Genomic DNA, 60,190 nt, shown 5'->3' on the forward strand with positions numbered 1-60,190 from the left:
GACAGTGCGGCGCTCCCTCAGCACTGCCCCTCCGACAGTGCGGCGCTCCCTCAGTACTGCCCCTCCGTCAGTGCAGCGCTCCCTCAGTACTGCCCTCCGTCAGTGCGGCGCTCCCTCAGTACTGCCCCTCCGACAGTGCAGCACTCCCTCAGTACTGCCCCTCCGTCAGTGCGGCGCTCCCTCAGTACTGCCCCTCCGTCAGTGCGGCGCTCCCTCAGTACTGCCCCTCTGACAGTGCGGCACTCCCTCAGTACTGCCCCTCCGTCAGTGCGGCGCTCCCTCAGTACTGCCCCTCTGACAGTGCGGCACTCCCTCAGTACTGCCCCTCCGTCAGTGCGGCGCTCCCTCAGTACTGCCCCTCTGACAGTGCGGCACTCCCTCAGTACTGCCCCTCCGTCAGTGCGGCACTCCCTCAGTACTGCCCCTCCGTCAGTGCGGCGCTCCCTCAGTACTGCCCCTCCGACAAGTGCAGCGCTCCCTCAGTACTGCCCCTCCGACAGTGCGGCGCTCCCTCCGTACCGCCCCTCCGACAGTGCGGCGCTCCCTCAGTACTGCCCCTCCGACAGTGCGGCGCTCCCTCAGCACCGCCCCTCCGACAATGCGGCGCTCCCTCAGCACCGCCCCTCCGACAGTGCGGCGCTCCCTCAGTACCGCCCCTCCGACAGCGACGCTCCCTCAGCACCGCCCCTCCGACAATGCGGCGCTCCCTCAGTACCGCCCCTCCGACAGTGCGACGCTCCCTCAGCACCGCCCCTCCGACAGTGCGACGCTCCCTCAGCACCGCCCCTCCGACAGTGCGGCGCTCCCTCCGTACCGCCCCTCCGACAGTGCGGCGCTCCCTCAGTACTGCCCCTCCGACAGTGCGGCGCTCCCTCAGCACCGCCCCTCCGACAATGCGGCGCTCCCTCAGTACCGCCCCCCGACAGTGCGGCACTCCCTCAGTACTGCCCCTCCGACAGTGCGGCGCTCCCTCAGCACCGCCCCTCCGACAGTGCGGCGCTCCCTCAGCACCGCCCCTCCGACAATGCGGCGCTCCCTCAGCACCGCCCCTCCGACAGTGCGGCGCTCCCTCAGTACCGCCCCTCCGACAGCGACGCTCCCTCAGCACCGCCCCTCCGACAATGCGGCGCTCCCTCAGCACCGCCCCTCCGACAGTGCGGCGCTCCCTCAGCTCCGCCCCTCCGACAGTGCGGCGCTCCCTCAGTACTGGCACTGGGAGTGTTGGCCTGGGATTATGTGCTCAAGTCTCTGGAGTGAGATTCGAACCCATGTCCTTCTGACTCAGAGGCGAGAGAGATAGAGTGCTACCCACTGAGCGACGGCTGTAGCTTATTTCTAAATTCCACCACGAGGGGAAACATTGTCTCTGCATCCGCCCTGTCCAGCCCCCTCAGAATGCTATGGGCTCGATATTCGGTGCATTGCCGGATCTGTTTGTGTCCCGGAGGGGCGGTAATGGCGGCCAGGGAGCATTTCCGGGCGCGGGCGTCCAGCGTTCCAGCACCCCACCGGGACATTTGGTGCCGGTTTTGCGCGGGGATGGGGAGGTGGGGGGGGCGCGGAGCATTGCCGCCTGGCAGGAGGCGAGATGGTGCACAACGCCCCCTGGTGGCGACACCGGTTCGAAATCTGTTTCTCGTTCGCTCCGCAGTGGCCCCTAGTGGTAACGCCTGGGAAAGCTGTCGGTGAGACCTGTCGCGGTCGCAGTCCGCGACGGAATGTCGACCTCGGGAATGTTTCTGGTGGGTTTTTTCCAGTTTTTTTTTTGCTCCCAGAGCGGCCTCTCCTCGGCCGGCTGTTTAGCTGTGGTTTTCCAGTTGCTCGGCTGGGCCTAGCGCCCTGAGGTGTGGAACTTCCGCCCTAAGCGCCCCTCCCTACTCTCAGGGCCGAGCTGGTGAATTTTACGGCCGGAGGAACAAACCATTTCCCGGCGCAAAATTTACCGCCCCGCTCGGCTTACCGCAACAACAGAGGCACGACCAAATTTCCCACCGCAGAGTATTTCAATAAGATCACCACGTTTCATTTGGGACTGGAGTCACATATTGGCCCAGACCGGGTTAGGACAGCAGATTTCCTTCCCTAAAAGGGTATTGAGTGACCCAGTTAGGATTGTACGACAATCCGACAGCTTAATGGTCGCTTTTACCGAGATCAGTATCTCTATTTGCAGATCATTTCTGTAACGGAGTTAAAATTCTCAGATGGCCGTGATGGATTTTGAACGCTCGTTCTCCGGGAATACTGGTCCAGTCACATAACCACTACATGCCTCTCGCTCTCGCAGAATCATAGAAAGTTACGGGCAGGAAGGAGGCCATTTCAGCCCATCGCGTCTGCGCCGGTCGACAAAGAGCCACCCAGCCGAATCCCATTGGAGGCAGTTCAGAGAAGGTTCACTCGGTTGATTCCGGAGATGAAGGGGTTTTGTCTTGTGAGGAAAGATTGAGCAGGTTGGGCCTGTACTCATTGAAGTTTAGAAGAATGAGAGGTGATTTTACTGAAACGTGTAAGATTCTGAGGGGGCTGGACAGGGTAGATGCAGAGAGGATGTTTCCCCTCGTGGAGGAGACTAGAACTAGGGGGCACATAGTCTCAGAATAAGGGGCCGCCCATTTAAAACGGAGATGAGGAGGAATTTCTTCTCAGAGGGTTGTAAATCTGTGGAATTCTCTGCCCCAGAGAGCTGTGGAGGCCGGGACATTGAATATATTTAAGGCGGAGATGGACAGATTTTTGAGCGATAAGGGAGTGAAGGGTTATGGGGAGCGGGTGGGGAAGTGGAGCTGAGTCCATGATCGGATCAGCCACGATCGTATTAAATGGCGGAGCAGGCTCGAGGGGCCGAATGGCCGACTCCTGCTCCTATTTCTTATGTTCATATGTTCTTTCCAACTCTTGGTTTGTAGCCCTGCACTTCAAGTGCCCATCCAGGTACTGTTTAAATGTGGTGAGGGTTTCTGCCTCTACCACCCTTTCAGGCAGCGAGTTCCACCCCAGACCCCCACCACACTCCTCTCTAATCGTCGCAATAACAATCTGCATTTATATAGCGCCTTTAACATAGTAAAACATCCCAAGGCGCTTCACAGGAGTGTTTCAGACAAAACAATTTGACCCCGAGCCGCACAAGGAGATATTAGGGGCAGGTGACCAAAAGCTGGGTCAAAGAGGTCGGTTTTAGGGAGCGTCTTAAACGGAGAGAGAGGCGGAGAGGTTTAGGGAGGGAGTTCCAGAGCTTGGGGCCCCAGGCAGCTGAAGGCACAGCCACCGATGGCGGAGCGATGGAAATCGGGGGATGCTCAAGAGGGCAGAATTCGGGGAGTGCAGAGATCTTGGGGGGTAGGGAGGAGATAGGGAGGGGGCGAGGGCCTTGGAGTGGTTCGAAAATAAGGACGAGAATTTTGAAATCGAGGCGTTGCTTAACCAACAGACAAATTTTCCATTAAATATTGCCCATAATATTTATTGTTAAGTTCAATACACAATGCCAACTGAAAGCAGAAAAATTAATTATACAGAGTACATATTATACAAGCACAAAAATCGAGGCATCTGGGCCACCTGCATAGAACGCTCTCCGCAGGACTATCAGCCAGCAGAAAACCTACTATTATTGTAATGTGTGCAGCTAGTGAGTATGCTGACAGCTTTGTCGAGCTGTGGACGCCTGTAATTTCTGCGGTCTGGAGGAGTCCGTGTTCCACATGTATGTTCAGTGTGTGAGGTTGCAGCCCCTCTTCCAATATCTGAAGGGGCTGCTCCTCAAATTCTGGCTGCACTTCAGTCCCACACTCCTGATCTTTGGGCACCCTGTGCGGAGGGGAGCGGGCAGGTCCGAGGGCCTCCTCGTGGGGCCTGCTCCTGGGCCTGGCCAAGGGTGCCATCAGCCGGTCCAGGCAGCGGGCGGTCGAGGGGGTCGTTCAGCCCGACTGCCGGCCTCTCTTCCGCGGTTACATCCGAGCCAGGGTGTCCCTGGAGATGGAGCACGCGGTGTCCACCGGTACGCTCGCGGCCTTCCGCGAGAGGTGGGCGCCGGAGGGACTGGGGTGCATCATCACCTCCGGCAACCAAACTCTAATTTGATCCATTTACTGTTAAAAGTTTGTTTAATTTGTCGCTTTTAGTGCCCCTTTAGTCAAGGGGGCACTTGCTTATTGTTTCATCAAAATAGTTGTAGAGCTGTTGAGTTGGGAGTGGCTTAGCCAGTCACGTGATGTTCACAAGACTCAATAAAACCCTAGCCAGTTGGGTTCGGGGGATCCACGATGGGGCAGGTGGTTGTGAGCCTGGTGGATGAACTGGTAATGTGTCGTGTGATTGTTAAAGCTTTTGCTAATAAACCAACTAGTTCTTAATAGCAATGTGTGGCTATGAATTCATAAGCAATGAACCCACAAAGCAAATACATTCCAGTTATTGGGATTAGACTGGATGGCTTTTTGTTGGACGGAGCAGATATAATGGTAAGTACTGCAGGGAATCGAATACGGCCAGGGTGATCTCCTGGACTAGTGTCGATCGCCTGGATGGGTCGGAGAGGAATTTTCCCAGATTTTTTTCTCCCTAAATTGGCCTGGGTTTTTATCGGGTTTTTGCCTCTCCCAGGAGATCCCATGGCTCCGGTTGGGGTGGAGTGTAGAATGTTTCAGTATAAGGAGTGTCGCAGTTGTGTGGGGCGGACAGGTTGGGCTGGGTGCTCTTTGCCTTTCCGTCATTGTTCGTGGGTTTATATGTAACCTTCAGGGCTGCTGACCGAGGGCCGTGTGGCTCTTTGTCGGCCGGCGTGGACACGATGGGCCCGAATGGCCTCCTTCTGCGCTGTAAATTTCTATCACAGGACCAGCAACATCCAGGAAAGGTGGGATTGACCTGACATCTCGTCAGGGAGGTGTTGATATACATCAATCTGTTCCAGGTTGCCCCCCCCCGCAATCTCACTTCCCAACCCCTCTCTATCCCAAGTTCATCCCGGAGATCTTGGGAGGTTGGAGAAGCTGGGGTGGTTCTCCTCAGAGCAAAAGAGGTTGAAGGGAGGTTTGATAGAGAAATACAAGATTAAGCAGGCCTGGGCCATTGGAGGGAGCAGCGTGCGAGTGGGGTATACCACTGCAGGGAGCAGCGCGTGCTGCTGCAGGAGGGCGACGGCTGATTGGAGCGTGGGCAGGTACAGCAGGAGCGGCGAGGTCGGGGCGAAGGAGCGGCGAGAGACTGTAGAGGGACGTGATCGGGGCCCAGGAGAGGCGAGAGTTCGAGGCCCAGGAGAGGCGAGAGTTCGGGGCCCAGGAGGGCCGAGGGCCCAGGGGCAGCACGGGCCCAGCCCACACTGCGATATGTGTGCGCACTAGGTCCGTGCAGCAGAGCTGGTCTCCAGTCGTCCTGGTTAACCCTTGCCACTGGACCAAGACCTCGCTCTGTCAAGCCCGTGTGGTGGCTGGTGTGCAACGGTCACCCCACGTTAAACAAATCCACCCACAGGCATCTTCCACCCTTCAGGATGTAGTTCGGGATCCGGAATATTAGGTCCTTCATTGAAACACCTGTGAACTCATCCCTTTTTGGCGTCCTCGATACGAGGGACCGCCTATGTTGATGATGGCAAGGTTATGGCGGGTTTGGATAAGGTAGACAGAAATAGGTTGTTCCCATTGAATATTGTGTCCAGTTTTGGTCTCCTAATCTGAGGAAGGACGTTCTTGCTATTGAGGGAGTGCAGCGAAGGTTCACCAGACTGATTCCCAGTATGACAGGACTGACATATGAAGAAAGACTGGATCGACTAGGCTTATATTCACTGGAGTTTAGAAGAATGAGAGGGGGTCTCATAGAAACATATAAAATTCTGACGGGATTGGACAGGTTAGATGCAGGAAGAATGTTCCCGATGTTGGGGGAAATCCAGAACCAGTCTAAGGATAAGGGGTAAGCCATTTGGGACAGAGATGAGAAACTTTTTCACTCAGAGAATTGTGAACCTGTGGAATTCTCTACCACAGAAAGTTGTTGAGGCCAGTTCGTTAGATATATTCAAAAGGGAGTTAGATGCGGCCCTTACGGCTAAAGGGATCAAGGGGTATGGAGAGAAAGCAGGAGTGGGGTACTGAAGTTGCATGATCAGCCATGATCATATTGAATGGTGGTGCAGGCTCGAAGGGCCCAATGGCCTACTCCTGCTCCTATTTTCTATGTTTCTATTCGCTGATGGTACAAAGACTAGGGGACACAGATTTATGGTTTTGGGCAAGAGATACAGAGGGGCTTGTTCGGAAGAACTTTGTTTTACGCAGCGAGTGGGAATGTCCTGGAACTCGATGTCGACGAGGGTGGTGGAGGCGTTGACAATCAATGTTTGCGAAAGGAAATTGGATCAGCACTCGAGGGAAATAAACTTGGCTACGGGGAGAGAGCGGGGAAAGACCGACTCGATCGCTCGACAGAGAGCCGGCATGGGCTCGAGAGGCCAAATGGCCTCCTTCTGTGCTGTAATAACTGCATGACCCTAAGTAAACTCCATGTGCAAATAGACTATCTTTAAAAAGGATTCAAAAACAGAAAAATCGTGAGGTTGTTTTTTTTTTTGCGAAATATACCTTTTGAAGTAGGAAACCTGAGGTCTATAAAAGAATCAGGAGCAGGAGTCGGCCATTCGGCCCCTCGAGCCTGCTCCGCCATTCAATGAGATCACGGCTGATCTTCGACCTCAACTCCACTTTCCCGCCCGATCCCTGGATTTCCCCGAGAGTCCAAAAACCTACCGATCTCAGCCTTGAATATACTCAACGACTGAGCCTCCACAGCCCTCTGGGGCAGAGAATCCCAAAGATTCACCACCCTCCGAGTGAAGAAATTCCTCCTCATCTCAGTCCTAAATGGCCGACCCCTTATCCTGAGACTGTGTGACCCCTGGTTCGAGACTCCCCAGCCCGGGGGCAACAGCTACTCATTCTGCAGTCTGGGTAAGAAAGCAAAGTGCTTGCATTTCTATAGCACCTGTCACCACCTCAGGATGTCCCAACGCGCGACACAGCCAATTAAACACTTTTTTGGAGTGTGGCCCCTGTTGTATTGTGGGAAACGCAGCAGCCAATTTGCGCACAGCAAGCTCCCACACACAGCGATGTGATAATGACCCGGATCATCTGTTTTAGTGATGTTGGTTGAGGGATAAATATTGGCCCCAGGACACCGGGGAGAACTCCCCCTGCTCTTCTTCCAATAGTGGCCCCGGGATCTTTTACATCCACCCGAGAGGGCAGACGGGGCCTCGGTTTAATGTCTCATCCGAAAGACGGCACCTCCGACAGTGCGGTACTTCCTCAGTACTGCACCTTCGACAGTGCGGCACTCCCTCAGTACTGCCCCTCCAACAATGTGGCGCTCCCTCAGTACTGCACCTTCGACAGTGCGGCACTCCCTCAGTACCGCCCCTCCAACAATGTGGCGCTCCCTCAGTACCGCCCCTCCGACAGTGCGGTGCTCCCTCAGTACTGCCCCTCCGACAGTGCGGCGCTCCCTCAGTACCGCCCCTCCGACAGTGCGGCACTCCCTCAGTACCGCCCCTCCGACAATGCAGCGCTCCCTCAGTACTGCCCCTCCGACAGTGCGGCGCTCCCTCAGTACTGCCCCTCCGACAGTGCAGCACTCCCTCAGTACTGCCCCTCCGACAGTGCGGCGCTCCCTCAGTACTGTCCCTCCGACAGTGCGGTGCTCCCTCAGTACTGCTCCTCCGACAGTGCGGCGCTCCCTCAGTACTGGCACTGGGAGTGTCAGTCTGGATTTTTGTGCTTGAGTCTCTGGAGTGAGACTCGACCCCATGACCTTCTGACTCAGAGGCCAGAGAGACTGCCCCCTGAGCCAGGACTGACACTGGTATGCTGAGGAAATAGGATGAGAAAAAAGATGGGAGAGCGGAGAATTAATCTTAATAGTGGAAAGGATTACATCAGCGATGCATAAAATGTCAACAACTTGTATTTATAAGGCACCCTTAATGTAGTAACATGTCCCAAGCTGATACCAAACTTGGAGGTATGGCAAACAGTGAGGATGATACCAATCGACTGCAACAGGACATAGATAGGCTGGCAGGGTGGGCAGGCAAGTGGCAGATGGAGTTTAATGGAGAAGTGTGAGGTGATGCATTTTGGCAGAAGGGTTAGGGAGAGGCAGAAGCCTACTCAGACAAGTGTAAATTGACACCGAGCCACATAGAGAGATATCGGGATAGGTGACCACAAGCTGGACCAAAGTGGTCGGTTTTCAGGAGTGTCTTAAAGGAGGAGAGAGAGGCGGAGAGGTTCAGGGAGGGAGTTCCAGAGCTTGGGGCCCAGGCAGCTGAAGGCACGGCCACCAATGGTGGAGTGATTATAATCAGGGATGCTCAGGAGGGCAGAATTAGAGGAGCGCAAAGATCTCGGGGGGATGTGGGGCTGGAGGAGATTACAGGGCTAGGGAGGAGTGTAGGGGCTGGAGGGGGTTACAGAGATAGGGAGGGGTTTAGGAGCTGGAGGAGGTTACAAAGATAGGGAAGGGTGTTGGGGCTGGAGGAGGTTAGAGATAGGGAGGGGTGTAGGGGCTGGAGGAGGTTACAGAGATCGGGAGAGGTGTAGGGGCTGGAGGGGGGTTACAGAGATAGGGAGGGGTGTAGGGGCTGGGGGAGGTTACAGAGATAGGGAGCGGTGTAGGGGCAGGAGGGGGTTACAGAGATAGGGAGGGGTGTAGGAGCAGGAGGAGATTACAGCGATAGGGAGGGGTGTAGGGGCTGGAGGAGGTTACAGAGATAGGGAGAGGTGTAGGGGCAGGAGGAGATTACAGCGATAGGGAGGGGTGTAGGGGCTGGAGGAGGTTACAGAGATAGGGAGGGGTGTAGGGGCTGGAGGAGGTTACAGAGATAGGGAGGGGTGTAGGGGCTGGAGGAGGTTACAGAGATAGGGAGGTGTAGGGGCTGGAGGAGGTTACAGAGACAGGGAGGGGTGTAGGGACTGGAGGAGGTTACAGAGACAGGGAGGGGTGTAGGGGCTGGAGGAGGTTACAGAGATAGGGACGGGTGTAGAGGCTGGAGGAGGTTACAGAGACAGGGAGGAGTGTAGGGGCTGGAGGAGGTTACAGAGATAGGGAGGGGTGGAGGGGTTGGAGGAGATTACAGAGATAGGGAGGGGTGTAGGGACTGGAGGAGATTACAGAGATAGGGAGAGGTGTAGGGGCTTGAGGAGGTTACAGAGTTAGGGAGGTGTGTAGGGGCTGGAGGAGATTACAGAGCTAGGGAGGGGTGTAGGGGCTGGAGTAGGTTACAGAGATAGGGAGGGGTGTAGGGCTGGAGGAGGTTACAGAGATAGGGAGGGGTGTATGGCTGGAGGAGGTTACAGAGATAGGAGGGGTGTAGAGGCTGGAGGAGGTTACGGAGATAGGGAGGGGTGTAGGGCTGGAGGAGATAGGGAGGGGGCGAGGGATGGGATGGATTTGAACACAAGGATGAGAATTTTGAAATTGAGGCATTGCTTAACCGGAAGCCAATGTCGGTCAGCGAGCACAGGGGGTGATGGGTGAGTGGGACTCGGTGCGAGTTAGGACACGGGGGCAGCGAGCACAGGGGGTGATGGGTGAGTGGGACTCGGTGCGAGTTAGGACACGGGGCAGCGAGCACAGGGGGTGATGGGTGAGCGGGACTCGGTGCGAGTTAGGGCACGGGGGCAGCGAGCACAGGGGGTGATGCGTGAGCGGGACTGGGTGCGAGTTAGGACACGGGGCAGCGAGCACAGGGGGTGATGGGTGAGCGGGACTCGGTGCGAGTTCGGACACGGGGGCAGCGAGCACAGGGGGTGATGGGTGAGCGGGACTCGGTGCGAGTTAGGACACGGGGGCAGCGAGCACAGGGGGTGATGGGTGAGCGGGACTCGGTGCGAGTTAGGACACGGGGGCAGCGAGCACAGGGGGTGATGGGTGAGCGGGACTCAGTGCGAGTTAGGTCACGGGGCAGCGAGCACAGGTGATGATGGGTGAGCGGGACTCGGTGAGAGTTAGGACACGGGGCAGCGAGCACAGGGGGTGATGGGTGAGCTGGACTCGGTGCGAGTTAGGACACGGGGGCAGCGAGCACAGGGGGTGATGGGTGAGCGGGACTCGGTGCGAGTTAGGACACGGGGGCAGCGAGCACAGGGGGTGATGGGTGAGCGGGACCCGGTGCGAGTTAGGACACGGGGGCAGCGAGCACAGGGGGTGATGGGTGAGCGGGACTCGGTGCGAGTTAGGACAAGGGGGCAGTGAGCACAGGGGGTGATGGGTGAGCGGGACTCGGTGCGAGTTAGGACACGGGGGCAGCGAGCACAGGGGGTGATGGGTGAGCGGGACTGGGTGCGAGTTAGGACACGGGGGCAGCGAGCACAGGGGGTGATGGGTGAGCGGGACTCGGTGCGAGTTAGGACACGGGGCAGTGAGCACAGGGGGTGATGGGAGAGCGGGACTCGGTGCGAGTTAGGACACGGGGCAGCGAGCACAGGGGGTGATGGGTGAGCGGGACTCGGTGGGAGTTCGGACACGGGGAGGCGGGGCAGTGGATTTGGCCGCGTTTGGAAGGCAGGGAGAGCGTTGGAACGGTCGGAGTCCAGCGGCGAGGAACGCACGGTAAATATGAGGGCCCCAGCAGCGGACGGGTTGCGGCGGGGGGAGGCGAGGTCACAGGGGGGGGGGGGGGGGGGGGGCGGAAGGAGAGTCGAGCGCCCGGCTTAAGCGACCCGGAACGGGTTTCGACGCGGAGTTGCGTGCGCGGGGAACCCCGCCCCCCAGCTCGTTTGCGCGTTGCACGGGTGAAAAAGGATTTGATACAAATCTCGAAGAGCGGAAGTCAGGGTGCGCGCCCCAGACCCTAGCTGGGGGGGCGGGAGAGGCGGCGTTTCCTTCACATCGCCAAGGCGTACTGGTCGTCACCAGCCGCCATCTCGTGCGTGCGCGCCTCGCCCTCCTTGCGCCCGGCGGGCCTCTTGTCCTTCTTCTTCGGCTTCTGCTCCTTGAGCTCCTTCTCGTCCGCGTCGCACTCGGCCGCCTTGTGGTGCAGCTCAACCAGCAGCTCGTAGACGAACGCGCCCAGCACCGCGCCCACCATGGGCGCCACGATAGGGATCCACCACCAACCTCCTCCGGCCCTGCGCCCGCGGGCAAAGAGAAAATGGCAGAAACCGTCACCCGACACATCGCGGTCCATTCACCCTCCCCCAACCACCACACCTCGTCCGTTGGCCAAGGGTCAAAGACTTGCCTTCATATAGCGCCTTGCACAGCCCGCCGCAGGTCCCAAAGCGCTTCACAGCCAATGAAGACCCTGATTTTCGGAGTGCGGTCACTGTTGTATTGTGGGAAACGCGGCAGCTCAATTTGCGCACAGCAAGCTCCCACACACAGCAATGTGATAATGACCCGGATCATCTGTTTTAGTGATGTTGGTTGAGGGATAAATATTGGCCCCAGGACACCGGGGAGAACTCCCCCTGCTCTTCTTCCAATAGTGGCCCCGGGATCTTTTACATCCACCCGAGAGGGCAGACGGGGCCTCGGTTTAATGTCTCATCCAAATGACAGATCCTCCGACAGTGCGGCGCTCCCTCAGTACTGCCCCTCCGACAGTGCGGCGCTCCCTCAGTACCGCCCCTCCGACAGTGCGGCGCTCCCTCAGTAACGCCCCTCCGACAGTGCGGCGCTCCCTCAGTACTGCCCCTCCGACAGTGCGGCGCTCCCTCAGCACTGCCCCTCCGACAGTGCGGCGCTCCCTCAGTACCGCCCCTCCGACAGTGCGGCGCTCCCTCAGTACTGCCCCTCCGACAGTGCGCCGCTCCCTCAGTACCGCCCCTCCGACAGTGCGGCGCTCCCTCAGCACCGCCCCTCCGACAGTGCGCCGCTCCCTCAGTACCGCCCCTCCGACAGTGCGCCGCTCCCTCAGCACCGCCCCTCCGACAGTGCGCCGCTCCCTCAGCACCGCCCCTCCGACAGTGCGCCGCTCCCTCAGTACCGCCCCTCCGACAGTGCGGCGCTCCCTCAGTACTGCCCCTCCGACAGTGCGGCGCTCCCTCAGTACTGCCCCCCGACAGTGCGGCACTCCCTCAGTATCGCCCCTCCGACAGTGCGGCGCTCCCTCAGTACTGCCCCTCCGACAGTGAGGCGCTCCCTCAGTACTGCCCCTACAGTTGTAAGGTATAGAGTCCCAACTCTTTGAGCCTATCTTGATTACTAAGATGCTTTAGACTTGGAATTAGTCTCGTGGCCCTCCTGCACCCTGTCCAGAGCCTCAATATCACCCACCCTGTGAGGAGACCAAAACTGGACACAAACATGAAACACAAAAGGATAGTATGCAGGTACAGCAAGTGATCAGGAAGGCCAATGGAATCTTGGCCTTTATTGCAAAGGGGATGGAGTATAAAAGCAGGGAAGTCTTGCTACAGTTATACAGGGTATTGGTGAGGCCACACCTGGAGTACTGCGTGCAGTTTTGGTTTCCATATTTACGAAAGGATATACTTGCTTTGGAGGCTGTTCAGAGAAGGTTCACTCGGTTGATTCCGGAGATGAGGGGGTTGACTTATGAGGAAAGGTTGAGGAGGTTGGGCCTCTACTCATTGGAATTCAGAAGAATGAGAGGTGACCTTATCGAAACGTATAAGATTATGAGGGGGCTCGACAAGGTGGATGCAGAGAGGATGTTTCCACTGATGGGGGAGACTAGAACTAGGGGGCACGATCTTAGAATATGGGGTCGCCCATTTAAAATTGAGTTGAGGAGAAATTTCTTCTCTCAGAGGGTTGTAAATCTGTGGAATTCTCTGCCCCAGAGAGCTGTGGAGGTTGGATATATTTAAGGTGGAGACAGATAGATCTTTGAGCAATAAGGGAGTGAAGGGTTATGGGGAGAGGGCAGGGAAGTGGAGCTGAGTCCATGATCGGATCAGCCATGATCGTATTAAATGGCGGAGCAGGCTCGATGGGCCGAATGGCCGACTCCTGCTCCTATTTCTTATGTTCTTATATTCTTCGTATTCCAAGTGCAGCCTGACTAAGGTCTTGTACAGGGACGAAACAGTACGCCTCATCTTATACTCAATTGTCCTATGGATACGCCCCAACCCAACACCCTATTTGCTCTCGCTATCGCTGCATGACATTGCTCGTGTACCTTTCAGGATGTAGAAGGCCCAAGTCTCTCTCTGTCTCCGCCATCTTTAAACGCCTTTCCCCGGAGGGTGTGTACACTCACCTGAAGACTTCGGTGCCCCAGCCAGCGGCCAGGGTTAACAGGCGGGGGCCAAAGTCTCGGGCGGGGTTGATGGCATAACCGGAGTTGGAGCCCATTGACATCCCAATGCCGACGACCGACAGGCCGATGAAGATGGGTTGCAAGATCTTCGGGGCTCCGTAGTTCTGGCTGTCTACCACAGCCATGATGCAGAGAAGCAGTGTACCTGTGCCGATTAGCTGCGGAACAGAATGAGGCGCGGGTAAATGGATCGGTGTTCGCTCCCCTCCCGCATCAAGAGATTCCGACAATCGCGAAGGGTTGGGTACCCTCTTTCCCAAACTCTCCCTCCCCCACCCCCCCTCGCTCCCCACCCCCACCAAACAACCTTCTCCGCGCCTCTCCTGAAGCTACAGGCTCCGATCGCGGTATGTCCCACTCGGGCCCAGTGCCCGCCGCAGCTCAGCTCTCGCTCTCGCTCGCGTCTCTGGGTCGCAAGGTCATGGGTGCGAACCCCACTTCACAGACTCGAGTGCAGTGCTGAGGGAGTGCCACACTGTCGGAGGGGCAGTGCTGAGGGAGTGCCGTACTGCGCTGTCAGAGGGGCAGTGCTGAGGGAGTGCCGTACTGCGCTGTCGGAGGGGCAGTGCTGAGGGAGCGCCGTACTGCGCTGTCGGAGGGGCGGTACTGAGGGAGCGCCGTACTGTCAGAGGGGCGGTACTGAGGGAGTGCCACACTGTCAGAGGGGCAGTACTGAGGGAGCGCCACACTGTCAGAGGGGCGGTACTGAGGGAGCGCCGTACTGCGCTGTCGGAGGGGCGGTACTGAGGGAGCGCCACACTGTCAGAGGGGCGGTACTGAGAGAGTGCCACACTGTCAGAGGGGCGGTACTGAGGGAGCGCCGCACTGTCGGAGGGGCGGTACTGAAGGAGCGCCGTACTGCGCTGTCAGAGGGGCAGTACTGAGGGAGTGCTACACTGTCAGAGGGGCGGTACTGAGGGAGCGCCGTACTGCGCTGTCGGAGGGGCGGTACTGAGAGAGTGCCACACTGTCAGAGGGGCGGTACTGAGAGAGTGCCACACTGTCAGAGGGGCGGTACTGAGGGAGCGCCGCACTGTCGGAGGGGCGGTACTGAGGGAGCGCCGTACTGCGCTGTCAGAGGGGCAGTACTGAGGGAGTGCCACACTGTCAGAGGGGCGGTACTGAGGGAGCGCCGTACTGCGCTGTCGGAGGGGCGGTACTGAGAGAGTGCCACACTGTCAGAGGGGCGGTACTGAGGGAGTGCCGTACTGCGCTGTCGGAGGGGCGGTGCTGAGGGAGTGCCACACTGTCAGAGGGGCAGTACTGAGGGAGTGCCGTACTGCGCTGCCGGAGGGGCGGTACTGAGGGAACACCGTACTGCGCTGTCGGAGGGGCAGTACTGAGGGAGTGCCGTACTGCGCTGTCGGAGGGGCAGTACTGAGGGAGTGCCACACTGTCGGAGGGGCGGTACGGAGGGAGCGCCGTACTGCGCTGTCGGAGGGGCAGTACTGAGGGAGTGCCGTACTGCGCTGTCGGAGGGGCAGTACTGAGGGAGTGCCACACTGTCGGAGGGGCGGTATGGAGGGAGCGCCGTACTGCGTTGTCGGAGGGGCAGTACTGAGGGAGTGCCGTACTGCACTGTCGGAGGGGCGGTACTGAGGGAGCGCCACACTGTCAGAGGTGCCGTCTTTCGGATGAGACATTAAACCGAGGCCCCGTCTGCCCTCTCGGGTGGATGTAAAAGATCCCGGGGCCACTATTGGAAGAAGAGCAGGGGGAGTTCTCCCCGGTGTCCTGGGGCCAAGATTTATCCCTCAACCAACATCACGAAAAACAGATGATCTGGGTCATTATCACATTGGCTGTTTGTGGGAGCTTGCTGTGCGCAAATTAGCTGCCGCATTTCCCACATTACAATACTTCGAAACATACTTCATTGGCTGTAAAGCACTCTGGGATGTCCTGAGGCAGTGAAAGGCGCTATATAGATGCAAGTCTTTCTTGCACTGTTCCAAGAGGCCATTTTTCACGAGTGAGATGCTGCAGCGTCAGTTGGCTATTTGGCCAGGTGAGACTTCATGGCCAGGCCCTCAGCCTCCCGCACAGAGTCACTGGATTGAAATTAGGACGGGACACCCGTGCCGATTCATCACCTCCCCATCCCAAGGAGACAGAGCTCAGTTGCAGCTCTGCTATCCGAGCACAGATTAGGTCACTCCAAACAGGCTTGAGACTGTATCTATCCTGAACCCTAAGAATATAAGAACATAAGAAATAGGAGCAGGAGTCGGCCATTCGGCCCCTCGATACCTGCTCCGCCATTTAATACAATCATGGCTGGTCCGATCATAGACTCAGCTCCACTTCCCCGCCCGCCCCCTTATCCCCTTATTGGTTAAGAAACTGTCTATCTCTGTGTTAAATTTATTCAATGACCCAGCTTCCACAGCTCTCTGAGGCAGAGAATTCCACAGATTTACAACCCTCCGAGAGAAAAAAATTCCTCCTCATCTCAGTTTTAAATGGGCGGCCCCTTATTCTAAGATCATGCCCCCTAGTTCTAGTCTCCCCCATCAGTGGAAACATCCTCTCTGCATCCACCTTGTCGAGCCCCCCTCATAATCTTATACGTTTCGATAAGATCACCTCTCATTCTTCTGAATTCCAATGAGTAGAGGCCCAACCTACTCAACCTTTCCTCATAAGTTAACCCCCTCATCTCCGGAATCAACCGAGTGAACCTTCTCTGAACTGCCTCCAAAGCAAGTATATCCTTTCGTAAATATGGAAACCAAAACTGCACGCAGTACTCCAGGTGTGGCCTCACCAATACCCTGTACAACTATATACCAGACAGTGCAATTACATAAGAACATAAGAATTAAGAACAGGAGTAGGCCATCTAGCCCCTCGAGCCTGCTCCACCATTCAACAAGACCATGGCTGATCTGGCCGTGGACTCAGCTCCACTTACCCGCCCTCTCCCCGTAACCCTTAATTCCCTTCTTGGTTAAAAATCTATCTATCTGTGACTTGAATACATTCAATGAGCTAGCCTCAACTGCTTCCTTGGGCAGAGAATTCCACAGATTCACAACCCTCTGGGAGAAGAAATTCCTTTTCAACTCAGTTTTAAATTGGCTCCCCCGTATTTTGAGGCTGTGCCCCCTAGTTCTAGTCTCCCCGACCAGTGGAAACAACCTCTCTGCCTCTATCTTGTCTATCCCTTTCATTATTTTAAATGTTTCTATAAGTTCACCCCTCATCCTTCTGAACTCCAACGAGTAAAGACCCAGTCTACTCAATCTATCATCATAAGGTAACCCCCTCATCTCCGGAATCAGCCTAGTGAATCGTCTCTGTACCCCCTCCAAAGCCAGTATATCCTTCCTTAAGTAAGGTGACCAAAACTGCACGCAGTACTCCAGGTGCGGCCTTACCAATACCCTATACAGTTGCAGCAACACCTCCCTACTTTTGTACTCCATCCCTCTCGCAATGAAGGCCAACATTCCATTCGCCTTCCTGATTACCTGCTGCACCTGCAAACTAACTTTTTGGGATTCATGCACAAGGACCCCCAGGTCCCTCTGCACCGCAGCATGTTGTAATTTCTCTCCATTCAAATAATATTCCCTTTTACTGTGCTTTTTCCCAAGGTGGATGACCTCACACTTTCCGACATTGTATTCCATCTGCCAAACCTTAGCCCATTCGCTTAACCTATCTAAATCTCTTTGCAGCCTCTCTGTGTCCTCTACACAACCCGCTTTCCCACTAATCTTAGTGTCATCTGCAAATTTTGTTACACTACACTCTGTCCCCTCTTCCAGGTTATCTATGTATATTGTAAACAGTTGTGGTCCCAGCACCAATCCCTGTGGCACACCACTAACCACCGATTTCCAACCCGAAAAGGACCCATTTATCCCGACTCTCTGCTTTCTGTTCGCCAGCCAATTCTTTATCCATGCTAATACATTTCTTCTGACTCCGCGTACCTCTATCTTCTGCAGTAACCTTTTGTGTGGCACCTTATCGAATGCCTTTTGGAAATCTAAATACACCACATCCATCGGTACACCTCTATCCACCATGCTCGTTATATCCTCAAAGAATTCCAGTAAATTAGTTAAACATGATTTCCCCTTCATGAATCCATGTTGCATCTGCTTGATTGCACTATTCCTATCCAGATGTCCCGCTATTTCTTCCTTAATGATAGTTTCAAGCATTTTCCCCACTACAGATGTTAAACTAACTGGCCTATAGTTACCTGCCTTTTGTCTGCCCCCTTTTTTAAACAGAGGCGTTACATTAGCTGCTTTCCAATCCGCTGGTACCTCTCCAGAGTCCAGAGAATTTTGGTAGATTATAACGAATGCATCTGCTATAACTTCCGCCATCTCTTTTAATACTCTGGGATGCATTTCATCAGGACCAGGGGACTTGTCTACCTTGAGTCCCATTAGCCTGTCCAGCACTACCTCCCTCGTGATAGTGATTGTCTCAAGGTCCTCCCTTCCCACATTCCCGTGACCAGCAATTTTTGGCATGGTTTTTGTGTCTTCCACTGTGAAGACCGAAGCAAAATAATTGTTTAAAGTCTCAGCCATTTCCACATTTCCCATTATTAAATCCCCCTTTTCATCTTCTAAAGGACCAACATTTACTTTAGTCACTCTTTTCCGTTTTATATATGTGTAAAAGCTTTTACTATCTGTTTTTATGTTTTGAGCAAGTTTACCTTCGTAATCTATCTTTCCCAACTGTGGGGAGGAGTTGGCCCATTCAGCGTTCCAATTACATTTGGAGGGACCCTCCATCCCACTTATCGACTACCCTTGGGAACATCATGAAGGGTCGGATCAGGTTACCTGGTCAATGAAGCCATTTGCGAGCGTGAGGTACGGTGCGGGGTAAGTGCCAAAAATAAAGGCTGTTGCTCGCGGACCAGTGACAGACAGGGTCCCGTTATCGACCGCGTATATACCATCTGTTGGGACAGAGAAAGCAGCACATCAAGGAGATGGACCTGTGGTCACAGAACATGGTATAGCCAGTCTTTGGGAACGGGAGTGTACCAATCCTTGGGAACGGGAGTGTGGGATGTTTGGGAACGGGAGTGTGGGGATCTTTGGGAACGGGAGTGTATCGATCCTTGGGAACGGGAATGTGGGGATCTTTGGGAACGGGAGTGTGGGGATCTTTGGGAACGGGAGTGTGGGGATCTTTGGGAACGGGAGTGTACCAATCCTTGGGAATGGGAGTGTGGGGATCTTTGGGAACGGGAGTGTACCAATCCTTGGGAACGGGAGTGTTGGGATCTTTGGGAACGGGAGTGTGGGGATCTTTGGGAACGGGAGTGTACCAATCCTTGGGAATGGGAGTGTTGGGATCTTTGGGAAGGGGAGTGCGGGGATCTTTTTGGAACGGGAGTGTGGGGATCTTTTTGGAACGGGAGTGTGGGGATCTCTGGGAACGGGAGTGTACCAATCCTTGGGAATGGGAGTGTGGGGATCTTTGGGAACGGGAGTGTACCAATCCTTGGGAAGGGGAATTGGGGATCTTTGGGAATGGGAGTGTGGGGATCTTTGGAAATGGGAATGTGGGGATCTTTGGGAAGGGGAGTGCACGAATCTTTGGGAACGGGAGCATACCAATCCTTGGGAATGGGAGAGTGGGGATCTTTGGGAACGGGAGTGTGGGGATCTTTGGGAACGGGAGTGTGGGGATCTTTGGGAACGGGAGTGTACCAATCCTTGGGAATGGGAGTGTTGGGATCTTTGGGAAGGGGAGTGCGGGGATCTTTTTGGAACGGGAGTGTGGGGATCTTTTTGGAACGGGAGTGTGGGGATCTCTGGGAACGGGAGTGTACCAATCCTTGGGAATGGGAGTGTGGAGATCTTTGGGAACGGGAGTGTACCAATCCTTGGGAAGGGGAATTGGGGATCTTTGGGAATGGGAGTGTGGGGATCTTTGGAAATGGGAATGTGGGGATCTTTGGGAAGGGGAGTGTGGGGATCTTTGGGAAGGGGAGTATGGGGATCTTTGGGAACGGAGTGCACGAATCCTTGGGAACGGGAGCATACCAATCCTTGGGAATGGGAGAGTGGGGATATTTGGGAAGGGGAGTGAGGGGATATTTGGGAAGGGGAGTGAGGGGATATTTGGGAAAGGAGAGTGGGGATATTTGGAAAGGGGAGTGAGGGGATATTTGGGAAGGGGAGTGAGGAGATATTTGGGAAGGGGAGTGAGGAGATATTTGGGAAAGGAGAGTGGGGATATTTGGGAAGGGGAGTGAGGGGATATTTGGGAAGGGGAGTGAGGGGATATTTGGGAAGGGGAGTGAGCGGATATTTGGGAATGGGTCTGTGAGAATCCTTGGAGACAGTAGAAGGTCATTTTTCACCAACTGGCCGGTCCCATTGGGGAGAATTTGAAAAAGAGCTTAACAATACAGTCAGTACCAGTATCGTTCTATTATGAGAACGTACTCTGGCTGTGAAACGCACGGGTCACATTAAGCAGTTAGGATTCCACAGGTCAAGGCTGAGTAACCAGATGGTGTCATGTTCGTCCAATTTAAGACGGATCAAAGGGTTTGTGCGTAATAATTACCGCCAGGCTGGAGGCAACTTGTTTGTGTGTTAAATTATCAATGCAAAATTATCCGACCCGCTACCTGAACTAAACCGATATCACGGAGAATGTGCGGTGCATGAGGTGCGACACTGCCATCTGTTGGTGTGGTACCTGTAGTGTATGACGTGTAAAGATCACACGAGTTAGGGTTAGGCCACATTGTCCGCATGCCCCGACACGAGATTCCCAAAGCAAGCGCTCTACTCGGAACTCCTTCACGGCAAACGAGCCAAAGGTGGGCAGAGGAAACGTTACAAGGGACCACCCTCAAAGCCTCCCTGATAAAGTGCAACATCCCCACCGACACCTGGGAGTCCCTGGGCCAAAGACCAGTTCGCCCTAAGTGGAGGAAGTGCATCCGGGAGGGCGCTGAGCACCTCGAGTCTCGTCGCCGAGAGCGTGCAGAAACCAAGCGCAGGCAGCGGAAGGAGCGTGCGGCAAACCAGTCCCACCCTCCCCTTCCCTCAACCACTGTCTGTCCCACCTGTGACAGGGACTGTGGCTCTCGTATTGGGACTGTTCAGTCACCTGAGAACTCATGCTAAGAGTGGAAGCAAGTCTTCCTCGATTCCGAGGGACTGCCTATGATGATGACATGGCAATATTCTCAGAATTGACATGTTTGGAGCAGGTTATCTGACACTGACCAGCGAGGTTGTACAAATCGGCTCCCTGCCAGTAATTTTTTGGTGTTCTGTGCTGAGAACTGGCTAGGATTGGATAGAGCTAATCCTAGACGTCCCGATAGATATCCTGCTGGTAAGTATATAGACTCGCTTGCACTTTCTGTCACTGTTAGTAAAACCAACAAACTGATTTTTGCTGGTGTCCGAACCTATACATCATTTGGGTTAATCTACGCTATTGATCAAACAACTCGTGCCCCACATTTCACCACCCCCCCGCCAACCCCACCATCAGGCCACCACTCTTCCCTCCAGAAGGATTTGACGCTTGCCGGCCAACATTCCTTCCCCCAACCAATCCTCAGGCACTGGGACCCCGCCCGACTGGCCATTTTACACGCGCGAGTCCAGGCGCCGAGTATCGGCAGGCTATTCGGACACAGCAGGCCTCATGGATCTCAGACCAAACTGCAGTCAGGAGCGGGAGCCCTGGCTGATTATTTTTCCCCACCTCCTCCCTGAGGAATGGCCTTCTCGGACTAATTGGAGCGGTAGAAATTAATTCTCTGCGGTTGTATCAGCCGATAATCAGAGGCCAGCCCTTACAGAGTATTGCAAAGAATGTGGGGCATAGAAAGAGGCCATTCGGGCCCCACCGCTCCGTGCCGGTGTTTATACTCCACACCAGCTCCCTCCCACCCCTCTCCATCCCCCCCCCCGCCCCATCCCCATATCCTTCTATTCCCTTCTCCCCTATGTGTTTATCCAGCTTCCCCTTAAATGCATCGATACTATTCGCCTCGACCCCTCCCTGTGGCAGCGAGTTCCACATTCTCACCGCTCTCTGGGTAAAGAAGTTTCTCCTGAATTCCCCCATTGGAATTATTAGTGACTATAAGTTGAAGCTCCCTAATCCGGAAACCTCGGGGACCTGGCCTGTTCCGGATAAGGGATTTTTCCGGACGAGGGGTGGTCACGCTAAATTGGACGGTACAGGTACTGAGCAAAGGGGATATCGGGGCTGAATGGCTTGGGGCTGGGAGTGCGGCAGAGATATTGTGGGGGGGGTTGGGATGGATTGCGGGGGTCAGGCCAGCGATTGCGGGAGTCAGTAGCGAAGAAGGACTTCAATTTGTTCGCGTCGGAGATCTGCGCATGCGCCACCCGGGGGCCAGGAATGATACCGGACGAGGGGTGGTTCTGGATAAGGGAATTCCGGATAAGGGAGTGTTCAACCTGCATCCTATATCTGTTATGTATGCAACCCTATGTAACCAGCATTCTACCGCCACCAAGGGGGCGTATCTATTGGAGTCCCAAGGGATCCCAGCAACCCTTGGGAGCACTGTATATCAGCAGACCTCCCATGGAGTCAGAATAAAGAGACTAAGGTCACACTTACTCACGTCTACGGTACCCAATCACATTAGTTTATCGTGGACATAACAATATTGATGGCCCCCCCTCCCGCCTCCCGAGTTCTGGTCTCCCCCATAAGTGGAAACATCTTCTCTACCTCTGTAATGTATGCCCACGTGTTTGTGGAACATGTTGAGTGGGAGTGGCTCAGCCAGTCACGTGATGTTCGCAAGACTCAATAAAACCCCGGCCAGTTGGGTTCGGGGGATCCACGATGGGGCAGGTGGTTGTGAGCCCAGTGGACGAACTGGTATTGTGGGGTGTGAGTGTCAAACCTTTTGCTAATAAACCAACTAGTTCTTAATAACAATGTGTGGCTATGAATTCTTAAGCAAAGAACCCGCGAGGTATATACACGGCCGCGGCGAAGGAAGCAAGGGGAGTTCCATACCATGATGAACACCGTAGACTATAGCAGCACCAACAAAGCCCCCAAGCGTCTGGAAGAACATATAGAATGGCAGCTTCTTCCACTCGAACCGTCCCAGCAAACACAAGCTGAAGGACACAGCAGGGTTCAGGTGCGCACCTGCAGGTAAACCACAAGAAGACTTGTCAACAATCACTTGCATTTATATAGCACCTATACCCAAGTAAAACGTCCCGAGGTGCTTCACAGGGAGCGATGATCAGACACGATTTGACACTGAGTCACATAAGGAGATACCAGGACGGGTATTGGTCAGAGAGGTCAGTTTTAAGGAGCGTCTTAAAGGAGGAGAGAGGTGTGGAGAGGTTTAGGGAGTTCTAGAGCTTGGGGTCCAGGCAGCTGAAGGCACGGCCACCGATGATGGAGGGATTATAATCAGGGATGCTCAACAGGGCAGAATTAGAGGAGCGCAGAGATCTCGGGAGGTTGTGGGGCTGGAGGAGGTTACAGAGATAGGGAGGGTTGTAGGGGCTGGGGGAGGTTACAGAGATAGGGAGGCATGTAGGGCTGGAGGAGGTTACAGAGATAGGGAGGGGTGTAGGGGTTGGAGGAGGTAACAGAGATAGGGAGGGGTTTAGGGACTGGAGGAGGTTAGAGATAGGGAGGGGTGTAGGGGCTGGAGGGGGTTACAGAGATAGGGAGAGGTGTAGGGGCTGGAAGAGGTTACAGAGATAGGGAGGGATGTAGGGGCTGGAGGAGATTGCAGAGATAGGGAGAGTGTAGGGGCTGGAGGAGGTTACAGAGATAGGGAAGGGTGTAGGGGCTGAAGGGGGTTACAGAGATAGGGAGGGGTGTAGGGGCTGGAGGAGATTGCAGAGATAGGGAGAGTGTAGGGGCTGGAGGAGATTGCAGAGATAGGGAGGGGTGTAGGGGCTGGAGGAGGTTACAGAAATAGGGAGGGGTGTAGGGGCTGGAGGAGGTTACAGAGATAGGGAGAGTGTAGGGGCTGGAGGAGATTGCAGAGATAGGGAGGGGTGTAGGGGCTGGAGGAGATTGCAGAGATAGGGAGAGTGTAGGGGCTAGAGGAGGTTACAGAGACAGGTTGGGGGCGAGGACCATCGAGGGATTTGAAAACAAGGATGAGAATTTTAAATTGGAGATGTTGCCGGACCAGGTGCCAATGATGGTCAGCGAGCACAGGGGGTGATGGAATTCAGAGAAGGCTGTCTTTTGGATGAGACATTAATTAGAGGCCTGTTCAGGTGGTTGCTAAAGGTCTAATGGTACAATTGGGAGAAAGGCAGGACAGTTTTATATAAACCCCCCGAACCCCTCGATTAGATTCCAGCCTGTAACTCACTCCCGGGTATCTGTTATTCTATATATAAACCCCCCCAAACCCCTCGATTAGATTCCAGCCTGTAACTCACTCCCGGGTATCTGTTATTCGATATATAAACCCCCCGAACCCCTCGATTAGATTCCAGCCTGTAACTCACTCCCGGGTATCTGTTATTCTATATATAAACCCCCCGTACCCCTCGATTAGATTCCAGCCTGTAACTCACTCCCGGGTATCTGTTATTCTACATATCAACCCCCCCGAACCCCTCGATTAGATTCCAGCCTGTAACTCACTCCCGGGTATCTGTTATTCTATATATAAACCCCCCGAACCCCTCGATTAGATTCCAGCCTGTAACTCACTCCCGGGTATCTGTTATTCTATATATAAACCCCCCAAACCCCCTCGATTAGATTCCAGTCTGTAACTCACTCCCGGGTATCCGTTATTCTATATATAAATCCCCCGAACCCCTCCATTAGATTCTAGCCTGTAACTCACTCCGGGGTATCCGTTATTCTAGATATAAACCCCCCCAAACCACTCGATTAGATTCCAGCCTGCCATCATCATCATAGGTACTCCCTCGAAGCGAGGCTGACTTGCTCCCACGCTAAAAAAAAAGGATGAGTTCACAGGTGTTTCAATGAAAGACCTAATAGTCCCGAACTACATCCTGAAGGGTGGAAGATGCCTGTGGGTGGATTTTTTTAACGTGGGGTGACCGTTGTACACCAGCCACCACACGGGCTTGACAGAGCGAGGTCTTGGTCCAGTGGCAAGGGTTAACCAGGACGCCTGGAGACCAGCTCTGCTGCACGGACCCAGTGTGCGCCCACATATCGCACAGTGTGGGCTGGGCCCGTGCTGCCCCTGGGCCCTCGAACGGTGCACACTGCAGCCCATGAAAACCGCAAACTTCCTGACCTTGGTTGTGGGTAGAAATAAAATTAACCTGGGGGGTGCGTAGGGGAGGCAGGGGGTGGGGGGGTGGGGGTGCGGGGGGTGACGGGTTGACAGAAAACAACTGCTTCAATGTCCCGGCTTCCACAGCTCTCTGAGGCAGCGAATTCCACAGATTTACAACCCTCTGAGAGAAGAAATTTCTCCTCATCTCAGTTTTAAATGGGCGGCCCCTTATTCTAAGACCATGCCCTCTAGTTCTAGTCTCCCCCATCAGTGGAAACATCCTCTCTGCATCCACCTTGTCGAGTCCCCTCATAATCTGATACGTTTCGATAAGATCACCTCTCATTCTTCTGAACTCCAATGAGTAGAGGCCCAACCTGCTCAACCTTTCCTCATAAGTCAACCCCCTCATCTCCGGAATCGACCGAGTGAACCTTCTCTGAACTGCCTCCAAAGCAAGTATATCCTTTCGTAAATATGGAAACCAAAACTGCACGCAGTACTCCAGGTGTGGCCTCACCGATACCCTGTACAGTTGTAGAAAGATTTCCCTGCTTTTATACTCCATCCCTCTTGCAATAAAGGCCAATCATGTTCCTGTTGCTCGGAGTAATCGTAGACGTCCATCTTTGGCAATGAGAACAGCGCTCACAAAATCCCCTTTGTCATCAGAAGGGTTGAATGGTGCAGCCCTTCATCAGACACCACTTGCCGAAACACAAAGCAAAGATGGAATCTGGTATGCAAGATCTGGAGCATTTTTTGTCTTTCATTGTTACAATTTGCGATTCAGCATTGTCAACGGGAGACTCCCTCCGAACGTTGCAACTGAGCCTGTTGTTCTGGGTCAACCTTTCTATTGACTTTGGTGTCAATGTGTGCAGGCTGTTCCACACCACACGTTGCTCTTTCCAGCCTGTACCTCACTCCCGGGTATCCGTTATTCTATATATAAACCCCCCGAACCCCTCGATTAGATTCCAGCCTGTAACTCACTCCCGGGTATCTGTTATTGAAAATATAAACCCCCCGAACCCCTCGATTAGATTCCAGCCTGTAACTCACTCCCGGGTATCTGTTATTCTATATATAAACCCCTCGAACCCCTCGATTAGATTCCAGCCTGTAACTCACTCCCGGGTATCTGTTATTCTATATATAAACCCCCCGAACCCCTCGATTAGATTCCAGCCTGTAACTCACTCCCGGGTATCTGTTATTCTATATATGAACCCCTCGATTAGATTCCAGCCTGTACCTCCCTCCGGTGTATCTGTTATTCTATATATAAACCCCTCGAACCCCTCGATTAGATTCCAGCCTGTAACTCACTCCCGGGTATCTGTTATTCTATATATAAACCCCTCGAACCCCTCGATTAGATTCCAGCCTGTAACTCACTCCCGGGTATCTGTTATTCTATATATAAACCCCCCTGAACCCCTCGATTAAATTCCAGCCTGTAACTCACTCCCGGGTATCTGTTATTCTATATATGAACCCCTCGATTAGATTCCAGCCTGTACCTCCCTCCGGTGTATCTGTTATTCTATATATAAACCCCTCGAACCCCTCGATTAGATTCCAGCCTGTAACTCACTCCCGGGTATCTGTTATTCTATATATAAACCCCTCGAACCCCTCGATTAGATTCCAGCCTGTAACTCACTCCCGGGTATCTGTTATTCTATATATAAACCCCCCTGAACCCCTCGATTAGATTCCAGCCTGTAACTCACTCCCGGGTATCTTTATTCTATATATAAACCCCCCGAACCCCTCGATTAGATTCCAGCCTGTAACTCACTCCCAGGTATCCGTTATTCTATATATAAACCCCCCGAACCCCTCGATTAGATTCTAGCCTGTAACTCACTCCCGGGTATCTGTTATTCTATATATAAACCCCCGAACACCTCGATTAGATTCCAGCCTGTAACTCACTCCCGGGTATCTGTTATTCTATATATAAACCCCCCGAACACCTCGATTAGATTCCAGTCTGTAACTCACTCCCGGGTATCCGTTATTCTATATATAAATCCCCCGAACCCCTCCATTAGATTCTAGCCTGTAACTCACTCCGGGGTATCCGTTATTCTAGATATAAACCCCCCGAACCCCTCGATTAGATTCCAGCCTGTAACTCACTCCCGGGTATCGTTATTCTATATATAAACCCACCGAACCCCTCGATTAGATTCCAGCCTGTAACTCACTCCCGGGTATCTGTTATTCTATATATAAACCCCCCCATACCCCTCGATTAGATTCCAGCCTGTACCTCCCTCGGGGGTATCTGTTATTGTATATATAAACCCCCCGAACCCCTTGATTAGATTCCAGCCTGTACCTCCCTCCGGGGTATCTGTTATTCTATATATAAACCCCCCGAACCCCTCGATTAGATTCCAGCCTGTAACTCACTCCCAGGTATCCGTTATTCTATGTATAAACCCCCCGAACCCCTCGATTAGATTCCAGCCTGTAACTCACTCCCGGTGTATCTGTGATTCTATATATAAACCCCCCGAACCCCTCGATTAGATTCCAGCCTGTAACTCACTCCTGGGTATCCGTTATTCTATATATAAATCTCCCCGAACCCCTCGATTAGATTCCAGCCCGTAACTCACTCCCGGGTATCTATGATTCTATATATAAACCCCCGAACCCCTCGATTAGATTCCAGCCTGTAACTCACTCCCAGGTATCTGTTATTCTATATATAAACCCCCCGAACCCCTCGATTAGATTCCAGCCTGTAACTCACTCCCGGGTATCCGTTATTCTATATATAAACCCCCCGAACCCCTCGATTAGATTCCAGCCTGTCACTCACTCCCCGGGTATCTGTTATTCTATATATAAACCCCTCGAACCCCTCGATTAGATTCCAGCCTGTAACTCACTCCCGGGTATCTGTTATTCTATATATAAACCCCCCTGAACCCCTCGATTAGATTCCAGCCTGTAACTCACTCCCGGGTATCTGTTATTCTATATATAAACCCCCCGAACCCCTCGATTAGATTCCAGCCTGTAACTCACTCCCAGGTATCCGTTATTCTATATATAAACCCCCCGAACCCCTCGATTAGATTCTAGCCTGTAACTCACTCCCGGGTATCTGTTATTCTATATATAAACCCCCGAACACCTCGATTAGATTCCAGCCTGTAACTCACTCCCGGGTATCTGTTATTCTATATATAAATCCCCTGAACACCTCGATTAGATTCCAGTCTGTAACTCACTCCCGGGTATCCGTTATTCTATATATAAATCCCCCGAACCCCTCCATTAGATTCTAGCCTGTAACTCACTCCGGGGTATCCGTTATTCTAGATATAAACCCCCCGAACCCCTCGATTAGATTCCAGCCTGTAACTCACTCCCGGGTATCGTTATTCTATATATAAACCCACCGAACCCCTCGATTAGATTCCAGCCTGTAACTCACTCCCGGGTATCTGTTATTCTATATATAAACCCCCCCATACCCCTCGATTAGATTCCAGCCTGTACCTCCCTCGGGGGTATCTGTTATTGTATATATAAACCCCCCGAACCCCTTGATTAGATTCCAGCCTGTACCTCCCTCCGGGGTATCTGTGATTCTATATATAAACCCCCCGAACCCCTCGATTAGATTCCAGCCTGTAACTCACTCCTGGGTATCCGTTATTCTATATATAAACCTCCCCGAACCCCTCGATTAGATTCCAGCCTGTAACTCACTCCCGGGTATCGTTATTCTATATATAAACCCACCGAACCCCTCGATTAGATTCCAGCCTGTAACTCACTCCCGGGTATCTGTTATTCTATATATAAACCCCCCCATACCCCTCGATTAGATTCCAGCCTGTACCTCCCTCGGGGGTATCTGTTATTGTATATATAAACCCCCCGAACCCCTTGATTAGATTCCAGCCTGTACCTCCCTCCGGGGTATCTGTTATTCTATATATAAACCCCCCGAACCCCTCGATTAGATTCCAGCCTGTAACTCACTCCCAGGTATCCGTTATTCTATGTATAAACCCCCCGAACCCCTCGATTAGATTCCAGCCTGTAACTCACTCCCGGTGTATCTGTGATTCTATATATAAACCCCCCGAACCCCTCGATTAGATTCCAGCCTGTAACTCACTCCTGGGTATCCGTTATTCTATATATAAACCTCCCCGAACCCCTCGATTAGATTCCAGCCTGTAACTCACTCCCGGGTATCTATGATTCTATATATAAACCCCCGAACCCCTCGATTAGATTCCAGCCTGTAACTCACTCCCAGGTATCTGTTATTCTATATATAAACCCCCCGAACCCCTCGATTAGATTCCAGCCTGTAACTCACTCCCGGGTATCCGTTATTCTATATATATACCCCCGAACCCCTCGATTAGATTCCAGCCTGTAACTCACTCCCGGTGTATCTGTGATTCTATATATAAACCCCCCGAACCCCTCGATTAGATTCCAGCCCGTGACTCAGCACCGGGTACGGGTTCCGCCTCTTACCCGAGATGCCGCCGGCGATGTAGGTGCCAAAGGTCGCTCCGAGGCCGAACCCCAGGTTGACGGACAGAAATTCCCCGCGGGTCGTGTGGCTGGTCACCATCTGTGCCACTGCTCCACAGCCAAACAACTAGGACAGGAGGAGGGAGAGCGAACAACGGGTCAGGGAGCTGAAACCTCTTCTAATTAAGCAAAGAAAGCATTTCTATAGCGCCTTTCACGACCTCAGGACGAGCAAATCGCTGCGCAGTGAATGAAGTCCTTCTTTGAAGTGCCGTCACTGTCGTAATGTAGGTAAAGCCCGGAAATCGGTGCGATCCCGGCCTGCAAGACCATCAGCAGGCTGGGTCCATCGGAGGGAGCAACGTGGGGCGTCATACCACTGCAGGGAGCAGCAGGGGCGAGAGTCCGTAGAGTGACCGGGGCCCAGGAGAGGCGAGAGTTCGGGGCCCAGAAGAGCCGAGGGCCCAGGGGCAGCACGGGCCCAGCCCACACTGTGCGATATGTGGGCGCACTAGGCCCGTGCAGCAGAGCTGGTCTCCAGGTGTCCTGGTTAACCCTTGCCACTGAACCGAGACCTCGCTCTGTCAAGCCCGTGTGGTGGCTGGTGTGCAACGGCCACCCCACGTTAAAAAAATCCACCCACAGGCATCTTCCACCCTTCAGGATGTAGTTCGGGACCCGGAATATTAGGTCCTTCATTGAAACACCTGTGAACTCATCCTCTTTTGGCCTGGAAGTAAGTCATCCTCGCTTCGAGGGACTGCCTATGATGATGATGATGGTAGGCAAGGTGGCAGCTCAATTTGCGCACAGCAAGCTCTCACAAACGGCAATGTAATAAATGATCATCTGTTATTCGAGGGATTAATATTGGCCCCAGGACACCGGGGAGAACTCCCCCTGCTCTTCTTCCAATAGTGGCCCCGGGATCTTTTACATCCACCTGAGAGGGCAGACGGGGCCTTGTTTAATGTCTTGTCCGACAGTGCAGTGGTCCCTCCGTACTGCCCCTCCGACAGTGCGGCATCCCCTCAGTACTGCCCCTCCGACAGTGCAGCGCTCCCTCAGTATTGCCCCTCCAATAGTGTGGTGCTCCCTCAGTACTGCCCCTCCGACAGTGCGGCGCTCCCTCAGTATTGCCCCTCCGACAGTGCGGCGCTCCCTCAGTACCGCCCCTCCGACAGTACGGTGCTCCCTCAGTACTGCCCCTCTGACAGTGCGGCGCTCCTCAGTACCGCCCCTCCGACAGTACGGTGCTCCCTCAGTACTGCCCCTCTGACAGTGCGGCGCTCCCTCAGTACCGCCCCTCCGACAGTACGGTGCTCCCTCAGTACTGCCCCTCCGACAGTGCGGCGCTCCCTCAGTACTGCCCCTCCGACAGTGCGGCGCTCCCTCAGCACTGCACTGGGAGTGTCAGCTTAGATTTTTTGTGCTCAAATCTCTGGAGTGGGGCTCGAACGCACAACCTTCTGACTCAGGGCGTAAAGAGCTAGCAAGTGGGGGAGCAGAGAGAGAGAGGTATCGTTGGGGTCAGAGTTGCGGGGTGAAGGTTGGAAAGGGTTTGCAAAAAAAGAGAGCGAGGAAATAATAATGTTCATAACTTACAATCAGCATGCAAACTCCTAGAAACTCGGCAAAACATTCTCGGAGGAGACGATTCTTCAGTTGCAAAATGCTTTTCACCTTATTCGCAAAGGTCTCCGCTCTCCTCATGGTAGGTACGATTCTGACCAACTTTATCGCCTCAATTAAACTTCCTGGGGGATTGGGTGGAAAGAAGCAAAATTAATATTTTAAAAGCCAAATATTAATTTGTTTGTTTTTTAAGTTGCAGAATAAATGCGGTGCTGTTTGAAGAATGGGAACTCTCGCTATCACTGCCCTAACCTGTTAACGCTCGGAGCTGAAATGCACCCGGTCTCGTCCGTTGCACTATTCGGAAATTGACATTTCTGTCTGTTTCAGTCAGTTTCAGCGCTTGGATTTATAAGCCCTCCGACCTCCACCAAGAGGCAGCGTCAGGGATGAGGGCAGACTTCAGCCCCAGCCTATGAAACCTTGAACTGGGTCTGTCACTCCCGCCCCTTGTCAGCCCAGGACATTCTGTTCCTGCCGCTTTTGTGAACTGTTCCCCCTTTGTGTAGTTTCGTCCTGTCAAACAGTGGCCCTGATCTCCGGCCGAATAGCGGCAGCGACCTGTCTCCAAAAGACGGGCTGCTATTTTAAACACTCTATTTAGGAAACTGTGTCTCGAGGAGAGATCGTGCACCAGTCTTCTTCACACACACTCTCACATCACCATAACATCATCACACTCACACACACACACTCACAACATAACACTCACACACGGTCATATCATCACACACACACACACACACACACAGAGTCTCATACATACACACACTCACACAGACTCACACACTCACTCTCTCACAGACAGACTCTCACACACTCACACACACACACTCTCACATCGCCATATCATCACACTCACACTCTCACATGGCCATAACATCATCACACTCACACACACTCACACACCGTCATAACATCATCACACGCACACACACAGACTCGCACACACTTTTACATCGTCATAACATCACACTCACACACACACACAGACTCACACGCAGACAAACACATGGTCATAACATCACACTCACGCACACACACACACACACACACACTCATACACACACTCTCACATAGTCATAAGAACAGAAGAACATAAGAATTAGGAACAGGAGTAGGCCATCTAGCCCCTCGAGCCTGCCCCGCCATTCAATAATATCATGGCTGATCTGGTCGTGGACTCAGCTCCACTTACCCGCACTCTCCCCGTAACCCTTAATTCCCTTATTGGTTAAAAATCTATCTATCTTTGACTTGAAAACATTCAATGAGCTAGCCTCAACTGCTTCCTTGGGCAGAGAATTCCACAGATTCACAACCTTCTGGGAGAAGAACATTTTTCTCAACTCGGTTTTAAATTGGCTCCTCCGTATTTTGAGGCTGTGCCCCCTAGTTCTAGTCTCCCCCACCAGTGGAAACAACCTCTCTGCCTCTATCTTGTCTATCCCTTTCATTATTTTAAATGTTTCTATAAGATCACCCCTCATCCTTCTGAACTCCAAGGAGTAAAGACCCAGTCTACTCAATCTATCATCATAAGGTAACCCCCTCATTTCTGGAATCAGCCTAGTGAAACGTCTCTGTACCCCCTCCAAAGCTAGTATATCCTTCCTTAAGTAAGGTGACCAAAACTGCACGCAGTACTCCAGGTGCGGCCTCACCAATACCCTGTACAGTTGCAGCAGGACCTCCCTGCTTTTGTACTCCATCCCTCTCGCAATGAAGGCCAACATTCCATTCGCCTTCCTGATTACCTGCTGCACCTGCAAACTAACTTTTTGGGATTGTGACACGTCAGTTCCTCATTAGTATAGTGGTGAGTATCCCCGTCTGTCACGCGGGTGACCGGGGTTCAATTCCCCGACGGGGAGGCAATTGTTTCAAAATGTAGAATTTATCCAAAAAGAGTTTCATGTACAAGGACCCCCAGGTCCCTCTGCACCACAGCATGTTGTAATTTCTCCCCATTCAAATAATATTCCCTTTTACTGTTTTTTTTCCCAAGGTGGATGACCTCACACTTTCCGACATTGTATTCCATCTGCCAAACCTTAGTCCATTCGCTTAACCTATCTAAATCTCTTTACAGCCTCTCTGTGTCCTCTACACAACCCGCTTTCCCACTAATCTTAGTGTCATCTGCAAATTTTGTTGCACTACACTCTGTCCCCTCTTCTAGGTTATCTATGTATATTGTAAACAGTTGTGGTCCCAGCACTGATCCCTGTGGCACACCACTAACCACTGATTTCCAACTGGAAAAGGACCCATTTATCCCGACTCTCTGCTTTCTGTTCGCCAGCCAATTCTCTATCCATACTAATACATTTCCTCTGACTCCGCGTACCTTTATCTTCTGCAGTAACCTTTTGTGTGGCACCTTATCGAATGCCTTTTGGAAATCTAAATACACCACATCCATCGGTACACCTCTATCCACCATGCTCGTTATATCCTCAAAGAATTCCAGTAAGTTAGTTAAACATGATTTCCCTTTCATGAATCCATGCTGCGTCTGCTTGATTGCACTATTCCTATCCAGATGTCCCGCTATTTCTTCCTTAATGATAGTTTCAAGCATTTTCCCCACTACAGATGTTAAACTAACCGGCCTATAGTTACCTGCCTTTTGCCTGCCCCCTTTTTTAAACAGAGGCGTTACATTAGCTGCTCTCCAATCCGCTGGTACCTCCCCAGAGTCCAGAGAATTTTGGCAGATTATAACGAATGCATCTGCTATAACTTCAGCCATCTCTTTTAATACCCTGGGATGCATTTCATCAGGACCAGGGGACTTGTCTACCTTCAGTCCCATTAGCCTGTCCAGCACTACCCCCCTAGTGATAGTGATTGTCTCAAGGTCCTCCCTTCCCACATTCCTGTGGCCTGCAAATTTTGGCATTGTTTTTGTGTCTTCCAATGTGAAGACGGAAGCAAAATAATTGTTTAAGGTCTCAGCCATTTCCACATTTCCCATTATTAAATCTCCCTTCTCATCTTCTAAGGGACCAACACTTACTTTAGTCACTCTCTTCCGTTTTATATATTGGTAAAAGCTTTTACTATCTGTTTTTATGTTTTGCGCCAGTTTACTTTCGTAATCTATCTTTCCTTTCTTTATTGCTTTCTTAGTCATTCTTTGCTGTCGTTTAAAATTTTCCCAATCTTCTAGTTTCCCACTAACCTTGGCCACCTTATACATATTGGTTTTTAATTTGATACTCTCCTTTATTTCCTTGGTTATCCACGGCTGGTTATCACTTCTCTTGCCACCCTTCTTTTTCACTGGAATATATTTTTTTTGCGCACTATGAAAGAGCTCCTTAAAAGTCCTCCACTGTTCCTCAATTGTGCCACCGTTTAGTCCTTGTTTCCAGTCTACTTTAGCCAACTCTGCCCTCATCCCACTGTAGTCCCCTTTGTTTAAGCATAGTACGCTCGTTTCTGACACAACTTCCTCATCCTCAATCTGTATTACAAATTCAACCATATTGTGATCACTCATTCCGAGAGGATCTTTTACGAGGAGATCGTTTATTTTTCCTGTCTCATTACACAGGACCAGATCCAAGATGGTTTGCTCCCTTGTAGGCTCTGTTACATACTGTTCTGAGAAACAGTCCCGTATGCATTCTATGAATTCCTCCTCCAGGCTACCCCCTACGATTTGATTTGACCAATCGATATGTAGGTTAAAATCCCCCATGACTACTGTCGTTCCTTTTTCACATGCCTCCATTATTCCCTTGATTATTGCCCGCCCCACCGTGAAGTTATTATTTGGGCGTCTATAAACTACGCCGACCTATGACTTTTTCCCCTTACTATCTCTAATCTCCACCCACAATGATTCAACATTTTGTTCATTGGAGCCAATATCATCCCTCACAACTGCCCTGATATCATCCTTTATTAACAGAGCTACCCCACCTCCTTTCCCTTCTTGCCTATCTTTCTGAATCGTCAGATACCCCTGTATGTTTAATTCCCAGTCTTGGCCACCTTGCAACCATGTTTCTGTAATGGCCACCAAATCATACCCATTTGTAATGATTTGTGCCGTCAACTCATTTACTTTATTTCGAATGCTGCGTGCATTTAGGTAGAATGTTTTCATCCTCGTTTTTAAACCATGATTTTTAGTTTTTACCCCTCCTGCAGCCCTTTTATATTCAGTGGCCCTTTTTGTTTCTTGCCTTTGGTTTCTCTGCCCTCCACTTTTACTCATCTCTTTTCTGTTTTTTGTTTTTGTCTCCTTTTTGTTTCCCTCTGTCTCCCTGTATTGGTTCCCATCCCCCTGCCATATTAGTTTAACTCCTCACCAACAGCACAAGCAAACACTCCCTCTAGGACATTGGTTCCGTTCCTGCCCAAGTGCAGACCGTCCAGTTTGTACTGGTCCCACCTCCCCCAGAACCTGTTCCAATGCCCCACGAATTTGAGTCATAACATCATCACACTCACACACACACACACTCTCACATCATCATAACATCATCACACACACTCTCACATGGTCATAACATCACACTCACACACACACTCTCACATCGTCATAACATCACACTCACATAGACAGACTCACACACACACTCTTACATGGTCATAACATCATCACACTCACACACACACACTCTCACATCGTCATAACATCATCACACTCACACACACACTCACACTCTCACATCGTCATAACATCATACTCACACACAGACTCTCACACACACTCACACATCGTCATAACATCATCACACTGACACTCACACACACAGACTCACACACACAGACTCACACATCGTCATAACATCATCACACTCACACTCACACACACACACACACAAACTCATACACACACTCTCACATCATCATAACATCATCAACCTGTGGAATTCTCTACCACAGAAAGTTGTTGAGGCCAATTCACAAAATATATTCAAAAAGGAGTTAGATGTAGTCCTTACTACTAGGGGGATCAAGGGGTATGGCGAGAAAGCAGGAATGGGGTACTGAAGTTGCATGTTCAGCCATGAACTCATTGAATGGCGGTGCAGGCTTGAAGGGCCGAATGGCCTACTCCTGCACCTATTTTCTATACTCACACTCACATCGTCATAACATCATCACACTCACACACTCTCTCACACAGACTCACACACACACTCTCACATCGTCATAACATCATCACACTCACACAGACTCACACACATAGACTCACACACACACAGACTCATACACACACACAGTCACACTCACACACACACTCACACACTCAAGCTCTCACACATCATCACACACAAACACACTCTCGCACACAAACACCTAATCATCAGAGGCGGGCCCTTGAAACGAGGATGATTTGCTTCCACACCAAAAAAACGACGAGTTCACAGGTGTTTCAATGCAGGACCCAATATTCCGGATCCCGAACTCCATCCTGAAGGGTGGAAGATGCCTGTGGGTGGATTTTTTTAACATGGGGTGACCGTTGCACACCAGCCACCACACGGGCTTGACAGAGCGAGGTCTTGGTCCAGGGGCAAGGGTTAACCAGGACGACTGGAGACCAGCTCTGCTGCACGGACCTAGTGCGCCCACATATCACACAGTGTGGGCTGGGCCCGTGCTGCCCCTGGGGTCCTCGCCTCTCCTGGGCCTCGAACTCACGTCCCTCTTCAATCTCTTGCCGCTCCTTCGCCCCGACCTCTCCACTGACCATCATCCGATCCCCAGGAAGAGCTGAGGGATTCTATCACTGAGCTGCACGCTCCTGGTCCCATTCCTCCCTCCCCCACTGTGGGATCTGCTGCTTCTGCCTCCACCCCTCCCTCCAAGTTACTCCCCATCCCAATGCTGTGTCTGCCGATCACCCCCCTTCTCTGCACACACACCCCACTGCCCCCCGCCCCCCACCGAGCAATGTGCAAACTTACAGTACTCCCTTCTCTACTGCTCCCCCCACTCCATGCCACCACAATTATGGGGAGAATTCAACAGCCTTAGCCCTCATCCGTGCCTTTGCTACCTCCAGACGTGACTATTCCAAATGACTCCTAGCTGGTCTCCCACATTCTACCCCACGTAAACTAGAGTTGATCCAAAACTCGGCTGCCCCATGTCTTAACTCGCACCGAGTCCCGCTCACCCAACACCCCCTGTGCTCGCTGCCCCCGTGTCCTAACTCGCACCGAGTCCCGCTCACCCATCACCCCCTGTGCTCGCTGCCCCGTGTCCTAACTCACACCCAGTCCCGCTCACCCATCACCCCCTGTGCTCGCTGCCCCGTGTCCTAACTCACACCGAGTCCCGTTCACCCATCACCCCCTGTGCTCGCTGCCCCCGTGTCCTAACTCACACCGAGTCCCGCTCACCCATCACCCCCTGTGCTCGCTGCCCCCGTGTCCTAACTCGCACCGAGTCCCGCTCACCCATCACCCCCTGTGCTCGCTGCCCCCGTGTCCTAACTCGCACCGAGTCCCGCTCACCCATCACCCCCTGTGCTCACTGCCCCCGTGTCCCAACTCGCACCGAGTCCCGCTCACCCATCACCCCCTGTGCTTGCTGACCCGGTCCGGCAACACCTCAATTTCAAAATTCTCATCCTTGTTTTCAAATCTCTCCATGGCCCTCGCCCCCTCCCTATCTCTGTAACCTCCTCTAGCCCCACAACCACCACCGCCACCACACCCCCGAGATCTCTGCGATCCTCCAATTCTGCCCTCCTGAGCATCCCCCAATTTCTATCGCTCCCCCATCGGTGGCCGTGCCTTCAGCTGCCTGGACCCCAAGCTCTGGAACTCCCTCCCTAAACCTCTCCGTCTCTCTCTCCTCCTTCAAGACGCTCCTTAAAACCGACCTCTTTGACCAACATCATCATAGGCAGTCCTCCAGAGTCGAGGAAGACTTGCTTCCACACTAAATGTGAGTTCTCAGGTGACTGAACAGTCCGATACGGGAATTACAGTCTCTGTCACAGGTGGGACAGACAGTGGTTGAGGCTTTTGACAAGGTCCCACACAAGAGATTGGTGTGCAAAATCAAGGTACGTGGTATTGCGGATAATGTGCTGACGTGGATAGAGAACTGGTTGGCAGACAGGAAGCAGAGAATCGGGATAAATGGGTCCTTTTCAGAATGGCAGGCAGTGACTAGTGGAGTGCCGCAGGGTTCAGTGCTGGGACCTCAGCTATTTACAATATATATTAATGATTTAGATGAAGGAATTGAATGTGATATCTCCAAGTTTGCAGATGACACTAAGCTGGGTGGCAGTGTGAGCTGCGAGGAGGATGCTAAGAGGCTGCAGGGTGACTTGGACAGGTTAGGTGAGTGGGCAAATGCATGACAGATGCAGTATAATGTGGATAAATGTGAGGTTATCCACTTTGGTGGCAAAAACAGGAAGGCAGATTATTATCTGAATGGTGACAGATTAGTAAAAGGGGAGGTGCAACAAGACCTGGGTGTCATGGTACATCAGTCATTGAAGGTAGGTATGCAGGTACAGCAGGCAGTAAAGAAAGCAAATAGCATGTTGGCCTTCATAGCTAGGGGATTTGAGTATAGGAGCAGGGAGGTCTTACTGCAGTTGTACAGGGCCTTGGTGAGACCACACCTTGAGTATTATGTGCAGTTTTGGTCTCCTAATCTGAGGAAGGACATTCTTGCTATTGAGGGAGTGCAGCGAAGGTTCACCAGACGGATTCCCGGGATGACAGGACTGACATACGAAGAAAGACTGGATCGACTAGGCTTATATTCACTGGAATTTAGAAGAATGAGAGTGGATCTCATAGAAACTTATAACATTCTGGCAATACTGGACAGGTTAGATGCAGGAAGAATGTTCCCGATGTTGGGGAAGTCCAGAACCAGGGGACACAGTCAAAGGATAAGGGGTAAGCCATTTAGGACCGAGATGAGGAGAAACTTCTTCACTCAGAGAATTGTGAACCTGTGGAATTCTCTACCGCAGAAAGTTGTTGAGGCCATTTCGTTAGATATATTCAAAAGGGAGTTAGATGTGGCCCTTCCGGCTAAAGGGATCAAGGGGTATGGAGAGAAAGCAGGAATGGGGTACTGAAGTTGCTTAATCAGCCATGATCATATTGAATGGTGGTCAGGACTCGAAGGGCCAAATGGCCTACTCCTGCACCTATTTTCTATGTAAGGGTGAGTGGGACTGGTTTGCCGCACGCTCCTTCCGCTGCCTGCACTTGGTTTCTGCACGCTCTCGATGACGAGACTCGAGGTGCTCAGCGCCCTCCCGGATACACTTCCTCCACTTAGGGCGGACTGGTCTTTGGCCAGGGACTCCCAGGTGTCAGAGGGGATGTTGCACTTTATCAGGGGAGGCTTTGAGGGTGGTCCCTTGTAACGTTTCCTTTGCCCACCTTTGGCTCGTTTACCGTGAAGGAGTTCCGAGTAGAGCGCTTGCTTTGGGAGTCTCGTGTCGGGCATGCGGACAATGTGGCCCTGCCCAGCGGAGCTGGTCGAGTGTGGTCAGTGCTTCGATGCTGGGGATGTTGGCCTGGTCGAGGACGCTAATGTTGGTGCGCCTGTTCTCCCAGGGGATTTGCAGGATCTTGCGGAGACATCGTTGGTGGTATTTCTCCAGCGACTCGAGGTGTCTACTGTACATGGTCCATGTCTCTGAGCCATACAGGAGGGCGGGTATCACGACTGCTTTGTAGCCAAGCTTTTGGTCACCTGTGCTAATTTCTAATTATGTTGCTCGGTGTAAAATATTTTGTCTCAAAATACTCCTGTGAAGCGCCTTGGGACAGTTCACAAGGTTAAAGGCTGTAGCATTGTCAACGGTACCCACATCAAGATCTGCAACAACAACTGTTGGGATCTGCTGGTTCTGTCCCCACCCCTCCAAGTTACTCCCCATCCCAATACTGTGCCTGCCAATCACCCCCCCTCCTTCACTGCAGCCCCCCCATGCGGTGTCAAAACTTCCAGTCCCCTTCCCCCACCACCCCATGCCACCACATTTATGGGGGTACTGTCGGAGGGGCAGTACTGAGGGAGTGCCGCACTGTCGGAGGGGCAGTGCTGAGAGAGCGCCGCACTGTCGGAGGGGCAGTGCTGAGGGAGCGCCGCATTGTCGGAGGGGCAGTACTGAGGGAGCGCCGCATTGCCGGAGGGGCAGTACTGAGGGAGCACCGCACTGTCGGAGGGGCAGTACTGAGGGAGCGCCGCACTGTCGGAGGGGCAGTACTGAGGGAGTGCCGCACTATCGGAGGGGCAGTACTGAGGGAGTGCCGCACTGTCGGAGGGGCAGTACTGAGGGAGCACCGCACTGTCGGAGGAGCAGTACTGAGGGAGCGCCCCACTGTCGGAGGATCGGTACTGAGGGAGTGTCGGAGGGGCAGTTCTGAGGGGCGTGGGTCCCTTTGGCGCAGAAGGTCGTGGGATCGACCCCCACTAGAGGCTAGAGAGAGATACCCCTCCGTACTGCCCCACTGGCAGTGCTGCGCTCCTTCAGTACTGCCCCTCCAACAGTGCGGCGCTCCCTCAGCACTGCCCCTCCAACAGCGCAGTACGACGCCCCCTCAGTACTGCCCCTCCGACAACGCAGTATGGCGCTCCCTCAATACTGCCCCTCCGACAGCGCAGTACGGCGCTCCCTCAGTACAGCCCCTCCGACAGTGTGATGCTCCCTCAATACTGCCCCTCCAACAGCACAGTATGGCGCTCCCTGAGTACTGCCCCTCTGACAGCGCAGTGTGGCGCTCCCTCAGTACTGCCCCTCCAACAGCGCAGTACAATGCTCCCTCAGTACTGGCACTGGAATATCAGCCTGGATTATGTGCTCAAGTCCCTGGAGTGGGACTTGAGCCCACAACCTTCTGACTCGGAGGCGAGGGTGCTACTGAGGCACAGCTGACACTTAAAAACCCTAAACCTCCGCCTCTCTCTCCTCCTTTAAGACCCTCCTTAAAACCGACTTCTTTGTCCCAGTTTTTGGTTGCCTGAACCCAATATCGCCTTTGGTGTCAAATTTTGACAATCGTTCCTGTGAAGCTCCGTGGGTCGTTTTACTATGATAAAGGCTCCTTGTAAAAAAATAACTGTTGTTTGACAGCAGGAATTTGACTCCACATCCAAGGGTACATTCTTGGCATACGGGTGATGGAGCATTGCAAGATTTACATTCTCGACAAGTGGCACCTGCACGGGAATCGAGTTCTGATACCTTGCCTGTTTACAGATTGGGTTACCGTTTATTTCGGCGTCACTTTGGGGGTCAGGTCACCGACGTCAGAAATTGGACAGCGAGAAAAGGGGGAGGGGGATCAATTAAAAGGCCATTGCGTTCCCTTTCGTTTCGGCGGACTGTCGCTTTAAAAACAAAATGGCCGACGCGGTTCTTGGCGGAGTCGTTGGCTCGCCCAGGGGCTGATTAACCAGGGGGGCGGGTGGGGCCCCAGGCCCACCAAAGACCATCACCCCACCAAATAAATGCAGGAAAAAAAAATTAAGGCCTCCCAAATTAATTGAACAGAATAGCCAATGAGAGATGAGAAACCACCCCGGTCACATGTGTATTAAACATGACTTATTGGCTACTATTGAAACGGGAGACATCATTGAGAAATTCGCATACAGCAAGTCTCGCAATGTAAAGTCCCTACAGGATATATGTATACACACGTAAACAACAGCAAAACACTGCGGATGCTGGAACCTGTATTAAGAACGGGAAATCTCAGCGAGTCGGGACGCGTCCGTGGAGAGGGAAACAGAGTTAATCTTTCAGGGTCGAAGAGCAGTACTGAGGGAGCACCGTACTGCATTGTCGGAGGGACGGTACTGAGGGAGCGCCGTACTGCGCTGTCGGAGGGGCGGTACTGAGGGAGCGCCGTACTGCACTGTCGGAGGGGCGGTACTGAGGGAGCGCCGTACTGCGCTGTCGGAGGGGTGGTGCTGAGGGAGCGCCGTACTGGGCTGTCGGAGGGGCAGTACTGAGGGAGCGCCGTACTGCATTGTCGGAGGGGCGGTACTGAGGGAGCGCCGTACTGCGCTGTCGGAGGGGCAGTACTGAGGTAGTGCTGCACTGTCGGAGGGGCAGTACTGAGGTAGTGCTGCATTGTCGGAGGGGCAGTATCGAGGGAGCGCCGTACTGTCGCAGATGCCTTTCGGATGAGACATTAAACCGAGGCCCCATCTGCCCTCTCGGGTGGATGTAAAAGATCCCGGGGCCACTATTGGAAGAAGAGCAGGGGGATTTCTCCCCGGTGTCCTGGGGCCAATATTTATCCCTCAACCAACATCACTAAAACAGATGATCCGGGTCATTATCACATTGCTGTGTGTGGGAGCTTGCTGTGCGCAAATTGAGCTGCCGCGTTTCCCACAATACAACAGTGACTGCACTCCAAAAGTACTTCATTGGCTGTAAAGCGTTTGGGACGTGGTGAGATTGTGAAAGGCGCTATATAAATGCAAGTCTTTCTTTCTTAGTATCCAGTGGTTTGCAGTTATCTGCGGGGTACATTGAAGAACAAGACTCACTTTGTAGCCTGCAGGGTTTGTGCAAGCAGATGCTGTCCTTTACAGTTACACACGGATGTCTCCAATCTGAGATATTGACTCCATCCGCTATTGGGACTGAATTGAGTTACAGTCTGCAGTACTCAGCCGGCAATTGTGCTCCTCACCAGCCTCCTCGCACCCCTCTATTCCCGCTAGTTACTCATTCATCATCATCATCATAGGCAGTCCCTCGGAATCGAGGAAGACTTGCTTCCACTCTTAACACGAGTCCTTCGGGGACTGAACAGCCCAATCAGAGAGCCACAGTCCCTGTCACAGGTGGGACAGACAGCGGTTGAGGGAAGGGGAGGGTGGGACGGGTTTGCCGCACGCTCCTTCCGCTGCCTGCGCTTGGTTTCTGCACGCTCTCGGCGACGAGACTCGAGGTGCTCAGCGCCCTCCCGGATACACTTCCTCCACTTAGGGCGGACTGGTCTTTGGCCCAGGGACTCCCAGGTGTCGGTGGGGATGTTGCACTTTATCAGGGAGGCTTTGAGGGTGGTCCCTTGTAACGTTTCCTCTGCCCACCTTTGGCTCGTTTGCCGTGAAGGAGTTCCGAGTAGAGCGCTTGCTTTGGGAGTCTCGTGTCGGGGGCATGCGGACAATGTGGCCCTGCCCAGCGGAGCTGGTCGAGTGTGGTCAGTGCTTCGATACTGGGGATGTTGGCCTGGTCGAGGACGCTAACGTTGGTGCGTCTGTCCTCCCAGGGGATTTGCAGGATCTTGCGGAGACATCGTTGGTGGTTATTTCTCCAGCGACTTGAGGTGCCTACTGTACATGGTCCATGTCTCTGAGCCACACAGGAGGGCGGCTATTACTGCAGCCCTGTAGACCATGAGCTTGTTAATTAACAACAACAACTTATATTTATATAGCGCCTTTAACACACTGAAATGTCCCAGGGCGCTTCACAGGAGTGTTATACGTTAAAAGTTTGACACTAGGTAAGTTTGACACTTAAGTCAAAATTAGGGCAGGTGACCAAAAGCTTGGTCAAAGAGGGAGGTTTTAAGGAGTGTTTTGAAAGAGGAGACAGAGGTAGAGAGGCAGAGAGGTTTAGGGAGGGAGTTCCAGAGCTTGGGGCCCAGGCAGCTGAAGGCACGGCCACCAATGGTGGAGCAATTATAATCAGGGATGCTCAAGAGGGCAGAATTTCAGGAGCATAGACATCTCAGGGGGTTGTTGGGCTGAAGATTACAGAGATAGGGAGGGGACGAGGGTCATGGAGGGTTTTATAAACAAGGATGGAGAATTTTGAAATCGAGGCGTTGCTTAACTGGGATAATACAGGTCAGCGGGCGCAGAGGGTGATGGCTGAGCGGGACTTGGTGCGAGTTAGGACACGGGGCAGATGGGTGAGCGGGACTCGGTGCGAGTTAGGACACGGGGCAGCGAGCACAGGGGGTGATGGGTGAGCGGGACTCGGTGCGAGTTAGGACACGGGGCAGCGAGCACAGGGGGTGATGTATGAGCGGGACTGGGTGCGAGTTAGGACACGTGACAGCGAGCACTGGGGGTGATGGGTGAGCGGGACTCGGTGCGAGTTAGGACACGTGACAGCAAGCACAGGGGGTGATGGGTGAGCGGGACTGGGTGCGAGTTAGGACACGGGGCAGCGAGCACAGGGGGTGATGGGTGAGCGGGACTCGGTGCGAGTTAGGACACGGGGCAGCGAGCACAGGGGGTGATGGGTGAGCGGGACTCGGTGCGAGTTAGGACACGGGGCAGCGAGCACAGGGGGTGATGGGTGAGTGGGACTCGGTGCGAGTTAGGACACGGGGCAGCGAGCACAGGGGGTGATGGGTGAGCGGGACTCGGTGCGAGTTAGGACACGGGGCAGCGAGCACAGGGGGTGATGGGTGAGCGGGACTCGGTGCGAATTAGGACACGGGGGCAGCAAGCACAGGGGGTGATGGGTGAGTGGGACTCGGTGCGAGTTAGGACACGGGGCAGCGAGCACAGGGGGTGATGGGTGAGCGGGACTCGGTGCGAGTTAGGACACGGGGGCAGCAAGCACAGGGGGTGATGGGTGAGTGGGACTCGGTGCGAGTTAGGACACGGGGCAGCGAGCACTGGGGGTGATGGGTGAGCGGGACTCGGTGCGAGTTAGGACACGGGGCAGCGAGCACAGGGGGTGATGGGTGAGCGGGACTCGGTGCGAATTAGGACACGGGGGCAGCGAGCACAGGGGGTGATGGGTGAGCGGGACTCGGTGCGAGTTAGGACACGGGGCAACGAGCACAGGGGGTGATGGGTGAGCGGGACTCGGTGCGAATTAGGACACGGGGCAGCGAGCACTGGGGGTGATGGGTGAGCGGGACTCGGTGCGAGTTAGGACACGTGACAGCAAGCACAGGGGGTGATGGGTGAGCGGGACTGGGTGCGAGTTAGGACACGGGGCAGCGAGCACAGGGGGTGATGGGTGAGCGGGACTCGGTGCGAGTTAGGACACGGGGCAGCGAGCACAGGGGGTGATGGGTGAGTGGGACTCGGTGCGGGTTAGGACACGGGGCAGTGGGAGTTTTGGATCACCTGCAGTTTACGTGGGGAAGAATATGGGAGGCCAGCCCGGAGTGCATTGGATAGTCAAGTCTGGAGGTAACAAGGGCACGGATGAGGGTTTCAGCTGAGCTGAGGTGGGGGGCAGAGACGGGCGGTGTTAGAGAGGTGGAAATAGGCGGTCTTAGTATTGCTGCCGATACATGGTCGGAAGCTCATTACAGGGTCAAGTATGACACCAAGGTTGCGAATAGTCTGGTTCAGCCTCAGACAGTTGGGTTAACAATCGCACTACACATTACCAGTTCGCCCACCAGACTCACAACAGCATTCCTCATCGTGGATGATGTAGGGCCAATGGGCTGGGGTTTTATTGAGTCTTGTGAACATCATGTGACTGGCTTATTGGATTTCTTGGTGACTAGCTTATATTGATGGCCTCTAGTTATGTTCTTCCCCACAAGTGGAAACATTCTCTCTGTGTACTCGCTCTATCGAAACTATTGTGTTCCTAACACAGAGGCTGCACACAGGGAGGTTAAAGTAACAGTGACCTCAGTCTTTATTAAGACACTCCAGAGTGAGGAACAGGCCTTAGGGTCCGGCTTATATACAGTGCTCCCAAGGGATGCTGGGATCCCTTAGGACTTCAGGGGATGCGCTCCCTGGTGGCGGAACATAGGAGTGCATGCTTTACACATACACAACATCACTCCCCCGCTCCCCCCCCCCCCCCCCCGCGCAAAGTCAAAGTGAAAACTATTTACAAGGTGAGGGGGTCGGGTGCCTTTCTTTCCCTGGTGGACCGCCTCGGTACAAATGTCTGTTCTGGTGTGTTGGCTGTGCCCTCGCTGGGCTGGCGTGTTGTTGGCCCTGCAGGGCTGCTGGGTGAGCCTGGCCTTGCTGGGCTGTTGGGCGTGATGGGTTCGATTTCCTGTCCGGGATGGTGTCGTTGATCCTTTGGGTGTGTGTTGTGGGCTTGAGAAAGGTGGTGTGTGCTGTGGGTTGTTCAGGGCAGTCTGTGAACCGCAGCCTCGTTTGGTCCAGGTGCTTTCTGCAAATTTGTCCATTGTCTAGTTTGACTACAAACACCCTACTCCCTTCTTTAGCCATCACCGTGCCCGCGATCCACTTGGGACCATGTCCATAGTTTAGCACATACACAGGGTCATTCAGATCAATTTCCCGTGACACAGTGGCGCGACCATCGTTTACATTTTGTTGCTGCCGCCTGCTCTCTACCTGATCATGCAGGTTGGGGTGAACCAGCGAGAGTCTGGTTTTAAGTGTCCTTTTCATGAGTAGCTCAGCCGGGGGCACCCCTGTGAGCGAGTGGGGTCTCGTGCGGTAGCTGAGCAGTACCCGGGACAGGCGGGTTTGGAGTGAGCATTCTGTGACTTGTTTAAGGCTCTGTTTGATGGTTTGTACTGCCCGCTCTGCCTGCCCATTGGAGGCTGGTTTAAACGGGGCCGAGGTGACATGTTTGATCCCATTGCGGGTCATGAATTCTTTAAATTCGGCACTGGTGAAACATGGCCTTTTGTCACTGACCAGTATGTCAGGCAGGCCGTGAGTGGCAAACATGGCCCTCAGGCTTTCAATGGTGGCGGTGGCGGTGCTTCCCGACATTATTTCACATTCAATCCATTTTGAAAAAGCATCCACCACCACCAGGACCATTTTACCGAGAAACAGGCCCGCATAGTCGACATGGATCCTCGACCATGGTCTGGAGGGCCAGGGCCACAAACTTAGTGGTGCCTCTCTGGGCGCGTTGCTCAACTGAGCACATACGCTGCATTGCCGTACACAGGACTCTAAGTCAGAGTCGATACCGGGCCACCACACTATCGCTTTCATCATTACTATACCCGGGTGTGTGCTGTGGAGATCCGAGATGAACGTCTCCCTGCCCTTCTTTGGTAGCACTACGCGGTTACCCCACAACAGGCAGTCTGCCTGAATGGACAGCTCGTCCTTTCACCGCTGGGACGGCTTGATTAGCTCTTGCATTTCAACGGGGATGCTGGCCCAGCTCCCATGCAGTACACAGTTTTTTTACTCGGGACAGCAGAGGATCTTGGCTGGTCCAAGTCCTAATCTGGCGGGCCGTGACATGTGATTTATCATTTTCAAACACTTCCATGACCATCAGTAAGTCTGCGGGCTGCACCACCATCAACAAGTTTGTAGGCTGCACCATTTCCACCCCAGTGATGGGCAATGGTAGCCGACTGAGAGCATCCGCACAGTTCTCGGTGCCTGGCCTGTGGCGAATGGTATGGTTATATGCTGATAGCACGAGTGCCCACCTTTGTATGCGGGCTGAGGCATTAGTATTTATCCCCTTGTTTTCAGCAAACAGGGATATGAGGGGCTTGTGATCAGTTTCCAGCTCAAAGTTGAGGCCAAACAGGTACTGATGCATTTTCTTTACCCCAAACACACACGCTAATGCCTCTTTCTCAATCATGCTGTAGGCCCTCTCGACCTTCGACAAGCTCCTGGAAGCATAGGCGACAGGTTGCAACTTCCCCACAACGTTAGCTTGTTGTAATACACACCCAACTCCGTAAGACGACACGTCACATGCTAGCACAAGTCTTTTACACGGGTTATACAATACAAGCAGCTTGTTGGAGCACAAAAGCAATTACTTGGTTTTTTCCCCATACCCAGTTCTCACCTTTGCGCAATAACACATGTAGGGGCTCTAAAAGGGTGCTTAACCCCGGTAAGAAGTTACCAAACTAGTTGAGGAGTCCCAGGAACGACCGCAGCTCCGTGACGTTCTGTGGCCTGGGCGCGTTCCTGATAGCCTCTGTCTTGGCGTCTGTGGGCCGAATGCCATCCGCCACGATCTTTCTCCCCAAAACCTCCACTTCTGTTGCCATGAAGACGCATTTCGACCTCTTCAACCACAGCCCTACGCGATCCAGTCGCTGGAGGACCTCCTCCAGGTTTTGTAGGTGCTCGGCGGTGTCCCGACCCGTGACCAATATGTCGTCCTGAAAGACCACAGTGTGTGGTACCAACTTGAGTAGGCTCTCCATGTTTCTCTGGAAGATCGCTGCAGCCGACCGAATTCCAAACGGGCATCTGTTGTAGATGAACAGTCCCTTGTGCGTGTTAATGCAGGTGAGGCCCTTCGAAGACTCCTCCAGCTCCTGCATCATGTAGGCCGAAGTCAGATCAAGCTTGGTGAATGCCTTGCCTCTTGCCAGCGTCGCAAATAGGTCGTCTGCCTTAGGTAGCGGGTATTGGTCCTGTAGCGAGAAACGATTAATAGTTACTTTATAATCGCCGCAAATCCTGACCGTGCCATCACTTTTGAGTACTGGAACAATTGGGCTGGCCCACTCGCTGAATTCCACTGGGGAGATGATGCCCTCGCGTTGCAGCCTGTCCAGCTCGATTTCCACTCTCTCCCTCATCATGTGAGGTACCGCTCATGCCTTGTGGTGAATGGGACGTGCCTCTGGGACCAAGTGGATCCGCACCTTCGCCCCGGAAAAGTTTTCAATGCCTGGCACAAAAAGGGAAGGAAATTTGTTAAGAACCTGGGTACATGAGGCCTCATCGACATGTGATAGCGCTTGGATGTCATCCCAGTTCCAGCGGATTTTGCCCAGCCAGCTCCTTCCAAGCAGTGTGGGGCCATCGCCCGGGACAATCCAGAGTGGCAGTTCGTGCACCGTGCCCTCGTAGGTAACCTTGACCATGGCGCTGCCCAGGACAGTGATGAGCTCTTTGGTGTGCGTTCTCAGTTTCGTGTGGATGGGGCTCAGGGCTGGTCTGAGTGCCTTGTTGCACCAGTCTCTCAAACATCTTTTTACTCATGATGGATTGGCTAACGCCAGTGTCCAGTTCCATGGCTACGGATAAGCCATTCAATTTTACGTTTAGCATTATAGGTGGATATTTCATCGAAAATGTGTGCACCCAGTGTACTTCAGCATCTGCCTCCTCTCTCTGAGGCTCGAAATTGCTTTGATCCACCATGGACCGATCTTCCTCTGCCACGTGGCGGTTAGCAGGTTTTGCAGAACTTGCAGCTCGTTTGGAAGCTCGTTGGAGGTACCCCATTGTTCCACAACTCTTGCAAACATACTCTTTGAAGCGGCATGAATAGGCTGAATGGAAGCCTCCACAACGTCAACAAGGTGTGAATTGCCTTGCATTCATCCTTTGTTGGGGACTCAGTCATCCGGGTCACCTGAGGCCTGCTGGCAGTTGCAGACTCGTGGGTTCTGCCCTGTACATTTCTGCTCGCAAACACCGTTCCAGTTAATTTGTGAACATTGCTAGCACTTGTGTGCTGAGAGATTTGTTTGGTGTCATCACTGGTGGACATAAACGCCTGTGCTATGGCAATGGCCTTACTGAGGGTCGGTGTCTCTACAGTCAAACGTTTCCGTAGGATGGTCTCGTGGCCAATGCCCAGTACAAAAAAGTCTCTGAGCATTTGCTCCAGGTAACCATCAAACTCACATTGTCCTGCAAGTCGCCCTAGCTCGGCGACATAGCTCGCCACTTCCTGACCTTCAGATCGCTGGCACGTGTAGAACCGATACCTCGCCATCAGCACGCTCTCCCTCGGTTTAAGATGCTCCCGAACCAGTGCACACAGCTCCTCATATGAGTTATCTGTGGGTTTCACCGGAGCCAGAAGATTCTTCATGAGGCTGTAGGTCGGTGCCTCGCAGACCGTGAAGAGGACCACTCTCAATTTTGCAGCGCTTCCTTCTCCGTCCAGCTCGTTGGCCACAAAGTACTGATCTAGCCATTCGACATAGGCTTCCCAGTCCTCACCCTCCGAGAACTTCTCCAGGATGCCCAGTTTGCTGCATCTTTGCATTGGATTCGTATGCTGGTCGCCAATTATTGTGTTCCTAACGCAGATGAGACTGCACACAGGGAGGTTAAAGTAACAGTGACCTCAGTCTTCAATAAGACACTCCAGAGTTAGTAACAGGCCTTAGGGGCCGGCTTGTATACAGTGCTCCCAAGGGATGCTGGGATCCCTTCAGACTTCAGGGGATGCGCTCCCTGCTGGCGGAACATGGGAGTGCATGCTTTACAGATACAAAATAGGAACCTTTCATCATTTTAAAGACCTCTATTAGGTCACCCCTCAACCATCTCTTTTCAAGAGTAAAGAGACCCAGCGTGTTCATCCTTCCCTGATGTGTACCCTCGCATTTCTGGTATCATCCTTGTAAATCTTCTCTGCACCCTCTCCAGTGCCTCTACATCCTTTTTATAACACAGCGACCAGAACTGTATGCAGTGCTCCAAGTGTGGTCTAAACAAGGTTCGATACAGGTTTAGCATAACTTCCCTACTTTCCAATTCTATCCCTCCAGAAATAAACCCTAGTTCTTGGTTTGCTTTTTTAAGGCCTTGTAACAGTGGACATGATCAAATTGTTGGAAAGGGCTTCGGTTGAACATCTGAAAGATGGTGCCTCGGACAGTGCGGCACTCCCTCGGCCGAGGGACTTGGAAGACTCTCAAGTGAGACTTTGATCTCGGTGCCTAGCGACTGAAAGACTTGCATTTCTATAGCGTCTTTCACCACCACCGGACGTCTCAAAGCGCTTTACAGCCAATGAAGTACTTTTGAAGTGTGGTCACTGTTGTATTGTGGGAAACACAGCAGCCAATTTGCGCACAGCAAGCTCCCACACACAGCAATGTGATAATGACCCAGATCATCTGTTTTAGTGATGTTGGTTAAGGGATAAATCTTGGCCCCAGGACACCGGGGAGAACTCCCCCTGCTCTTCTTCCAATAGTGGCCCCGGGATCTTTTACATCCACCCGAGAGGGCAGACGGGCCTCGGTTTAACGTCTCATCCAAAAAACAGCATCTCCGACAGTACGGCGCTCCCTCAGTACTGCCCCTCCGACAGCGCAGTACGGCGTTCCCTCAATGCCACCCCCCGACAGCGCAGTACGGCGCTCCCTCAGTACTGCCACTCCGACAGTACTGCCCCTCCGACAGCGCAGTACGGCACTCCCTCAGTACTGCCCCTCCGACAGCGCAGTACGGCACTCCCTCAGTACTGCCCCTCTGACAGCGCAGTACGGCGCTCCCTCAGCACCGCCCCTCCGACAGCGCAGCACGGCGCTCCCTCAGTACCGCCCCTCCGACAGCGCAGTACGGCGCTCCCTCAGCACCGCCCCTCCGACAGCGCAGTACGGCGCTCCCTCAGTACCGCCCCTCCGACAGCGCAGTACGGCGCTCCCTCAGTACCGCCCCTCCGACAGCGCAGTACGGCGCTCCCTCAGCACCGCCCCTCCGACAGCGCAGTACGGCGCTCCCTCAGTACTGCCCCTCCGACAGCACAGTCTGGCGCTCCCTCAGCACTGGGAAGCGTCGGCCTGGATTATGAGCTCAAGTCTCTGGAATGGGGACTGGACCCACGACCTTGTGACTCAGAGGCGCGCGAGAGAGAGAGTGCGAGAGAGAAGCACCGTGCCGTGGACGGTTTGGGAAGTCACGAAGCACTCGCTGGCCTGCGGCCCGAGAGAACGGGGAAGGGAGAGAAGCCTGCAGTGAGCCCTGCCCTGCCGTTTGTCGGTAAAGAGCTTTGCTGCATTGGCAGGACTGTATCCCCCGCTCCCCCAACACGCCCCCCTCAAGCACTCGGGAGACTGAAGCATGTGGGACCTGTACTACATTGTGTTCTTTGGACACAATGTGCAGAATCGGCATGCCAAGATCGCAGAGGAGCGGGTATTCCTGTCGAACGGGTCGGTGTGCTATGTGGGCTGTCACAGTCAGTACGGGCAAGGGTGGGTTCTCGCGTCTGCTCAGGCTGGTTCGTGGCGACACGGGCAGCAGACTGTTGCAACCGGCTGCAGCTGACATACGGCGGGCGGGGGGAAAAACTGGATCGGGATTCTGCTCCGACCAGTTCCAAGCACCCGACGGCGAACTGATAAGCCAACCTTGCCGAGACTGGCTCCCCCGCCTCAAACAGCCGGCTTGGGGAGGGGGGGGGGGTGTGGTGGACACAGCACAGAACGTGGACTCGGCAAACGGTCACCATTCAGCCCGTCGAGCCCGTGCCGGCTCTCTGCAACAAAAAGGCAGACTTGCATTTCTATAGCGCCTTTCACGACCACTGCACGGCTCAGTGCAGTCGCTGTTGTAATGTGGGTAACGCGGCAGCTCAATTTGCGCACAGCAAGCTCCCACACACAGCAATGTGATAATGACCCGGATCATCTGTTTTAGTGATGTTGGTTGAGGGATAAATATTGGCTCCCAGGACACCGGGGAGAACTCCCCCTGCTCTTCTTCCAGTAGTGGCCCCGGGATCTTTTACATCCACCCGAGAGGGCAGACGGGGCCTCGGTTTAACGTCTCAGCCAAAAGACGGCACCTCCGACAGTGCGGCGCTCCCTCAGAACCGCGCCTCCGACAGTGCGGCGCTCCCTCAGAACCGCCCCTCCGACAGTGCGCCGCTCCCTCAGTACTGCCCCTCCGACAGTTCGGCGCTCCCTCAGTACTGCCCCTCCGACAGTGCGGCGCTCCCTCAGTACCGCCCCTCCGACAGTGCGCCGCTCCCTCAGTACCGCCCCTCCGACAGTGCGGCGCTCCCTCAGTACCGCCCCTCCGACAGTGCGGCGCTCCCTCAGTACCGCCCCTCCGACAGTGCGGCGCTCCCTCAGTACTGCCCCTCCGACAGTGCGGCGCTCCCTCAGTACCGCCCCTCCGACAGTGCGGCGCTCCCTCAGTACCGCCCCTCCGACAGTGCGGCGCTCCCTCAGTACTACCCCTCCGACAGTGCGGCGCTCCCTCAGTACTGTCCCTCCGACAGTGCGGCGCTCCCTCAGTACTGTCCCTCCGACAGTGCGGCGCTCCCTCAGTACTTCCCCTCCGACAGTGCGGCGCTCCCTCAGTACTACCCCTCCGACAGTGCGGCGCTCCCTCAGTACTGTCCCTCCGACAGTGCGGCGCTCCCTCAGTACCGCCCCTCCGACAGTGCGGCGCTCCCTCAGTACCGCCCCTCCGACAGTGCGGCGCTCCCTCAGTACTGCCCCTCCGACAGTGCGATGCCTAATCGCTTCATGGGTTCTTTGCATAAGAATTCATAATAACACACTGCTATTAAGAACTAGTTTGTTTATCAACAAAGGTTTAACAATCACACTACACATTACCGGTTTATCCACCAGGCTCAAAACTGCATACCTCATCATGGATGTCCGAGACCCAATTGGCCGGGGTTTTATTGAATCTTGCGAACATCACATGACTGGCTAAGCCACTCACAATGCAACAGCTCTACAACTATTTTACGTTGCACCTGTAAAACAAATAAATCAAGTGCCCCCTGGCACAATTAAACAACTTAAACTTTGGTCAGTCAACTGGGCCACATTAAAATTTGGTTGCCGGGGGTGACAATGCACTCCAGTCCCTCCGGCGCCCACCTCACGCGGAAGGCCGCGAGCGTACCGGTGGACACCGCGTGCTCCATCTCTTGGGACACCCCGGCTCGGATGTACCCGCGGAAGGGAGGCAGGCAGTCGAGCTGAACGACCCCCTCGACCGCCCGCTGCCTGGACCGGCTGATGGCCCCCTTGGCCGTGCCCAGGAGCAGTCCTACGAGGAGGCCCTCGGACCTACCCGCTCCCCTCCGCACAGGGTGCCCAAAGAGCAGGAGCGTGGGACTGAGGTGCAGCCAGAATTTGAGGAGCAGCCCCTTTAAATAGTGGAATAGGGGCTGCATCCTCGTACATTCCGTGAAAACATGGAACACGGACTCCTCCAGACCGCGGAAATTGCAGGCGGCCCGGGAGCCCGTGAACCGACTTAAAAACTTATTGCACGCAACTGCTCCGTGCACCACCCTCCAGGCCAAGTCCCCAATAAATAGTGGGAGGACTCCCGCGTAGGGGGCACTCCATAGGGGACCCCCGCCGCCTCTGGGTGGCAAGATGGTACGCCATGGCATGTCCAGACGGCAGACGAGGACGGCAACGTGGGGAGTGTGCAAGAGCAGCCCGTTCAGGAATCCCCTCCGCGCAGAACTGAAAGGCACGGAGGGGATTTCCCGGAGGAGGCTCAAGTTGTGCAACAGCTCGACAACTATTTTGAGTTGTAACTTAAATCAAGTACCCCCTGATTAAAGGGGGAGGCACACTCCAAAAAATTTTCAAGTGTCCCCTTGTTTTTTTTTTAGGGCATTGAAACACAAATTATACATCAACAGCTCTCCAACTCTTTTGGTTGGAGAAAACAAATCAACAGTTAAATCAAGTGCCCCCCAATCTGGGGGACACTCCAAACATTTTTCAAGGCCCTTTTTTTTTGTATTTTTTTTGTATTTTTTATAGTTTTTTGGGGGGCACTAAAATCATAATTTTTTAACAAGTGCTCCCTATAAAATGGAAGGGGGACACTAAAACCAGCAATTAAAACAAATTAAACTTTAAAACATGTAAAATCAAATTAAAATTTGGTTGCCGGGGGTGATGATGTACTCCAGTCCCTCCTCAACAGCTCTATAAACCTGTGAGCATACTCACAGGTTCATACAGTTCACAGTTGAAAGTGCGTTCCAATTAAATGGGCTGGGAAGGACGAGGGATCACAAATTTAAGTTCAGATCTGGGCCAGATCTGGGTCGTTCCCCAGGGAATAGTGGATCTCTGGAACAGGCAGTGGACGCTGATGGCTGAATTCCTTTAAGCGAGAGCTGGACCTTTTTCTGGCCCGGGGCGGAGATCACCTCGTACTGAAGGGCAGGCACGGCAGGAAAGGACACCACTGCAGGTCGGGAGTATAACGAGCTAGGGCGCAAGTCATCCCGAGTGTGCGACGACCTGGAGGTGGGCGACGTCACCAAGCCGGTTAGAGCGTGGGCTGGAAAATCGGCGGAACACAGCGGAGGAGCGGTGTGAGATCGGGGGCGGAGGAGCGGCGCGGGATCGGGGGCGGAGGAGCGGCGCGGGATCGGGGGCGGAGGAGCGGCGCGGGATCGGGGCGGAGGAGCGGCGCGGGATCGGGGCGGAGTGAGATCGGGGGCGGAGGAGCGGCGAGAGATCGGGGCGGAGGAGCGGCGAGAGATCGGGGGCGGAGGAGCGGCGAGAGATCGGGGGCGGAGGAGCGGCGAGAGATCGGGGGCGGAGGAGCGGCGAGAGATCGGGGGCGGAGGAGCGGCGAGAGATCGGGGGCGGAGGAGCGGCGAGAGATCGGGGGCGGAGGAGCGGCGAGAGATCGGGGGCGGAGGAGCGGCGAGAGATCGGGGGCGGAGGAGCGGCGAGAGATCGGGGCGGAGTGAGATCGGGGGCGGAGGAGCGGCGAGAGATCGGGGGCGGAGGAGCGGCGAGAGATCGGGGGCGGAGGAGCGGCGAGAGATCGGGGGCGGAGGAGCGGCGAGAGATCGGGGGCGGAGGAGCGGCGAGAGATCGGGGGCGGAGGAGCGGCGAATGAGGGTATGGGGCCCAGAAGAGCCGAGGGCCCAGCCCACACTGTGCGATATGTGGGCGCACTGGGCCCGTGCAGCAGAGCTGGTCTCCAGTTGTCCTGGTTAACCCTTGCCCCTGGACCAAGACCTCGCTCTGTCAAGCCCGTGTGGTGGCTGGTGTGCAACGGCCACCCCACGTTAAAAAAATCCACCCACAGGCATCTTATACCACTGGAATTCAGGACTGGAACATCGGGTCCTTCATTGAAACATCTGTGAACCCTTTTGGCTTGGAAGCAAGTCATCCTCGTTCGAGGGACTGTCTATGATGAGGACTGCAGGGAATTTAGGGGCGGAGTGATCTCCTGGACTTGTTCCAATCGCCTAGATGGTTCGGAGAAGATATTTTTTTCCCCCAAATTGGCTTGGGTTTTTTTCCCATCTGTTTTTTCCCTCTCCCAGAAGATCACTTAGTTTCGGGTTGGGTGGAGAGTGTCTATATTGTGATACACAATTAATCGTGATAGTTTGGCACAGGCTAGATGGACCAAAGAGTCTTTACCTGTCCGCCATTCTTCGTACGTTCGTCAGGTGAGGATGTCTCTCATAGGAGGCCATGAACATTCTGCCTCTTCAGGTGGATGTCAAATATCCCATGGTGCTATTGGAAGAGGAGCAAGGAAGTTCTCCCCACTAGGCTGGCCAACAATCATCCCTCAACCAACAGCGACTTTAATTGGCCATTCATCTCATTGCTGTTTGTGGGATCTTGCTGTGTTAGGTCTCAGTTGTGACTCGCCGTGCAGCACTCTGCCTCTCGCCTCGGAGTCAGAAGGTCGTGGGTTCGAGTGCCCGCTCCAGAGACTTGGGCCCATGATCCAGACAGGCACTCCCAGTGCCAGTACTGAGGGAGCGCCGCACCGTCGGAGGGGCGGTACTGAGGGAGCGCTGCACTGTCGGAGTGGCAGTACTGAGGGAGTGCCGCACCATCGGAGGGGCCATCTTTCAGACTAGATGTTAAACCGAGTCCCTGTCTGCTCTCTCTTGTGGACGTAAAAGATCCCACGACCACTATTTCAAAGAAGAGAAGGGGGACTTCTCCCCGGTGTCCTGGGCTCAATTTTAATCCCTCAATCAACATCATTTATCCAGAAGATCTGATCATTATAACATTGCTGTTTGTGGGAGTTTGCTGTGTGCAAATTGGTTATTGACTTTCTTACATCACATATCTAAACCGTGCTGTACCTGCCCTGGGAGTGTTTGATGGGACAGTGCAGAGGGAGCTTTACTCTGTATCTAACCCCCTGTACCTGCCCTGGGAGTGTTTGATGGACAGTGTAGAGGGAGCTTTACTCTGTATCTAACCCCCTGTACCTGCCCTGGGAGTGTTTGATGGGGACAGTGTAGAGGGAGCTTTACTCTGTATCTAACCCCGTGCTGTACCTGCCCTGGGAGTGTTTGATGGGACAGTGTAGAGGGAGCTTTACTCTGTATCTAACCCCGCGCTGTACCTGCCCTGGGAGTGTTTGATGGGACAGTGTAGAGGGAGCTTTACTCTGTATCTAACCCCTGTACCTGCCCTGGGAGTGTTTGATGAGACATTGTAGAGGGAGCTTTACTCTGTATCTAACCCCGTGCTGTACCTGCCCTGGGAGTGTTTGATGGACAGTGCAGAGGGAGCTTTACTCTGTATCTAAACTGTGCTGCACCTGCCCTGGGAGTGTTTGATGGGGACAGTGTAGAGGGAGCTTTACTCTGTATCTAACCCCGTGCTGTACCTGCCCTGGGAGTGTTTGATGGGACAATGTAGAGGGAGCTTTACTCTGTATCTAACCCCCTGTACCTGCCCTGGGAGTGTTTGATGGGACAGTGTAGAGGGAGCTTTACTCTGTATCTAACCCTGTGCTGTACCTGCCCTGGGGAGTATTTGATGGGGACAGTGTAGAGGGAGCTTTACTCTGTATCTAACCCCATGCTGTACCTGCCCTGGGAGTGTTTGATGGGGACAGTGTAGAGGGAGCTTTACTCTGTATCTAACCCCGTGCTGTACCTGCCCTGGGAGTGTTTGATGGGGACAGTGTAGAGGGAGCTTTACTCTGTTTCTAACCCCGTGCTGTACCTGCCCTGGGAGTGTTTGATGGGACAGTGTAGAGGGAGCTTTACTCTGTATCTAACCCCGTGCTGTACATGCCCTGGGAGTGTTTGATGGGGACAGTGTAGAGGGAGCTTTACTCTGTATCTAACCCCCTGTACCTGCCCTGGGAGTGTTTGATGGGACAGTGTAGAGGGAGCTTTACTCTGTATCTAACCCTGTGCTGTACCTGCCCTGGGGAGTATTTGATGGGGACAGTGTAGAGGGAGCTTTACTCTGTATCTAACCCCGTGCTGTACCTGCCCTGGGAGTGTTTGATGGGACAGTGTAGAGGGAGCTTTACTCTGTATCTAACCCCGTGCTGTACCTGCCCTGGGAGTGTTTGATGGGACAGTGTAGAGGGAGCTTTACTCTGTATCTAACCCCGTGCTGTACCTGCCCTGGGAGTGTTTGATGGGGACAGTGTAGAGGCAGCTTTACTCTGTATCTAACCCCGTGCTTCCCCTGCCCTGGAGTGGTCCTAATCCTAGTCTATAGTCGCTTGAATAACTTACCCAGCTCGTGCCTCTCGGAGCGCACGGAGTGAGTTTGTTAAAAAAAATTCACCGGAGTGAGATAAACAATTCAACGAGCAGAGGAGCTGATGATTTTGTTGTGACAGGTTCAGTATCTGAGAGATAATCAGGGATCAGGGCCCGCTTCTGGCCGTCACTCATCAGCGGAGATCGCACGGTATTTGGCCGAGGCTGTTTGGCGAGATCGCCGAGTGGATTAGAAAGCAGATTCCTTCTCGTCACCCGCAGCCCGGGGCTAGCGCGGGGCCCAGCAGAGAAAGGCGTGGCCCCGGGCCTGGCAAACCACCCCAGTCAGCAGAAACGCGGTGGTAAACAAGCCGCTCGCTCTCCAACCCGAGCCTGTTCCATCCGGGCAAATCCGGGATACAAGGGAGGATCGGGCCCGGGTTTCTGCCGGTCCCCATCTCCCGCGTCCGGCAGGGCAGCGGAGCGTTCCCGGGCCGAACCGCGCTGGGGGTCGCGACCCCACCCCTCCCCCTCCTCCTCCTCCTCCTCCTCTCCTGGCGGGGAGAGATCCCATTGGCCTGAAATGGCCCCGCCTCTACATGCAAATTTAATTCGAATGAGGGCCGCGTGCAAATCGCACCAAGATCGGGGCTCGACCGCATCGCTGGAGACAGGAAACACTTGCATTTCTATAGCGCCTTTCACAAGCACTGGACGTCCCAAAGCGCTTCACAGCCAATGAAGTACTTTTGGAGTGTGCTCACTGTTGCATTGTGGGAAACGCGGCAGCTCAATTTGCGCACAGCAAGCTCCCACACATAGCAATGTGATAATGACCCAGATCATCTGTTTTAGTGATGTTGGTTGAGGGATAAATATTGGCCCCAGGACACCGGGGAGAACTCCCCCTGCTCTTCTTCCAATAGTGGCCCCGGGATCTTTTACATCCACCCGAGAGGGCAGACGGGGCCTCGGTTTAACGTCTCATCCGAAAGGTGGCCGCTTAAATTTTCGTTGCTGGGATGTGAGCATCGCTGGCCAGGCCCAGCATTTATTGCCCGTCCCCTAATTGCCCCTAGAGGAGGTGGTGGTGAGCCGCCTTCTTGAACCGCTGCAGTCCGTGTGGTGAAGGTGCTCCCACAGTGCTGTTAGGGAGGGAGTTCCAGGATTGTGACCCAGCGACGATGAAGGAACGGCCGATATATTTCCAAGTCGGGATGGTGTGTGACTGGGAGGGGAACGTGGAGGGGGTGGTGTTCCCATGCGCCTGCTGCCCTTGACCTTCTAGGCGGGTAGAGGTCGCGGGTTTGGGAGGTGCTGCCGAAGAAGCCTTGGCGAGTTGCCGCGGTGCATCTTGTAGACGGTGCACACTGCAGCCAGGGGGCGCCGGTGGTGGAGGGAGTGAGTGTTGGAGGTGGTGGGTCGCGTGCCGATCAAGCGGCTGCTTTGTCCTGGATGGTGTCGAGCTTTTCGAGTGTTGTTGGAGCTGCAACTCATCCAGGCAAGTGGAGAGTGTTCCATCACACTCCTGACTTGTGCCTTGTGGATGGTGGAGAGGCTTTGGGGAGTGCGGCACTCCCTCAGTACCACCCCTCCGACAGTGCGGGGCTCCCTCAGTACTGCCCCTCCTTCAGTACTGCCCTCCGACAGTGCGGTGCTCCCTCAGTACTGCCCCACCGACATTGCGGGGCTCCCTCAGTACCGCCCCTCCGACAGTGCGGGGCTCCCTCAGTACCGACCCTCCGACAGTGCGGGGCTCCGACAGTGCGGGGCTCCCTCAGTACTGCCCCTCTGACAGTGCGGGGCTCCCTCAGCACTGCCCCTCCGACAGTGGGGCGCTCCCTCAGTACCGCCCCTCCTTCAGTACTGCCCCTCCGACAGTGCGGTGCTCCCTCAGTACTGCCCCTCCGACAGTGCGGTGCTCCCTCAGTACTGCCCCTCCGACAGTGCGGCGCTCCCTCAGTACCGCCCCTCCTTCAGTACTGCCCCTCCGACAGTGCGGTGCTCCCTCAGTACTGCCCCTCCGATAGTGCGGGGCTCCCTCAGTACCGTCCCTCCGACAGTGCGGGGCTCCCTCAGTATTGCACCAGGAATGTGAGCCATGGAATGTGTGCTCAAGCCCCTGGAGTGGGACTTGAACCCAGGAACTTTCTGACTCAAGGAAGCGAGTTTGCTACCCACTGGACCACAGCTGACACTTTTTGGAGTGGGAAACGCGGCAGCCAATTTGCGCACAGCAAGCTCCCACAAACAGCAATGGAACGAAAAGACCAATCTCTGTGCTAAACTCTTGTCCACGAGACGCACGCAAGTTAAAGTCACACAAAGCCTGACAGATCCCAATCTAAAATACCAACTTTATTTCAAGAAGACACAAATGGTGATTTCA

General features: G+C 53.8%; 1 protein-coding gene across 1 annotated transcript; it reads right to left on the bottom strand.

Annotated features, from left to right (window-relative positions):
* Positions 1-10,894: 10,894 nt before the first annotated feature.
* On the bottom strand, positions 10,895-55,996 carry LOC139240112 (aquaporin-3-like). Its single transcript, XM_070868488.1, has 8 exons — positions 55,748-55,996; positions 52,965-53,079; positions 30,687-30,834; positions 29,082-29,208; positions 22,322-22,459; positions 18,118-18,236; positions 13,241-13,458; positions 10,895-11,138 (listed from the first exon to the last, which is right to left on the bottom strand). The coding sequence occupies exons 2-8, from the start codon at positions 52,970-52,972 to the stop codon at positions 10,895-10,897; spliced, it is 1,002 nt and encodes a 333-aa protein (XP_070724589.1). The 5' UTR covers positions 52,973-53,079; positions 55,748-55,996.
* Between the last annotated feature and the right edge of the window lie 4,194 nt (positions 55,997-60,190).

This window comes from Pristiophorus japonicus, chromosome 30, assembly GCF_044704955.1.
Source record: "Pristiophorus japonicus isolate sPriJap1 chromosome 30, sPriJap1.hap1, whole genome shotgun sequence".
In the NCBI taxonomy this organism is placed as follows: Eukaryota; Metazoa; Chordata; class Chondrichthyes; family Pristiophoridae; genus Pristiophorus; species Pristiophorus japonicus.

Coding starts and splice junctions, on each gene's coding strand:
- LOC139240112 (XM_070868488.1), bottom strand. Junction 22,460..29,081: donor CATCGCCGGCGGCATCTCGG/GTAAGAGGCGGA, acceptor GTTTACCTGCAG/GTGCGCACCTGAACCCTGCT. Junction 18,237..22,321: donor AGTCTACGGTGTTCATCATG/GTATGGAACTCC, acceptor CTGTCCCAACAG/ATGGTATATACGCGGTCGAT.